The following is a 72,089-nucleotide window of genomic DNA, read 5'->3' as shown; positions in this document are numbered from 1 at the left end:
TTATTGTGTTTTAAATATAATGAGGTTTTTCATGTCCAAAGTAGAGCTAATATCAAAGTTTAGTGGTAGTTTAATCACAATTATTTGATTAACCATTAGTAACACTTTGAATGGTCTAACATTACTCACTTGTAATTTATGATTGGTTTTTAAAGGACATCGTTCAAGTCTAATCTGTAACATAAAATAATCTTTAACATTAAGTGCATCATGATACTTATATAAATTAGCTTGAAATTTGTATTGTTCGTTACTTGCTTGAATATGTCTTTATGATCTTGACATGCAAATTATAATTCTACATACAAAAGACTCGCTAAATAAAACATTTAGAGTGAGAAGATGAAAGAAGAAAATCTACTGTCATCTTAAGTTTGTGACCATAAACCTTATAGGATGGGGAGTATGGAATGGATTGCACTCTTTTTTAATCTTGAATAGATATAAATTGGACACAACCTAGTGAATTGGGGTTATCCTATCCTCTTATCAATGAGAGTAAGGATCCAAGGGCTTAGGAGACTGTTAAAGACTTATGACATGCTGGATTTCAAGCACAGGGGACAAAATGTTAGAAAGCTTAGGAGGTTGTTCACAAACTATGGCATATTAGATGTCAAGCATAGAGATTGAAGAATTAGAAAGCTCGAAATGTTTCTTGAAATCTATGACAAGTTGGGTGTTAAGCATAGAGGTTGAAGAATTAAGGAACTTAGAATGATAACTATCTTGAAACTCTTCTAATATTTCACTTACCTTCTTCAAGCAACTCTACTAGAGAGTCTTCATAAACTTCTACAACTAAAAAGAGACACCACTAACTCTTCTTGAACCCCCATTTTCAAAATCTTTTGGACATATTATGTTAGCTATATATTTACACTCTTTAGGTAGAACTACTAGAGAGTTTCTTGAAATTTCTTTTCATCTAAACCAAACATATTAGATTGTTCTTTAACCTCATTCTCAAAACTCATTTAGACTCATTGTAATAAGTCCTTGTTCGTTCATATTTTTTTTCTCTTTTTTTGTTCTTATTGTAATCCAATGAGTTTGATTTCTTAACTTTAATATTGAAAGAACATGAATTTGATGGACCATAATGGTGATGTCTAAATTATATATTCATGGTCTACCTAAAATGACAATGACCTACATTCATTGGAATCACATCACTCCAAATGTCATTATGATAGTTTAGGAATTTGATAGGGAACAAACATCTCTCATTGACTATTATGGAGTTATTATTAATCTATGACACATTATATGACTTCGGATGAAGAACATGTTTTTACGCCAGTGAGCTATAATATTTGAAGATATTGCATTGATACAACTTTTATTATCAATGATCATCTTGCAACCCTTATCCCCACACTTGATATAGGTGTGAAAAATAATAGTCCTTCTCTGATCTTTGATTCATTTAGGTTGTGTCGAGGCATATCTAACTACACCCAACCTAGTTGTCCCAATCTTTATGGTGTTTTGTTCATAATTGATTTAAAGATATCATTCAATGTCGAATCTATGGTAGCTATAAATTTAAAGTTGGATACTATTCATAAATACATGCAACATTAATTCAAAAATGAAATTGAGATCACATATTATTCCTGCAAGTGAAAATCAAAAACAAAAATAAAACTAATTTCTTTTTTTAATGTGGATATTAGTCAAGAACAAAATACACCAATAAAATCTTATGTATTGCTAGACCCTTAATTGTAAATGATTAACCAAATAAAAGTTCACAACTTTCACTAGTTTTGGCAAGGCTAGCAATTAATTAAAAAAAGACTAATGACAAAATTTAAATGACAATATATAAAGTGAGCAAAGATATAAGGGTGTAATGTAGAAAAATGTTTTTTTTTTAGGCATAGAAAGTACTATCAATGAATTAATGATAATTTGAATAACAAATGTAATACCAGAACAATAAAATTCAACATATCAAAAGGTAAAGTGATTTACTAACTAGATTGCTTAGTGGGAAGATATTGGAAGTTACTGCTGCTGACGTGGTGAGAAAGTTGACATGTCATTGATGGCTAATGCGGCGTTGACATGGTAGTTGTGATAACATGGCACTAATGTGTCATTGCTAAATGATGTGCCACTGATATGACATAATGGCTGATTTAGCAATGTGTGGTGACATGGCTGCATAAGGGTTTTTTTATTTAGATTTAGGCTGTAAAACAAAAGGAATTTTGTTGAATTTTGAGGACTTTCACAATCCCTAAGATATTGATTAATTATAAAAACAATTAAAAAACCTAGCTCTAAAATACCAAAGTTGATGTGAGAAAAAAAAGATTTGAAGATGAAGTAACAAGCTAAGAAGTAAGAAAAGAAGAAGCCAAAAAACAAGAGAAGAAAAAACCAGAAGAGAAGAATTGTCCAATATAATAAAATAAGATATAAATCTAAAACCCTAACTAGAACAAACAATAAGAATTAATGGTTAACAATTCTGGTATAGAACATTAGACCTCCAAGTAAGGCTGGTATTTGAAATATCAAGAGTTGACCAAAATTATTTTAAAGTTATTCTAAATATTCACCAATTTTCATCGGGTGTATTTTTCACCATAATACATAAATTAAAAATAACCTTTTTCCTAATAATTTATTTGGATACACGAGTCCATAATAAATTCTTAACACCAGATTTATTTATACGAGTAAATCTCAATCATAAACCTCTAAACCATACAAAATAGCTTATCCCAGATAGGGTGTGTTATGGATGTTAATACTTTTCCTAACCACAATCAGTACCTTATCATTGAGTCTCTGATAAATCCAGTACACCTGAGTTTCTTAGCGACCTTGAACTAAACAATTAGATGGTGACTCCTTTGGCCCCCACTCACCTTTCACACACGTGTGACAAACGATATTGTATTTAATACATGAGTGGATAAAATTTAGTGTAAGTGCGAGATTGTTAGTGTAATTGCCTTGTAGTTAAGTGGTTAGTTACACATGACATTAACTTTGTTTATATAATTATATTTAATTTTTAATAAAGACTTATTTATCTTTAATATTTAGAAAATATTTGATCAATTAATCAGGAGTAAAGATAAAGTCTTTAGAACAAAAATGCTTTGCAAATAAAGTTATAAAGTTTTTATAATTATAAAATTCTTATTGGATCAAAACATTGTTCATAAATGTTTCTAGTCAATACTCTATTCTAAGCAAGTTCGTTGTATAAGATAATCTTTTCAAAAAGCAGTTCTAGTCTGATTGATCTATCGAAGTTTTTCTCCCTGATGCCCTAGCACGATCCCCTTCTAGTAAAGAAGTTGTAGACTAACAGCTTTATAGATAGATATAGATAGAGATCTGGTTTCAAGATCTATGAACATAAGAGACAAGATTGGACATTAATTAAAGATATTGACACTGCTACATATTATGTTCTTTTCTTCATGAAAGAAAAGAGTTATTCTCATAAGTTAAGATATGAGAGATACATAGAAATAATATGTAAGTGCTTGTGTGATGACATGTACACTGAACTAATCCACATAAGAATTTCATATGGAGAGATCACTTGTGTCTATAGAAAAGCTTGCATTATGGTTATGTAAGTGATTCTTAGACTTCAAATCATTAAGTTATCTTGTATAAAGAGAGTGTTATGCTTTTATCATTCTATATGTTGTCCTAATCAAGGATTAAAATTGGCATATATTGGGCATAACATGAATTATATAAAAGTGTTTGAGTAATTAAAAGAGGATCCATCATCCTAGGAAAATTAGAAAAAATATTTGTCTGTTTTCAAATTGTATTATTTATTGTAAATCCCTTGTGCAAGGTGGAATGATATTTAAAATGATTTTAAAATCTTATTTAATGAATCAATTATTATGGTGTTTAGAACAAACATGATCTAACAAAGTAGATGTGGTTTATGCTTATATGTCTAAATTGAAATATTGTTGATGGTAATAATTACACTAGAAAACTCTCACTGAAAAGTTAAGTTAAACCACTTATGATTTTTCTATATTTGGAGGGTTATGACAGGTTATTAGACATTGTACTTGATCTTCAAATATAAATCAATCAATTATTAAATTAATAATAATTAATTTATTTAATCCTATTTATTTAAGATTAATAGTTTATATTTGAGTTAACTTATTAGGGAACCTAATAGATCACACATATACAACTATTAATTAGAAATTAAAATAAGATGATTAATCAAGTGTAATTTAATTGTAAATAATTTTTTAAAATTAGAGATTATAATATAATTAATATAAGGAATTGTTAGTGTATATGTCATATAGCCAATTAGTTGGTTACATGTGTCATTGACTTTGTTCATGTAAATATATTTAATTTATCAATAAATGCTTATTTATCTTAATATTATCAAATATTTAATTAATTAATCTAATATTTGCAATATAGAGTAAAGATAAAGTCTTTGAGAAAAATGGTATGGCAAAGAAAACTATAAATTTGTTATAATTATGATATTTATATTGCATCAAAGCATTATTCCTAAATATTCCTGGTCAATGTTCTATTAAGACTGGATATTGAGACTAGTACATATTATGTTATTTCCTTTATAAATGAAACAGTTGTTTTCATAAGCCTATGGAAAATACCTAGAACTAATATGTAGGTGCTTGTAAGATGACATATATACTGAACTGACCAGTATAAGAACTTCATATGGAGAGATCATACATGTCTATGAAAAGGATTACATGAGAATTATGTAAATGATCCTTAAACTTGAGATCACTAAGTTATCTTCTATAAAGAGCAAAGTGTTATGTTTTAATTTTGATATACGTTTGTCTAAATCAAAGGTAAAAAATAGGTAGAGATTTGATATAACATAAACTATATAAAAGTATTTAAATCATCAAGAGAGAATTCACCAATTTTGGCGAATTAGAAAAAATATTTCATCTATTCTTAAATAGTATTGATTGTAAGTCATTGTGCCAAGAGGAATGAGATTTGTAAAGAATTTCAAATCTTATTCAAAGAATCAATGAGTATGGTGTTAAGAACAAATATGATTGACGTAAGTAGACATAACTTCATGCTACACGCGCCTAAATTAGAATATTGTTGATGAATGGTTAATAATTACACTGAGAAACTGATAACTGAAAAAATTAAGTCAAATCAATTTATGATTTTCTTGATACTTGAGAGATCATGACCAAGTTGCTAGACATTGTACTTGATCTTCAAATATAAATCAAACAATTATTAAATTGATAATAAATTAATTTATTTAAACTATTTTATTTTGGATTATAATTTATATTGGACTAGCTTATTAGAAAACCTAATGAGTCACACATCAAAAACCATTGGTCAAAATTAAAATGAGATGATTAATAAAGTGTGACTTGATTGTAAATAGTATTTGAAATTGAGAACTAGATTGTAATTTACATACGGAGTTAAAATTCTAAACCTGAAAAAATCAAGTAGAGACTTGATTGAAATGAATTTCTAAAATAGTCCTGAATAATATATGTGATATTATTTAACGGAAAAACTTGATATTTTGTCATTTCATACGATTTTCAAGTTTCTCGTAAATAAAATTATATACCTCTTGTTTCAAAGTAGTACACGATACATATAAAATATGGGGTGATAAAAAAAATCAACAAACCAATTAAATCAAAAAAAAATAAACCATGAAAAAAACCTATTAAACCGATTAGAATATTTAAAAAAAATATTCGGTTTTGGTTCAGTTTCAGTTTCATAAGCCTGAAACCAAAAAACCTCAACTAAACCAAACCGATTTAGTTAAAAATAAACTGAATCGAACTAAAAAATTGAGCCGAACTGAAACAACCGAACCAAACCAAAATTAAAACCCATCAGAAAGTTCAAAAAAGCCCAAAAAACAATATATTTTTTTGTTTTTAATATAAATACCAAACTGAATATAACCGAAACCGTCAGGTTGAGTTTTGGTTTTTGATATAAAATAACTGAACCAAATCAAATCAAACCAAAAGTGGTTGGTTGAAATTGGTTTTGATTTTATTTTTTTTATTTGACAAAATTTTGGTTTGGTTGTTTTTATATGTAAAAACTAGACCGAACAAAAAATGATCACCCCTAATATAGAACATCTAAGAAACACAAAATAAAAAAGCTTGCACTCAAAATCATAACAATCCCTTACTCCTAAAAAGATTTGGGAGATTTCTCACTAGTGGGTCATGTGGATTATTGTTAGAAGCCAGACACTTTTATGGCTTATAGTTTAGAACAATCCAGCCTTGAAACAATTATTCAAGCCACAAAACAGCATCTGATCTTTAAGTAATCTTGTATAAACAATTCTTCAACCCTAAACAACACTAGTTATGTCTAACATGATCTTGGAAATAAAAAAAAAATTAAATGTATAGTTTCCACTAAGTATATGTGTTTTGGAAAACCTAATAGTTGTAGCGAAGCCTTCGTTAAACTGTTAGAGTTGTTGATTGCATTTTTTTAATTATTATTAGTGTTAATTTTGAATTAGTTTTTTTATGAAAAAATAGTTTTCCAAAGTTATTTGGTTATTGTTTCTTGTCAAATTTGGTTGGATTTTTTCATGTTTGTCTAAATCCACCATTGAAATTAAAAAAAAAAAAAAAACCATATGTTGGTTGGAAAAAGCACCAACGATGGCTAAGTCACCATAAGTGGGGAAAGCAACAACAAAGGCTATTACTTGTGGCAACAGACATGAGGTAATAGCCTCACATTGCAAGGGAGGCAGCGCGAGGGTTGCACCTCACTCTGGTAGGAGCAGCGATAGCCGGTACTAATACTACTACTGGTTATGGGCGATAAGGGGAAAAATTATGATTCTTTCCTTGCATATTTTATGATATTACTTTTAGGGTTTTGGGCTGGTACTAGTACCACTACTGGTTGTGGGAAATAAGGGGAAAATTATTATTCGTTCCCTGCATATTTTATGATATTACTTTTAGAGTTTTAGGGACAATTCTACCCATACACCTTATAACTTACAAATATAGTATATTGGATAGAATTATGAACTAAACCCTCTCCTTATATAAAATGCTAATTTTATATTATATAAATTCGAAACTAAATTAAATTGATTTATCCTAATAGGATTAGTATTGAATTACAATGTTTAATTAAATTTTTTTTTAGTTTTGTAATATTCTAATAGGAATAGGATTTAATTAAAATAATATTTAGGCAAATGATTTTTCTAAATGAAGAGAGTTTTTTAAACAGAAATTTTTTTTATTTAATAGATCCTAAAATAGTTTAGATGTTAATAAAAATTTTAATATGGTTAATTTTACTTATTAAGTTTTGAAAATTGTTTTTCAAAGAAAAAAAATGTATTAAAATAAAATCTGAAGAAAGTAGTTTCAAGTGGACTGATGAGGCTGAGAGAGTTTTGAGTTATGAAGCAAAAGGTGACGAATTCACCTATTCTTTTCTATTAGATTTTCAAAAGGTTTTTGAAGTTAAATGTGATGCTTTCAATGTTAGCATCGGTGTTGCTCTTAGTCAAGATAGCAAACCTATTGCTTTTTATAGTAAGAAACTAAGCGATTCAAGAAGGAAATGTTCCGTTTATTGACAAGTAGTTCTATGTTATTTGTTCATGCTTTAGACTATTTTTGTGTCAAAACCTTTGATGCTATAATTATGATCATGAGGCTTTGAAGTTTCTTAATAGTCAGGAGAAAGCTTTAATCAGTGACATGCTTAATAGGTTGAATTGCTATATAAACTTTAAGTTTATGAAACACAAAATATGGAATTTATATAATGTTATTGATAATGCTTTGAGTTGAAGAAATTTATTATTGATTGATTTTCAAGTGGAAAGTGATGGATTTTGAAAGTGTTGTTAAAGATCTCCCACAAGGCATGATTGTGAAAATGGTGTTTCCAAGCATTTTATTCATGTTGGAAGGTTATCTCTTTAAAAGGAAACCGATTATGTATTCCTCAAGATTCTTAAGGAAAAATCATTAACCTTTAATGCTAATAGCAGTGGGCTTGGTGGGCAGTTTTTGAAAGAGACAAAAAACTTGTTAATATTTAGGATCATTTTAATTTTTTTTTTGTCGAAGATTGAGACAAATGTCACAAGGTTTTATACAACGATGTAGAACATGTCATATTCGTCAAATTCACACATAGCTAATAATTTGGGTTTATACACTCCACTTCCAGTAGCAAAAGCACATTAGGAAGGAGTCAGCATGGATTTTATGCTTGGTTTATACTGAGAAGTTCAAGGAATAAGGATTTGATATGGTGGTGGGTGATCATTTTCTCTAAAGTGTTGTGTTTTTTCCTTGTAACAAGACTTTGATGTGGTATTATTGTTGATCTTTATACTTTAATGGAGATTGTTGAAACTCTATGGCATCCCAAAGACCAATCACTTATGATCAGGATCCAAGTCATGAGTCATTTTTAAGCATCACTTTGGAGAGAAGGCTTGGACCTCATCTTCAATTCAGTACAACTTTCATTCACAACTACTTGTATGGTCAAACTAAAGTTGTCAACTCACAGTTTTGGAAAGTCTTTTGAGAAGCATTCGGGAAAGAAGAATATTCGAGATTAAGGAGCTAGTGTTCCAATAAGCTGAATTTTCTTTACAACCATTTATTTGCCATCAAAGTACAGGTTGTAGTCCTTTTCAGTTGTGTATGGTCAGAATCCACTGAGTCCATATACTTAATTCCTCTTCTAACAAATGTAAATTTTCAAATAGTGATGCTGAAGAAAAGGCCAAACAACTTAAAAAGTTACATGAATAAGTTTGTACAAGATTGAAAGGTAAAAATCAAATATTATCAAATTCAAGCTAATAAGCCACCGTAAGTATGTAGAGTTCAAAGAGGGGTTGATCTGGTTTGGATACATCTTAACTAGAAACGGCTCTACACAAGGTAAATTTTTCTAAGTTTAAATAAGGATTGATAATTCTGTTTTAAGGTTCTGAAGCTAATTGTGAAAATACATACAAATTGAGTTACGCGTTCACTTAGAACATTTTAGAACACTTTTAAGTGACTAATTTATCTTTTTTTTTTTATGGTGACGACTCAACATTTGACTTGAGATCAAGTCCTCTTTTTCATCGAGGTAACATGACATAGAAGTGTCCTCTATTGTCCCTAAATTAGTAAAGTTACTTGAATTTGGGGTTAGTATTACAAATATGATAGGATGCCTTTTAATGTTTGTTTGCTAATAAACTTATGGTCAACTTTGAGCCTAAAATTTTATCTCTTTATTGTATGGGAAATGAAGCTTATTCTAACATAGTTTTCAAGTTCAAACTGTCATTTTTCTAGATTATTTAGTCTTGCATGCATTTGATTTTTCCATAAGAGTTAAGTTAGTTTAATTTTAGTTCTTTTCTAAGTGTTTTGTTGCACTTTCTAGAGTAAAAATGAGTTATTGTTGTTTCTTGTCTAGAAATCTATAAATTCAATTATAGTGTCTCATTATGTTATTAAGTGTTCTATACTTGGAAGGATATTATTCCAGTATATATTAGATTCAACCATGTACTGGATCTTTTGGAAATTTTTGAATTAAAGTCTTTTGACTTGGCTAATTGCATCTATCAAGTTTTGTATCTCATTTGCGTGGTGGACTTATTTCTTTAACTTTGTATCTCTAAAGTGTGATTTTTGTAACTGTATCTTTAAAGTGATGAGTTGTTTGCATTATATCTCTTAAAGTGGTGATATACCTTAGAAATTAGTGATTGAAAAACACCTTACTTCTTCTTTTTTAGTGACTTTTTGTTGTTGGATTTTCATACCATTCTAGTATCAATGAGGGAATATCTAGAACTAATATGTTAGTTAAATTAACTTCTATGAGAAATCCATATGGAGATGAAACCCATTTGTATCTATAGAAAGGTTTCACATAAGGTTGTGTAAGTGATCCTTAGACTTAAAATCACTAAGCTATTTTAATATAGAAGTGTTATGTTGTTAATCCTACTATATATTGTCCTAAATTAAGAGTAACAAATGGACAAATATTAGGTATAACATAATTATATGAAGGCACTTGAGTAATCAAGAAAGTATTCATCACCCTTGGTGAACTAGAAAAATATTTCACTTATTCTTAAATAATATTAATTGTAAATCCTTGCGCAATGTAAAATGAGATTTTGAAAAGTTTCAAATTTTATTCAGAAAATCAATGAATATAATATTAAAGAAAAAACAAATATGATTTGCTTGTAAGTAGGACACTTCATGTTGTAATGTCTAAATCGGAAAACATTGTTGATGAATGAATAATAATTATATCTTAGAGAGAACCAATCACTGAAAGGTTAAGTCAAGTCATTTATAACTTTTCTAATATTTAGGGGTGATGACAGGTTTGCTAGACATCAATATTTAATCTTTAAATACAAATCAATCAATTATTGAATTGATAATAAATTAATTTATATAATCATATTTATTTATGATTATGAATTTATATTGGGACAACTTATTAGGGAATCTAATGGGTTACACTCATAAAAATAATTAATCATAAATTAAAATAAGATTTATAATCAAGTGTAATTTGATTATAAATAAATTTTAAAAATTAAGGACGAGAGTGTAATTAATTCTATTTTATTTAGGATTTGATTTATATTTGATCAAATTATTAAAACCTAATGGTTACACTCATAAAAAATAATTAATCATAAATTAAAATGAGATGATTAATCAAGTGTGACTTGATTATAAATAAGTTTTAGAAATTGAGAATTAGAGTATAATTTATACAGGGAATTAACAATTCTAAATCTAGAAAAATCAAGTAGGAACTTGAACTGAATAAATTTTTAAAATTGTCTTAAATATATATATCAACGAAAAATTAAATATTTTGTTATTTTATAGAGTTTTCAAGATTTTCCTATAAAGAAAATTTATGCATTTTTAAATGTGTTTAAGGAGACAAACACTTTTTAAATTCCCAAATTTTAGCCCTCTATACTCCAAATCACCGCCCAAACAACCTGAATGTTCACCTGTAAATACTTTCCATCCCTGCCAAAGACACACAATGAGATAGACAGAGGTGAAACTGACAGCAGACCGTGAGACACAAATAGAAGCAGAGGGAGATACGAGAAGCAGGAAAGGGAACAAGAAAGAGATGAAAAGAAAAAACAGTAGGCCAAAAGTAACAGTAACGCCTTACCAGCATCAAGGCAGTTACTGAATTTTGTCCCATAAATTCTAAGTAAACTCATTTTCATATCGACAAAACAGATTTATAAGCACTGCAAAAACAGGTACATTATCTTTTCACGATAAGGTCCTTTTGTTTTTGTATCCTGTTTTGTTGTAAATATATCATGTTACAGACTTTGCTTGGATAATTGATTGTTGCGTTCAAAGGCATGCTGGATCAGAAATTCATGAATCTAATGATGATTGTCTTTCTTACTTGGGTTTTTGATAATTATAAAATGTTTAGTTTTTTCTTTCATACAAATTATGCGACTAAAGAAAACCATGAAACCTTGTGGACGTAGCTTGCATAAACAATTCTTTCTTTTTAACTTGGGGAGCAGGAGAGGTTTGAGTAAAGAATCTGTTTTGTTTTGTTAGAATCTTCGAGTTTATTAACTAGGGTTTTGCATGAATAGAAGTAAGAAAGGAAATATAGGAAACTTTGCTTTTTGGGGGGCCAATGTCCTTTCTTACTGGGATTCCCAAGGAATTAAGATGAGCAGCCACCTAGATTTTTAGTCATGAACGTTAGCAGGACCAATATACATGCATAATCATAGATAGTTGCTTTCCTTATGAAAAGAGTAGTTTTTCTAAACCCAGTTTTCGTAATCTGCAGAGAGATAGAGAATGTAATGGCAGATTCTGCACTTTCAACATTTGCAACTTTGTTATTGTGTATACTAAACTTCGCATCTAAGTGATATTACAAGTTTCTACTCTATTGAAGACTGGATATGTCAGCCATCCACTTGAGTGAATTCTTAGAGCATTTGCATCTGGATCTTTTGTAAATATAGCAGGCCTCCCAGACCGGCTAAGTGTATATGGGAATACCTGAAGAACAGAACACCATAAAGGCACTGCATCCTTCAAACCAGTTACAAAAGCCTAGTTGTCAAAATCATTCTTTATAGCCTGGGGGACTATCCTGACTCACAAGCAGGTTAGGTATATGTATGTTCAGAAATCCAACCTTCATTTGGCACGCATATGCAAAATATATACAAAAAATAATTACGAGCACATGCTTTAGGCAAAGAGTGATAATAGAAGAGTGAGGACAGAGTAGTGTACCAGCTTTATCAAGGATCACTTTTAGCTTGGACAACATCCTGAATGGCAATGCAAGTATGTCGATCCCGGCCACCATGTTCAGGTCGTCCAGTCAAGGGTCAGGATTGGGAAGCTCCATTAAATGGGATCATTTCAGAACCCACCCACAACCATGCACCCCTATATAGGGAAGTTGTACTGCTCATGTAGCCTTTCTTCATTTATTTCAAGCCCTAATTTTTTAAACAGAAAGCAAGTTCAATTAATATCTGTTTTTCCATAACTGTTTACCTGAGGATAAGAAGGGGATGAGTATAAACACCAAGCCAAGAGATAGTGGAACAAACCTAAGATTCCCTGATAAAATTCAAGAGACCTTTCAAGGTTATCACACAGCACTCCAACATGGTGAACACTAACAACTCCATAATCTGCAGAAGTTTCCAGCAAATTAAACAGATACAAATTACAACTCAAAAATAGCAGCTAGCCTTTTTCAATCGTGAACGTTGATACATAAAGCCATTGTGTAACACAAAAACACACATGTATACGCTCACACAAAGAGTACAGGGATGTGGAAATAAATTTGCACCTTCAGATGTAGTCATACCATTCAATTTAGGATGAGAAAACTATTGAAACTATGTAACTATATATATAAGAAAAAAAAAGATAAAGATTAAAAGAAATTTTGTCCTTGTACCTTCTTAAAGAAATTTAGTCCCCGTCCATACAGGAAAAACAAAAGCAAATCCCTCGATTCCCACTTTGGTTGACACTCTCATAACCAAGAGCTTATTTCAAGAGGATTCTCAAAAATTGATAAAAATGAAATGAAACTTTACAGCAGGAGCAGTTTCATTCATTGCTTTAGATAATTTTCTCTCTTAAAACCAAAACCAAAACATGGAATTGTAATCCAATGGAAGCTTGTAAAATGTAGAACATTTTAAATTGTCCCAACTTGAAGAAGCATTTCGTTTTAGTAGCTGACAAGCAAAGGATTTGGCAAAATGCATAGCTCTTTAACACTTCATTACAAATCCTCTATGAAGCCACACAAAATATACGTCAAATCATAACACGTGTTCTTTTCCCAATAAAAGCACAAAGAACAAGGGTTTAGATCATTAAGAAAACTAATTAGAGTTGAGAAAAATTAGGGCAATCCTCAAATGCATTTGAACACCATGAATAGAGAGAAAATGTTGAAACTAAATTGTGTAAACTGACTTCCCTACACTTTAAACATTCACCATCATTTTTCTTGATCGTTACTAACCCAGGCCACATAGTCTTATATGGACCTTCGTTGTACATAGTATATACAGGTCCCCTACACTATATGTCAAGAACTTTTTTTCTGAACAACTCTACCTTCTTTCTTCCCTATTAACTATCTTCCTAGCACACTGCCGTAGTTCCTAAATGATAAAACATGTTTTGGTCTATCAGTATATTGTAGAGCTTGCATTGAGTTTCTATTTCATTTCAATTTGTTGTTTTGCCAGAGTCAAAAAAAATCTTAACACTGTTAAAATGCAAGGAACATAACTGAAAGGGTAAATCAAGGAATATTGTTTCAATTTTTCCCTAATTAATTCGTGTTTAATCCAGCAATAAAGAAGAAATCATTTCCAAAGGCCACAAAAATACAAACAGAAGGTGTGTTTCAGCATGTGTGAACAAAGCTAGGGTGCAGCAGTTCTTTCTAATTCAATCAACTTAATTTGTTGTTGGCTGTTTTTGAGTGTGATCCAGTAAATGAGAGGTCAATTTTCTAGAAAGATTGAGAACATTCACAATTGCATCTCAAATTAGCCCCTCAAATCTACTTTAGCAAGAGACCAACATGGCATACTGACTTTCGATCCAAACGCAACTAAAATGGCAAGAGAGCCAAATATCTGTAACATAAAGGAGCACAAAATCAAATAGGAAGAGTTACCGAGATTCTTCATTGAGACGGGTTTGATTCTTTCTCAACTATATATGTTTCAGCAGAAAGCTTAGCATTTTGTCTTGAAACAAAACCTGGAGACCTACACACTACAACACTGGTTTGATAAAATATGGCATAGTGAGTTTACAGATATAGGTTTTAGCAAAGTCGCACAATTCACCTGCAATGCAACACAAAGAGTGAATTTACAGATAAAATAACCAATGGAACAACAATCCACAGCGTTTGATGGGCATATCCATATCAAAAGTACAAGAAACAATAGAGATGAGACATACACGCTACCAATTTATGCCATCAAAACCCTTAACTGACACTACCCTACCAAAATGCATAAACTGAACACAAACTTCTAGTTTATGAAGGTTCTTGTAGGCTAGGGGTCACTGCAACAAAGTGAAGCAGTCTTATCAATATCAAGAAGTCCTTTGAGGCCGTTTCCCATGAAGATTGTGTACTGGCCGACTCTAGTCTGGATCAATCTTGTTCTTCCATTGTTATTTCCCAGGTTGAAGTAGCTCTTAAGTGCCCTTCAGACAGATTGCGGAAAGGCCAGGTAATGGTTTTCAATAATGTCCTCTACCTTTCTTTGAAAATATTGCTTGGCGACATAGAGTCATTGTCAACTTCAATCAGTCACCCTAATGTGGTTTTTCGTCAAATATTCTCTGGTGTTAATACCTAAGGCATGTCTTATTGATTCAAAAAAGAAACAAATAAAAAATCATGGTCTTGCGTCAAAAACATTGCAGTGGATCATTGTAGGTGATGGAGCGAATTGTGCTGTGATTGGTAACTATTGATTGGTCAGTGATGGAGTGAAATGTGCTATGGTTAGAGCTAGGTGATAAAGCAGCGCAGCAGTTAATTGAAAAAACATACGTTGGTGACTGCCACTGGTAGGTCATGCTAGTGATACTTTGAGGCATTTGAGAACAATGAGATACAAAATTAAACTCGATAACTAAGACTATAAAGGGGTAATTATAAAAAACAAAAATTTCAAAAAAGATAAAAAATACAAAATTTGCCTTATATAATAATATATGAAAACAATATGACACTCACTCTCTTTCTTGTCAAAGCTTTCTCTATCCCTAAATCATATTTTCCTCTCTTCTTTTGATCCAAATTTGAAACCTAAAAAAATAATTTATCATCTCCTTGCAAATTGAATCAAATAACACAGTTTTAATTGTTAGAAGTGAAAAGTGCCAGTTCAACTGTAAATTATTGGGGCTTTTACGTTGAGTTACGAAGTTCTAATTCTAGATAGATAGGAGGAAGCCTCATAGGCACTGCTGTTTTGATGCCTCACTATAAGACTTTGTAGTAAACTTGAACTTAACAGCACCAACACACTGTCTCACCATCCTTTTCTTCATTTGTTTCTCAAAAATTTGCAGATGATATTTGATTTTACTGCAATAGTATTGTTCAGTTATGAATAAGAAAAATCAGGGGGAAAATATAGCTGAAAGCTTTTCACCAACTTTCTTGAAAGGACTCATGCCAAGCCCCTTGAATATTCCTGGTACGATTGCATTTCATAGATGTTTAAAGGTACGTATTTTAGAAAACTATTGTTCTTCTTCTAGGCTTCATTTGAATCACTTACTGTTTATGCAGAACCAGAAGAGGGCAATAAAACTAATACTATAATCCAGAAGATTCACAAAGGAGATGTCTCTGAATGGAAAAATAAATGCAACAACCAAAAACTCAATGTTGTCATTATCATCTTATAATACAACTATTCTGTAGATGCTTTACCCAATGTACACTATACAATTTGCTTCTCCTACATCCTCAAGTTAACAAAACAGCATTTTGTATGCTGTTTAATATTAACAAGTAGCATTTGGATTATGCAAATGAAATGTTTGATAAAAAACCTAAAAGGGATACAAATTACCAAGTTTTAGTAATTTTCTTAATTCTTAGTAAAGTTGTAATGTTAGCTTGATAACTAAGTTGTAATATTAGAGGAAAGCTCTTTACTTATTAAATATAAAATAATACAATCTTGTAAATAATAAGATATTTTATGATAACCTTTTTTTAAGAATGTCAAGTGTTTGTACGGGAAAACAAAACCTAGATCAAACTTTAAAAACTTTAAGAAGGTTTTTTTTTTTTTTTTTTTTTTGTTATCGCGTACAGGGTAAATTGCGGCCAGAAGTTCTCTCCTAAAGTCTGCCTAAATAATGTCAAACTCTGGAAAGCCCACGTATGGAAGCTGGTTAGAGTTTTTTTTTTTTATTATTATTGTACTATTTTAAAGAAACATCATTCTGGATTGTTTGAAGGAAAATGAAAACCCATTATTAGATTCTGCATTTTTTTTTTTTTGAGACAAAAAAAAAAAAAGAGCTCATAATCCAAGTTACAATATCTCCAATCTAATTAGCAATGTATCGAGAATATAATCCAAAAAAAAAAACAAGAAAAATCACCAAAATTTTGATAAAAAATTGTAACAAAGTATTAAGAAAGTATTAGTGTGAATAATATTACCTTGTGTTGCAGAGCAGTGGTGGCTGATGACTGGGAAGGAAGCCATGGAGGGGATGGAAGGGAAGCGGTTATGAGTGATCTGGATTTTGTTTAATCTTTGAAAGATCCAAAGCCCAGACAACATCACCCGATAACTTTAGGTGTTAACCACTTGCTGGCTAATTTTCTGCACCACAAATTTTCACGAATAAGCCACCACAACAAAAATGTCATTCACACGATATCAACTTTTATGAGTAATTACAGAAGTTATCTAGTTTCCTCCTACAAGGCATAAACATATTATCCCTTCTAGCACTTTTTATGGGTAATTACAGGGAAAAAAAAATGTCTCTCGTTTACCTTGAGAATAATCGCAGAGAGGTTTTCTATTAGTTCTGTTCTTTAAATTGTTATTCAGTTTTTTCGACCCATAACCTCTTTTACAAAATAAAATTGTATTAGTCGAGATTATTTTTAAAATTTATTTTTATTTAATTTTTTAAAATATTTTATTTGCCAGCATGTTTTTTAATAAAATTTAAAACAATGAAAATAAATATTTGTAAGGATACCACTTATTTTAATTAAAGAGAGAAGAATTGTGTGTGTGTGTGTGTGTGTGTGTGTGTGTGTGTTTGATTTGGATAGAAAACTTGTCTTCTCAATCTAAAAACTATCGTGTCATGATAATTTATATGCAGTTGTATAAAAATATAAAATTAAAAATATATATTTTATTATTATTGAATATTTATGTCCAATTTTTTAAAACGAAAAAACTTTACATATTAGATTCATATACAATAATTTATAAAATAATGACAATAAAAATCTCAAATCTAATTTTAAAATCATGTTTTGATATTTTTAAATGTTATTTTAATATTTTAAAAAAAAAATTTATTTTAAAATATAAAAAATAAAACAAATATAATATATATATATATATATGTAAAAAGCCAAAAAAATAAAGCCCGACACATCTAGGCTTGTAAGATCAAATCCGAGTGTTTATCCCATACAAAAGCCTAGGTATACTTAGGCTTTAAAAAATAAATCATGCTCTCCTTTTTAAAAACTTAAGTAAATGACATCTTATACACTTCAATAAATAATGTATTATCCACCACAATAAATTTTAGGCATTTATAATAGTTGAATAAAAGGAAATTATGAGGTATTTAGACCTCTAAAAATCAAAATTTTAAATTTATTTTTATCTAAAATACTTAAAAATTATTAAAGGAACCTCAATAACCCCAAATCTATTTTACCAAATCTTAAATTATTTTCTAATCATTCTAAAAACTCCAAATTAAACTGAAAAAAAAATCTTTGTACTCCTAAATTTTTTTTTCAGCATGATTAAAAGCCTGAATCACCTACATGGAACCATCCATTAAAGCTGAACTTATTGATAGCATGATCATTTTTTATGGTTAGAAGGTAGCTGACCAAAATCTAGCTCTTTTTCTCTCAACATCTAAAGACTAAAATGTAAAAAAAGATAAAGTTTTATGACTAAAATATAAGAATATAAAACTACAAGGATTAAATATGAAAAATTAAAAATTTAAAAGCACCCAAGTTTATTTTTCTGCATCCCTTGAACATTAAAAAAATACGTTACGGATTTACAATGCAATCACTAATACATATATATATCCATGTTAAATTAGCTAGCAAAATAAATATGCTAGCTTTTTTAGTTTTTTTTTTTCTTGTATAATATTTCAAATAATAATGTTAATGGTTTTTTTTACCAAAATAACTAGTGATTTTGATTCTCTTTCTTCTATAATCTTGAACTTGGAGAGTGTTTATTTTTGTTTTAAAAAAAATATTTTTGATTTTTTGCTTCAAATTAGTTTTTCTTAATGATTTTGGATTATTTTGATATGTTTATGTCAAAAATAAATTTTTCAAAAATTAAAAAATATATTTTGATATATTTCCAAACAAAAGGTACTTTAAAAAACAACCGCTACCACAATACTAAATGTTATCTTAATGCATCACCTGCCTTGGAGAACTCATTTGGTTAAAAATCCAATATATTTAAGGAAAGCAATTTTACTTAATATAATTAGGCATTTGACATCATTAAAACCAAGTTGGGTCTGGTTTTTATTTAATTTCGACCAAAGTCAAAACATGTTGGATATAAATTTAATTTCGTTGTCCATTAAGAGCACATATGGTTAAACCATACTTTTAAGAAAAAAATGGAATTTTGTTTAGTTTTAAATTAATAGTTTTTAGTGTTTATTGTCATTTTGATATGTTGGTGTAAAAAAAAAAAATATTTTAATATATTTTCAAGTAAAAAACATTTTAAAAGTAACATTTATTATTATTATGAGTACTAATAAAATTTAATTTATATGAGTACTAATTTAATTTTCATAAAGTAATTTTATATGAATTGGAATTTTAGTAGATAGCATTTGACTGAGATATTTCTCAGTGAGTTTATAAGAACTAATTATTATAGTCATTGTACATGCAATTCATGATAATTTTTATGAATCAACTTAATTAGAAAGTTATCCTTTCTAAAAGCTTATTCATAAATAATTCATTATAAGTATTATCTTCAAGTGTTCATAAGTCATCATACTTGTAAGAGTTGAAGACTTCATTAATTACAAAAGGAGATTATCTTTCTTTGCCAAAACAACATTGATGAAAACAAGACTATTTTAATTTTCCATACAAAGAGTTTTTTAACATCATTTTTATAAAATGTCATAGTCTTCAATAACTATATTTGTCTTCTCAATGTCCTAACACTTGGCCATTTCAAAATAGATTAAACAAGAGTGCATTGTACCTTCTTATATAAATTGTAAAACCTCGGATAATATTATTGATAATAAGAAAAGTCAGGATTATAAAAAAATGAGGAAAATGGATAAATTAAATTTATAAGAATGATGATATATTTGAGAATTTGAATTAAAATGTTTTGTTCAAGTGTTAATATATATAAATAAATAAATATACACGAAAATGTTAATGAGATTTTTTTTAGAAGTGAATTTCATGAAACTAAAAGTACCAACGAGTAACTTAGTGAAATTCAATATAACTCGGGGCAAGATTTGGTATAAAACATGTATCAAGATTCGGGAAATTTTACCCAAATCCTTAAAAGTTACTGTTGAGGGATATAGAAGGTAAAAAAAAAAAGTGAAACAAAAATTTAGGGACATGGATAGTATTTAAAAAAAAAAGAAAAGAAAAAAAAAGCTATATATATATATATAAGTGCAAGTGTGTGCGGAAGAAAAAAAGAATTAAGGACATGGATGGTATTTTTAAAAAAGGTTAATTATATATATATATATATATATATATATATATATATATGTGAGTGCAAGTGTGTGCTGGAAGGAGAAAGAAAAATAAAACTAAACTTACCTTTCAAAGAGGAAGAAGAAGCATTCGGCCAGGAGAGGAGTAAAACTAACTCAAGCAAGGAAAGTTTCAATACAAAAGTGTTAAAGTTTTGGCTATTATTTGGTAAAGTGCCCTTATACTTTTAAATAAGATTCTTGATGAATAAATACTTTAAATTGATTGAACTTTGTGAAATGAGGAATTAGGGTTCATGATAAATTTTGGGGGAAATTATAATTGATTGTGAAATTGTGTTAAGATTGTTGAAGTGAGTAGAGAAAGTAGGAAATTATGGAAATTGAAGCAAAATTTTAGGTGTTCTTGAAGAAGAGATTTTTTTGGAAAAATAATATTAAGAAGAATAAAATTTAGGAATTTGAATAAGATGATGAGATTGTGTAGGAAAGAGATGATATTAATGTTAAAGAGAGAATGGATCATGAATTTTTTTATGTTTACCTTTAATTTAAATTTTGGTAAAATAAATTTGTATATATATATATTGTTTTGAATGATGAAATGTTATGTGTTACAATGCGAAAATTGAAGAATAGGAAGGAAATTTTTATGTTTCTCTCTAAATTTTATTTTGGCAAATGAAAGGATAATTGGAAGGAATTTATTTATTGAGTGTTTCGATATGGAAAGTAGATTAATGATGTGATATACATGTCAATTCAGAAGAGGCTGCCAGGTCGACACCACAACAAGGAACTACGGCTCGAGCTCAGTCGTCAGGTAATTACACGATACCTGAATTTAACATTAGACAATATGTATTTTTTTTATCGGATTAATTGTGGTTGACATGTTAGAAATTATTATGTTGTTTACTTGAGAAAATAAGATATGCGATATGATGAATTAATTCCTGAATGAATGGGATTAGTGCCCTGGTGAATGGGATTAATACCCTGGCGAATGGGTAAGTTGTTGAACTAATTCCTGATTTAAATGGAATTAGTGCCCTGGCGAATGGGCAAGATGAATAATGAATTCCCTGGTTAATGGGATTCGTACCCTGATGAATGGGTGAAATGTTGAACTAGTTTTTGGACTGATGACAACCGTGCTTGTTGAATGGACTGGTAGATTATTCTGAAATTTAATTGATATATAATAATACTAGATGAGCAAGTTAATTTAATGATCTTTTGACAAAAAAAAAAAAAAGAGAGGAAGAAAGAAAGAAAGTAGAAATAATTTTATAAATGTCTTTTTATTTTTATTTGTCTAATTGAATTATTGTATTAAATCTAGTTTCAGGTACATCCCCCTACAGGACTGAAGAGTAGATTAGTTCCTTATATTTTGTTGAATATCATGTTGTAATGAATGAATTTATCCTTTTGTTATGTAATATAATGCGTCTACAATTTATCAAAAGCTTTTTGTGTAGCATAATCTATATTATGAATTTCTGCTTTAATTATGAACTTATTTCGATTACAATTTCGTTAATGATCCTTATTAATGTACTCCAGTTACCGTTTTTAGAATCATTCTTTAGATTGCATCCATGTAAATATGGGATATTGAATTGTTTAGACATATGTGAATTTAATTATTGAGAAGTTGTGATGTAATGAGAGGATGATGTCCTGGATGATAGGTGATTAGTACTTAAAAGTGCATGTTTATCAAGGTTTTATATCATCATTTTGCACTTGAAGTATCAATAACTCCTTAACTAAAACATGTTTTATAATAACAAGTTTGATATTATAAGATACCTTAATTTATGGTAAATGCTCATTTTAAATGCAGGACTATCACATAAATAAAAGGATTGATTGATGAGTTTAAGCATTGAAAGTTAAAGGACAAAGAGATGGCCAAACTTAGAAAAGAGATGTCGGTGCAGTCCAAACCGGAACATTGCTCGGTAATTGGATCATATCTGGAGCTCTAGATTTCGGATTTAGGTCCACTTTATATGGATGGAAAGGTAAGACAAAAGCCTACAACTTTCATGAGGAGCCCAAGATTTGAAAAGGTCGTTTTGAAGTCCAAATTGAAGGAACAACGAAGAAGTCCGAAGCTGTCCTGCAGCCCAAACACTATTTAGTGTTCAGCCCATATCTTGAGTTCTAGAAGTTCAAATGACCTCATCTTTTTTTTGTTGGAAAGCTGAGACAATTTCCTAGAACATTCTTGAGGATTCTGGGCAAATTATGATGTTAGAAATGACGTCTTGATCAGACAAGAAGATAAGGATTGTTATCTAGTCAAGATGTGGCCACCCACTCATCAATTAGTCAACAAATCAATAGTTCCAAATTTTGGCCTCTAAAAGGAGGCACTTACCATGTATTGAGGCATCTTGGTTTCCAGATCAAGATCATGCTCTTGCTTTCTCTCTTTGTATTGCTTATGTCTTGCTTTCATTAATATCAAGTTTATGCACTTCATTTCCTTTCCTTTGTCTAGTTAACTTCTTTCTCATTTATGTTCTTGTCTTGCTCATTTATGTTTCTTTCTTTTATTATGTCTAGCTAAGTTAATTATGTCAAGGTGAAAAGGGTACACTAATGGTGTAAGAACAAGTATAATATAAACTTAACATGGACCTTAACGTTGGATACTAACATGTTTTATATTTGTTATCTTGTTCACTTTAATACTTTGCTTGTTAAATGTTAATCTAGATTTATGTTGTATAACACTTGGTACAACAAATCCTTGGCACTTTCATAGCTCATACTATATATACCGACACCTGAGCTGTGAAAGGAACTTGATTTGTTGTTAACATAAGTTATAATCATGAATGCCTGCCAACATTTACAAGTATTTAGCTTTATTCGAATAAGATAACTAATGTAATCATGTTAACAATTTATAATCTGAATGGAACCTCCTTTATGTGTGGTTTCCAATTGAGTAATAAGAGTTTATATTATACTTGTTTGAAGTACCATTAGTGGATCCTCTACCTTGACATTTGTTTTATCATTGTTTAATCCTTACGTTAATCTTTCATCTCAAAGTTCTCATTAATTTCTTCATCTTCTGCTTTCATTATTATTATTATTATTATTATTATTATTATTTACATTCTGTTTATATTACATAATATATATATTTGATCTTTTCATAAACTCAGTATATAGGCTGGAAACCTGTGACCCGATCTTTAGATCATTCTCAGGTATAACAACGCCACGTACTGAGTATAAATAGTTATTTATTATTGTTATTTATTATTGTTGTTATTGTTGTTGTTGTTTGTTGTCTTGCTATTTATAATTTATACAATTAACCTCTCTGTGGTTCGACCCCGGTCTTGCCGGGTTATTTATTACTTCGACACTCCTGCACTTGGGAGAAGACATCAAGCTTTTGGTCGTGTCAAGTTTTTGGCGCCGTTGCCGGGGAGGTAAATTCTTGTATAAATTATAATATTTAATTTATTTTCTCTTTTCACTTTTCATTTTATCTATTTTTGTTTTCTTTGTTTTGTTTTGTTTCTTTTTCTTCTATTTTCTTTTCTTCCTTTTATTCTCTTCTTACACGTGCATGAGAGTTTGGTCATGTACATTAAGTGGTCGACTTTGTAGGGTATCCTCATCATTTTCAGAAAATATGGCCGAAGAAGATAATCAATCACTTCATAATGAGAATAATGAGAATAACCGTATGAGAACACTTAGAGACCACATGAATCCCACAAAGAACAAGTGCACCCTCATGCATAGTTTTCCCTCCTGATGCATCTCATTTTAATTTTAAGCCAGGCATTATTCAACTTTTACCATCTTTTCATGGCTTAGACTTAGAAAATCCATACTTGCATTTAAGGGAATTTGAGGAGGTCTGTAATACCTATAATGACTCAAATTGTAGCATGAACACCATTCGATTAAAGCTTTTTCCTTTTTCATTAAAAGATAAAGCTAAAACATGGCTACAAAATTTGAGACCGGGATCCATTCGTGCTTGGGATGAAATGCAACAACAATTTTTAAAGAAGTTTTTTCCATCTCACAGAACAAACTCTTTCAAAAGACAAATCATCACTTTCACTCAAAAACCAGGAGAAACATTTTACCAATGTTGGGATAGGTATCGAGATTTGCTTAATACTTGCCCACATCATGGTTTTGAAACATGGAGATTGGTTTCACATTTTTATGAAGGTTTAACACCTAGAGATAGACAAATGGTTGAATTGATGTGCAATGGAACTTTCGAAGATAAAGACCCTAATGAAGCAATGGAGTACCTAGACTTGCTAGCCGAAAATGCTCAAAATTGGGAGACCACAGGTACTTATGAGGCACCAAGTAAAACTCAACCTCATACATCTAGTGGAGGTATGCACAACCTTAGGGAAGATCATGACCTCCAAGCCAAGTTTGCATCTTTAGCTAGAAAAGTCGAGGCACTAGAATTGAAAAAGAGTGGTCAATTAAAATCTGTTCAAGACATTGTGTGTCAAATCTGTGAAACCAAGGAGCACTCAACAAATGATTGTCCAACTTTGCCTTCTTTCAAGGAATGCCTCCATGAACAAGCCCATGCTTTAAACAGTTTCCAAAGGCCCAACCATAACCCATACTCGCAAACATACAATCCTGGTTGGAGAAATCACCCAAATTTTAGTTGGAAGAGTGATAGCAACAATGCACAAACTTCACATCCACCGTTTCAAGCACACCATAATTTCCAAAATTCTCATGGATATGCACCTCCTTATGCTCCACCTCCTAGAAAAAATTTTGAGGAAACATTGCATGCATTCATTGAAAAGCAGGAGACAATCAACACTCAACTTGCTCAAAGCATGACCGATTTTAAAGATGCTCTTGCAAAATTAACATCTGCTCTCAGTTTCCAAGAGAAAGGTAAGTTTCCTTCTCAACCACAGCAAAATCCAAAGGGGCAATACAATGCAAATGCAAGTAGTTCTGGAAGCCAACACATGGATCAAGTCAAATCAGTCATCACTCTTCGTAGTGGTAAGGTTATTGAAAAACCCATTCTTGAACCTTGTGAGAAAGATGATGAGTCTATCTCTGAGGGTAAGGAAGGGGTTGAACCTGAACATTGCAAAGAAAAGGCTGATTCCCCGCCAGCGCTTCCATTTCCTCATGCCATGACCAAACAAAGGAAAGTCAATCACAACTCTGAAATCTTTGAAATTTTCAAACAGGTAAGGATCAATATACCTTTGTTGGATGCTATTAAACAGGTACCTTCCTATGCTAAATTTTTGAAAGATCTGTGCACTGTGAAGAGAAAACTGAATGTGAAAAAGAAAGCCTTTTTAGCCGAACAAGTAAGTGCCATTCTTCAGAACAATAATGCTTTGAAATATAAAGACCCTGGTTGTCCTACAATTTCTTGCTTTATTGGAGAACATAAAATTGAAAGAGCCTTACTTGATCTTGAAGCTAGTGTGAATTTACTTCCATATTCAGTTTTTCAAAGTCTCAATCTAGGTGAGTTAAAACCAACTTCTGTAACTCTTTTACTCGCCGATAGATTTGTAAAAGTGCCTAGAGGAATAATCGAAGATGTGTTAGTACAAGTCGATAAATTCATTTATCCTGTGGATTTTATTGTCTTGGACACGCAACCTGTTGAAGCATGTAATTCATTTCCTATTATTTTAGGACGTCCATTTCTTGCAACTTCTAATGCATTGATTAATTGTAGGAATGGACTCATGAAGTTATCTTTTGGAAACATGACATTGGAGATGAATATTTTCAACATTTGCAAGCAACCTGGAGATGATAATGATTTACAAGAAGTAGATCTTATTGAAGAATTAATTCATGATCAACTTGAATCTACTTTGAGTAAAATTGAGTTGGATGAATCTGAAGATTTGCAAATGATTTATTCTCAGGAAGAAATCACGGATGAAAAAGGCACCGAAAATATTGATGCCGATCTTTTGTCAAGAGTGACAACGGATTCGAGATCTGACATTACACCAATCGATGACTACTTTCCTGATGAATCTTTATTTTCTGTCTCTACGATGCCTTGGTTTGCTAATATTGTTAATTTTCTTGTTTCAGGACAATTGCCAGCTCATTGGAGTACCAAAGACAAAAGAAAGTTCTTGAACGAAGTAAAGAACTTTTATTGGGATGACCCTTATTTATTCAAATATTGTCCTGATCAAATATTTCGAAGATGCATTCCTGACAATGAGGTAAGTAATGTCATTAAACTTTGTCATTCTGAAGCATGTGGGAGTCAATTCTCATCAAGAGAGACGACTGCAAAAATCTTACAAAATGGATTTTATTGGCCCACCATGTTCAAGGATACACATGCATTCTGCAAAACTTGTGAAAATTGTCAAAAAGTTGATACTGGTTAAAAAGTTTTGCTTTATAATTCTCAACTCCATTTATTTCCTGAAAAACTAAGATCAAGATGGAGCGGTCCATTTATTTTGAAACACGTGTATCCTTATGGGGCCCTTGATATTGAGAATCCAAAGAATGACAATGTTTCGAAGGTAAATAGACATCGTTTGAAAGTTTACTTTGATGAGTTTCCTAGTGAAAATGAATCCATTGGTTTGAATAATCTTATTGATAAAGGTTGATTTTTTTTTCTCACATTTTTTTTTTGTTGCTTTTTAGTGTGACTTTTGTTTTGCTAGTCTCTCACCCCGGTCAAATGGCGAATAACGGTACTCCGTGACTTAAGTCGGTTCTTTCAGTTTCCCAAATAACTGATATCTGTATATATTTGTACAATTCTTAGCTCTTTCTCCCTTCTTTGAATCTCTTCTCCAATTCTCTTTTGAAAATGGACACCACTCTTGAAAAGTTGAAAAGGTATTTTCCCGCTCTGCCTCAGAATGCGATTACAAAAATTTACCGTGCTAGGTGTGCAAGATTGAGGTTGTTAATGAATCATGGAATTCCTGAAGATATTCGCTGGCTAATTAAAGCAAAGGTCCGATTATCAGGTGAGTCCTCCAATTCTTTCATTTCACACATGCCTGGAACAGGTAAAAGCACTTTTGCAAAGAAACGTCGTGCAAAACGACTGAAAGTCTGTCATCGATGTGCCAGATGGACTTGTAATGCAACATGTCGTTCTTTAGGAATGGTATCTGTAAACCGTGAAGATAAGATACAATTCATTAAGGATGGCCTGAGTAAGGGGTCTTTAGATAATCTTTTGTTGACCCTTGAGACGCATCCTAGTGGAGATGTGCATCGTGTAATTCATGATTTATGGCCACAATTCCATAAAGAACATGATCGACTTAGTCTTGGGAATCTGACTAAAAAAGACCCTGTTTGCCAGTTTTTAAGAAAACTGGATGGGAAGCCTATCCCCGACTCATAGAGGGCGTTTAAGCCGTTCTTGGACGTAAAACCAAGGGAAGATGTGAGCCACAATCACAACTACCTGTACATACATGCTTTTTCAAAATAAATAATTAATAAAGAGAGAGAGTTTGTGAGACTACAGTTGGCCTACATATAGGTGGTATGATTGCATTTTCACTTTTTCATCTATAAATTCTTCTCTTCCTTCCCTTCATTTCTACTCATCCCATATATTCATCAAATATAGAAGTGTGTAAAAATGGCAGGTTCCTCAAGTCATCATATAAGAAATATTTGTGTTTTCGGTGGATCCAGTTCTGGGAAAGAAAAAGAGTTTTTAGAATCTGCAAATCATCTTGGTCTGGTACTAGCTGAGAGAAAGATTCATTTAGTGTATGGGGGAGGTAGCCTTGGGTTAATGGGAGGTGTGTCAATGGCTGCATTTTTAGGAGGCAGTCAAGTTTTGGGGGTTGTCCCCAAAGCTTTAGCAACTAGGGACATCATTGGAAAAACAATTGGAGAGGAACTACAGGTCCCAACAATGTCTGACCGACTGAATACCATGTTTAACCATGCTGATGCCTTCATTGCCTTACCAGGTGGTCTGGGCACATTGGAAGAGATCTTTCATATTTCATCTTGGGCCCAACTGCACATTCACCATAAACCTATAGGTTTGTTAAATGTTAATGGTTTTTATGATAAGTTGCTGTCTTTCCTTGATCAAGCTGTGGAACAGGAATTTCTAACATCTTCGGCACGACGAATCATAATATCTGCTGCTACTGCTGAACAATTGATTGACCAACTACAATCTTTCATCCCTGTCATTGATCCCTGCATGAGTCGTCTAGATTGGTCAACTAAGGAAAGCCGTAAAAAGCTTAGATTAGATTTGAGCCTTCATCTGTGAAACCTTGTGTCTTTTGGTTTTATTAATAGCATTTATTTTTTTTTGTTACTTCTTATGTTTGTTTAAGTGTGTTTCAGGTTTGTCATTGTTCGTTGTTTCAGGTGATGTCTTCTATACTCTATCTTTCTACCTTCGAACATTGAGGACAATGTCTCGTTTTGGTTGGGGGGAGAGGGTAGTAGTTTAAAAAAAAAAAAAAAATACTAACTTGCTAACTGTTTTTGCTATTATTAAAACCATTTGACAAAATTGTTATTAGGATGGCAGAGTATGGAATCAATTTTATTGACTCTAGAGACGCATCTTAGTAAGTTTCATTACCAAGGTCTATCATAATACTTCTTGAAATATTCAGGTTTACAAACTCTCACATTGTTATCACTTGATTCTGCTCCTATACTCATTTAACAAGTATTATTAAACCTTCATTTTCACACAAACACTTTAACATATGATTGTGGGTTGCACATTGGATTATTACATTAATTATGTTTTTTTGTTGAAGGTAACAACTAAGGGAAAAGGATAGTATATAATTTGCAAAGAAAAAAAAAAGAAAAAAAAAAGAAGATAGTATTAATGATAATAAAACGTGGATAAGTTTGGTTTCGTAACCTCCCTAACCTAAGCAATTAAGCCCGAAGGGGTGTTTTAACACCTAATACCCTAAAGTCAACTGACTTGGGAGCTATTGGCCCAAAGCTTGTTACATGGGTTAAGGAGAAAAGCTTAAGGGAATCAAACATTGCACTATCTACGTATCAGTATCTGCAACCCGAGTTGTTAAGCTCGTAGGGGTGCCTCAACACCTAATGCCCTAAGACCAACTGGTCTGGGAGTCATTAGCCTAAAACTCGTTACATGGGTTAAAGATACATTGTGTTTTAAGTTGTATGTGTATATAAATAAAAAAAGAAAAAAAAAAAGAAAAAAAAATCCCAACCCAAGGAAGTTCACCTTAAACATTTGAACATAATATTGTTTTCTTCCAACAAAAGCCCCATCATCTATGTTTTCATTGAGCACACAAAAAGAAGGTTTATTAATATCTTGTTTACGAAGTATGAAGCAGGAATATAAATTTAATGAGAGTTTGTTTATCTGGATAGATTAATGGAAGTTGAATGATGAATGCCTTGCTTTGTGGAACTTGCAAATTGTTTCTCTATTTTAACGCTTTAGATTACTAGGGACTAGTAATAAGCTGGTTGGGGGGTGTGATTAGTACTTAAAAGTGCATGTTTATCAAGGTTTTTATATCATCATTTTGCACTTGAAGTATCAATAACTCCTTAACTAAAGCATGTTTTATAATAACAAGTTTGATATTATAAGATACCTTAATTTATGGTAAATGCTCATTTTAAATGCAGGACTATCACATAAATAAAAGGATTGATTGATGAGTTTAAGCATTGAAAGTTAAAGGACAAAGAGATGGCCAAACTTAGAAAAGAGATGTCGGTGCAGTCCAAACCGGAACATTGCTCGGTAATTGGATCATATCTGGAGCTCTAGATTTCGGATTTAGGTCCACTTTATATGGATGGAAAGGTAAGACAAAAGCCTACAACTTTCATGAGGAGCCCAAGATTTGAAAAGGTCGTTTTGAAGTCCAAATTGAAGGAACAACGAAGAAGTCCGAAGCTGTCCTGCAGCCCAAACACTATTTAGTGTTCAGCCCATATCTTGAGTTCTAGAAGTTCAAATGACCTCATCTTTTTTTTTGTTGGAAAGCTGAGACAATTTCCTAGAACATTCTTGAGGATTCTGGGCAAATTATGATGTTAGCAATGACGTCTTGATCAGACAAGAAGATAAGGATTGTTATCTAGTCAAGATGTGGCCACCCACTCATCAATTAGTCAACAAATCAATAGTTCCAAATTTTGGCCTCTAAAAGGAGGCACTTACCATGTATTGAGGCATCTTGGTTTCCAGATCAAGATCATGCTCTTGCTTTCTCTCTTTGTATTGCTTATGTCTTGCTTTCATTAATATCAAGTTTATGCACTTCATTTCCTTTCCTTTGTCTAGTTAACTTCTTTCTCATTTATGTTCTTGTCTTGCTCATTTATGTTTCTTTCTTTTATTATGTCTAGCTAAGTTAATTATGTCAAGGTGAAAAGGGTACACTAATGGTGTAAGAACAAGTATAATATAAACTTAACATGGACCTTAACGTTGGATACTAACATGTTTTATATTTGTTATCTTGTTCACTTTAATACTTTGCTTGTTAAATGGTTAATCTAGATTTATGTTGTATAACACTTGGTACAACAAATCCTTGGCACTTTCATAGCTCATACTGTATGGTATAACCGACACCTGAGCTGTGAAAGGAACTTGATTTGTTGTTAACATAAGTTATAATCATGAATGCCTGCCAACATTTACAAGTATTAGCTTTATTCGAATAAGATAACTAATGTAATCATGTTAACAATTTATAATCTGAATGGAACCTCCTTTATGTGTGGTTTCCAATTGAGTAATAAGAGTTTATATTATACTTGTTTGAAGTACCATTAGTGGATCCTCTAACCTTGACATTTGTTTTTATCATTGTTTAATCCCTTACGTTAATCTTCATCTCAAAGTTCTCATTAATTTCTTCATCTTCTGCTTTCATTATTATTATTATTATTATTATTATTATTTACATTCTGTTTATATTACATAATATATATATTTGATCTTTTCATAAACTTAGTATATAGGCTGGAAACCTGTGACCCGATCTTTAGATCATTCTCAGGTATAACAACGCCACGTACTGAGTATAATAGTTATTATTATTGTTATTATTATTGTTGTTATTGTTGTTGTTGTTGTTGTCTTGTTATTTATAATTTATACAATTAACCTCTCTGTGGTTCGACCCCGGTCTTGCCGGGTTATTTATTACTTCGACACTCCTGCACTTGGGAGAAGACATCAAGCTTTTGGTCGTGTCAATAGGACAAGTAAGAAATTTGTTAATTGAGGATTGTGGAAGAAAAGTCGATAACTTGGTACCTAATAATATAGAGGAAACTCTGCCGAAATTTTTATTGATTACAGGAAAAAACAAATCCCTTATTTTAATTGAATTATCATGTCTTTACTATCTGTTTTGAATATATAAATATTGGGGCTGTTACATTTGGTATCAGAGCCCTAGTTTGGGTTCAGGAATTGAATTGGAATCTGATGAGTATCAAATTTGTTCAGGGTAGTACACATAAGACAAGGTGAATGGCAGATCGCTCTCCAGCACGGGAACTGGGTCAAGATCCCGGGTTCGAGCATAGCGAGAGAGAGGATTCTTTGGAGGATTCAGCCTCTCACATACCTGCAGCGCCTCATCTAAGAGAGGTACCTCCTCCAACAAAAGCAGTGCCAGCGACAACCCCTGCACCATATTCTGATCCGGTGTTTATAGCCCAGATTGTGAGAGCGGTAATAGAGACGATGCCTCAATTACAATACCGACACCTCTAGTGGCACAAGCAACACAGATACCGCAAGTTGCCCCTACATCAGTGGATAATGTGGTTACACTAGTTCGGGTAGTGAAGAGTATGCGGGAGTTGGGATGTGACTCATTTTCAGGAGAGCCTGATGCTGAGATAGCAGGTAGATGGTTACGTATAGTGGAGGACATTATGGAATAGATTTGGGTGACAGAGGATTTACGAGTAAATTGTGCCACCTACTTACTATCAGACAAAGCACAATCATGGTGGGATACAGTGCGATCTAGGAGGCCTGCGGGTTCTTGGACATGGACTGAATTTAGAGTTCAGTTTGAGAACCAATTTTACTCATCATATCATCGAAAGATGAAGGAGTAGGAGTTTCTAGCTTTGAGGCAGGAGGGTATGACGGTACTTAAGTATGAAAGAAGATTTCATGATCTTTCCATGTTTGCTCCACAGTTTGTTCCCACCGAACAATACATGATTGATAGACTACGGGATGGATTACGCCAGGATTTAAGACAAGGCCTAATAGCACTTAGATTTGGGACAACCAGAGAACTTATAGAGGCAGCACAAACTCTTGAGGCATGTATAGTTGAAGGACAACAAAGTCAGACAGAGGTGGGTAAAAGGAAAGGATATCGATTTTTTTCCTCAAGTAGACCTCCTTTTTCTAAAAAGGGTAAAGGGACAGTTCAACCAGTTTAAGAGGAAGGGAGGAGCAGTATCTAGGCCTATTCAGAGTACTGGTGCTGGGACTACTAGTAGACAACCATCTTTTCAGGGAGGTTCTACTGGAGGGACATCAGGATTAAATGCTTTATCTTATCCCCAATGTGTTCGGTGTGAGCAGAGACATCCAGGAGATTGTTCAGTGACACCAGGACGATGCTATATTTACAGGTCTGAGGGGCATAGATGGCGTGATTGCTCTTATTTAGGCAGAGGATGTTACTATTGTGGAGGACAGGGACACATCCGTAGAGATTGTCCACGGAGAGTTGAGTTCATACAAGGACAGAGACAACAGACCCAAAGCCAGCAACAGTCTGTCACTATAGATAGACCAGGTAGACCAGCACAGTCGGGGGTTAGTGGAAATAGAGGTCGGCCTAGGATCAGGGGTGACAGGACCAGGGCAGAATATTTCATATGACGCAGGAAGAGGTCAGAGTCGCCCCAAATGTAGTAGCAGGTACTTTACAGTTAAATTCATTACTTGTACATGCATTGATTGATCCTGGGGCTACACATTCATTTGTGGCTAATAAAATTGTGGGGAAAATAGGAAAAAGACCTAGCAGGGTAGATAGAGGATTTATGATAAGTACTCCTTTAGGTGAAGTTGTAGTCATTGATGTAGTCTACAAGGGAATTGGGTTTAGTATAGATGGGCTCGAGTTGGGAGTAGATTTAATTCCCTTGGAGTTACAGGATTTTGAAGTAATACTAGGTATGGATTGGTTAAGTGTATATAAGGCTCAAATGGACTGCTTTGCAAAAACGGTGACTCTCCAGGGACCGAATGGAATGAGAGTGATTTTTAGAGGGGAAAAGAACATTATACCGAATTGCATCATCTCGGTTATGACTGCAAGGAAGATGGTTAAAAAGGGATGTGAAGCTTACCTTGCTTACGTGTTAGATTCGAAAGAAAAAACTGGAGAATTGACAAACATCCCTATAGTGAGAGAATTTACAGATGTGTTCCCAGATGAATTACCGGGGTTACACCAGATAGGGAAGTGGAAAGTTTCCATTGATGTACTACCCGGGACCACACCTGTTGCTCAACCACCATATAGAATGGCGCCTGCGGAATTTAGCCGAATTGAAAAAATTCAGCTACAAGAATTACTGGATAAAGGATTTATCCGTCCAAGTAATTCCCCCTGGGGAGCTTCAGTATTATTTGTAAAGAAGAAAGATGGGGACCCTTAGACTCTGTATTGATTACAGACAATTAAATAGAGTAACAGTAAAAAATAAATATCCACTCCGCGCGAATAGATGATTTGTTTGATCAACTTAAGGGAGCGAAAGGTGTTTTCGAAGATAGATCTCAGATCCGGGTATTATCAATTAAGAATAAAAGAACAAGATGTGGTAAAGACTGCATTTAGGACTCGGTATGGACATTATGAGTTTTCTAGTAATGCCATTTGGGTTAACAAATGCACCGGCAGTGTGTTTATGGACTTAATGAATCGGGTTTTTCGACCTTATCTGGATAAGTTTGTGGTAGTATTTCATAGATGACATTTTGGTCTATTCCAATTCATATTTGGAACATGAACACCATTTGAGACAAGTGTTATCAACCTTAAGGGAGCATCAATTGTATGCCAAAGTAAGTAAGTGTGAGTTTTGGTTGAAAGAAGTAGTTTTTCTAGGACATGTTATATCAGCTCAAGGAATACTAGTAGATCCTAGAAAGGTTGAAGCAGTGTTGAAATGGGAGAGGCCTACGAATGTGACTGAGATTCGTAGTTTTCTTGGATTGGCAGGATATTACAGGAGATTTATTGAAGGGTTCTCCACTATAGCTATTCCGATGACTCGACTGACACGGAAGGAGACAAAATGGGAATGGACCGATGAGTGTGAACAAAGTTTCCAGGAGCTGAAAAAGAGGCTAACAACCGCACCCGTGTTAACACTTCCATCTGGGTCTGAAGGATTTGTAGTTTACAGTGATGCTTCAGGGAAAGGATTGGGTTGTGTTTTGATGCAGCATGGTAAAGTGATTGCCTATGCCTCAAGACAATTAAAAACTCATAAGATTAATTATCCGGTGCATGATTTAGAATTGGCAGCTGTTGTATTTGCTCTCAGAGTATGGAGGCATTTTTTGTATGGATCCGAGTTCAAATATTCACCGATCATAAGATTTTGAGGTATCTAATGACGCAAAAGGAGTTTGAATATGCGGCAAAGACGTTGGGTTGGATTAATTAAAGGATTATGATTGTGTAATAGAGTATCATCCGGGGAAAGCAAATGTGGTTGGCAGATGCCCCTTAGCCGAAAAAATAAGATGATAGATGTTGTTTTAGATGACAATGATGAAAGAGAATTGCTTGAGTTGAGGAAGTTAAATGCTAAGGTAGCAGTTGGACCTAGAGGTTCTTTAATTGCCCAATTTGCGAGTAAGGTCGATACTCCGGGATAAGGTATTAGAAGCACAACAAAATGATGACAAAGTCGACAAAATAAGGGACAATGTGAAGTCAGGAGTTGGGACTTCCTTCCAAATCCTAAAGGATGGAATGATAGCATTTGGAAAACGAATGTATTTACCTGATGATGAAGCACTAAAAAGAGAAGTGTTGCAAGGAAGCACATGAGTCTAGATTTGCAACTCATCCTGGGAGTACTAAAATGTATCAAGATTTAAAAGAATGTTACTGGTGGCCGAATATGAAGAAAGATGTAGCTGAATATGTGGCTAAATGTGGTATATGTCAGCAAGTAAAGGTGGAGCCACCAGAAACCTGCAGGGCCTTTACAACCATTATTGATACCTCAATGGAAGTGGGAAGACATTTCTATGGACTTTGTATCAGGTCTGCCTAAAGGGAAAAGAGGCAATAATGCTATTTGGGTCATAGTGGATAGATTGACCAAGTCTGCTCTCTTCTTGGCTATGAGAAAGACAGATTCGATTGATAAACTGGCACAATTATATGTAAATGAGGTAATAAGATTGCATGGAGTGCCAGTGTCTATAGTATCAGATCGGGATCCTAGATTCACATCTCGATTATGGCCAAGCATACAACGGGCTTTGGGGACAAGATTGAATTTAAGTACAGCATTTCACCCTCAAACTGATGGGCAGACAAAAAGAACAATTCAAACCCTGGAAGATTTGCTGAGGGCTTGCATATTAGAATTTGGGGGCAATTGGGAGGATCATCTACCATTGGTAGAGTTTACTTATAATAACAGCTACCAGGCAACTGTAGGGATGGCACCGTATGAAGCCTTGTATGGAAGAAAATGTCGAACGCCATTATGTTGGGAAGAGGTAGGGGATAGAAAGTTAAATGGACCTGAGATGGTTCAAATCACCACAGAAAAAGTGAAAATCATAAAAGACCGAATGAAAGCGGCTCAAGATAGACAAAAGAGCTATGCAGATGTTCGAAGAAGACCTCTGGAGTTTAATGTGGGTGATCGAGTATACTTGAAGGTCGCTCCCTGGAAATACATGTTAAGATTTGGAATGAAAGGGAAATTGGCCCCGAGGTATATTGGTCCCTATGAAGTCCTTGAAAGGATTGGATCGGTGGCTTACAAATTGGCCTTGCCCTCACATCTAAATAAGATCCATGATGTATTCCATGTTTCGATGTTAAGAAAGGCTGAAGTAGATCCATCTCGAGTCCTACCACAAGTTCCTTTAGAGATTGCAGAAGACCTGACTCTGGAAGTGAAACCAATGAAGGTGCTCGATTATAGTGAAAAAGAACTGAGGAATAAAAAAATTCCTATGATTAAGGTGTTATGGAGAAGTTCACAAATCGAAGAAGTAACGTGGGAAAGAGAGTCCGAAATGAGAAGGAAGTATCCTGAGTTATTCATAAATACTGGTAAGAATCTAATTTCGAGGACGAAATTTATATAAGGAGGGGAGGATGTAAAACCTCGGATAATATTATTGATAGTAAGAAAAGTCAGGATTATAAAAAAATGAGGAAAATGGATCAATTAAATTATAAGAATGATGATATATTTGAGAATTTGAATTAAAATGTTTTGTTCAAGTGTTAATATATATAAATAAATAAAATATACACGAAAATGTTAATGAGATTTTTTTTAGAAGTGAATTTCATGAAACTAAAAGTACCAACGAGTAACTTAGTGAAATTCAATATAACCCGGGGCAAGATTTGGTATAACATGTATCAAGATTCGGGAAATTTTACCCAAAATCTTAAAAGTTACTGTTGAGGGGATATAGAAGGCAAAAAAAAAAAAAAAGTGAAACAAAAATTTAGGGACATTGATAGTATTTAAAAAAAAAAAAAAGAAAAAAAAAGCTATATATATATATAAGTGCAAGTGTGTGCGGAAGAAAAAGAATTAAGGACATGGATGGTATTTTTAAAAAAGTTAATTATATATATACATGTATAAGTGCAAGTGTGTGCGCGGAAGAAAAAAATTAAGGACACGGATGGTATTTTTAAAAAAGGTTAATTATATATGTGTGTGTGTGTGTGTGTGCTGGAAGGAGAAAGAAAAATAAAACTAAACTTACCTTTCAAAGAGGAAGAAGAAGCATTCGGCCAGGAGAGGAGTAAAAATAACTCAAGCAAGGAAAGTTTCAATACAAAAGTGTTAAAGTTTTGACTATTATTTGGTAAAGTGCCCTTACACTTTTAAATAAGATTCTTGATGAATAAATACTTTAAATTGATTGAACTTTGTGAAATGAGGAATTAGGGTTCATGATAAATTTTGGGGGAAATTATAATTGATTGTGAAATTGGTGTTAAGATTGTTGAAGTGAGTAGAGAAAGTAGGAAATTATGGAAATTGAAGCAAAATTTTAGGTGTTCTTGAAGAAGAGATTTTTTGGAAAAATAATATTAAGAAGAATAAAATTTAGGAATTTGAATAAGATGATGAGATTGTGTAGGAAAGAGATGATATTAATGTTAAAGAGAGAATGGATCATGAATTTTTTTATGTTTACCTTTAATTTAAATTTTGGTAAAATAAAATATATATAATATATATATATATATATATATATATATTGTTTTGAATGATGAAATGTTATGTGTTACAATGCGGAAATTGAAGAATAGGAAGGAAATTTTTATGTTTCTCTCTAAATTTTATTTTGGCAAATGAAAGGATAATTGGAAGGAATTTATTTAATTGAGTGTTTCGATATGGAAAGTAGATTAATGATGTAATATACATGTCAATTCAGGAGAGGCTGCCAGGCCGACACCACAGCAGGGAACTACGGCTCGAGCTCAGTCGTCAGGTAATTACACGATACCTGAATTTAAGATTAGACAATATGTATTTTTTTTATCGGATTAATTGTGGTTGACATGTTAGAAATTATTATGTTGTTTACTTGAGAAAATAAGATATGCGATATGATGAATTAATTCCTGAATGAATGGGATTAGTGCCCTGGTGAATGGGCGTTGTAAGAAATTGAGTTCCTGGTTAATGGGATTAATACCCTGGTGAATGGGTAAGTTGTTGAATTAATTCCTGATTTAAATGGAATTAGTGCCCTGGCAAATGGGCGAGATGAATAATGAATTCCCTGGTTAATGGGATTCGTACCCTGATGAATGGGTGAAATGTTGAACTAGTTTTTGGACTGATGACAACTGTGCTTGTTGAATAGACTGGTAGATTATTCTGAAATTTAATTGATATATAATAATACTAGATGAGCAAGTTAATTTAATGATCTTTTGACAAAAAAAAAAGAGGGGAAGAAAGAAAGAAAGTAGAAATAATTTTATAAATGTCTTTTTATTTTTATTTGTCTAATTGAATTATTGTATTAAATCTATTTTCAGGTACATCCCCCTACAGGACTGAACAGTAGTTTAGTTCCTTATATTTTGTTGAATATCATGTTGTAATGAATGAATTTATCCTTTTGTTATGTAATATAATGCGTCTACAATTTATCAAAAGCTTTTTGTGTAGCATAATCTATATTATGAATTTCTGCTTTAATTATGAACTTATTTCGATTACAATTTCGTTAACGATCCTTATTAATGTACTCTAGTTACCGTTTTTAGAATCATTCTTTAGATTGCATCCATGTAAATATGGGATATTGAATTGTTTAGACATATGTGAATTTAATTATTGAGAAGTTGTGATGTAATGAGAGGATGATGTCCTGGATGATAGGACAAGTAAGAAATTTGTTAATTGAGGATTGTGGAAGAAAAGTCGATAACTTGGTACCTAATAATATAGAGGAAACTCTGCCGAAATTTTTATTGATTACAGGAAAAAAAAAAATCCCTTATTTTAATTGAATTATCATGTCTTTACTATCTGTTTTGAATATATAAATATTGGGGCTGTTACATAAATGGTCATGGCTAGTTCTCCCTATATAGGTTCTCCATTGCTGATATGTCTGCTAATGTCTTTTAGTGTTAGGCCTCTTGCCTCACTGCATCAATTTGATTTTGTAACTTATTGAGCCTCTGCAACTGATGTCTATCAATATTCTTCATGTGGTTATTTATGTTATCCCAATGTATAGACTCATGCAGGTGATTTTGAGTCACCTCTTATACTTCTAGTTCTAGCTATTGAACCATGTTCAGTGTTGCTTACATCAATTTAGTCATTTTGTTATTGGCTTCCTCTAGATTATTCTTTTTAGCTTGGAGAACTTCTTCGAGCCTTCACTTTATCTAGATCTTTTTTTGACACTATCAATATCATGTCTTAACTCTTGGTTATGTTTAGTCTTTGTTCACTTTACCTCATTAGGTTGCCTTTTAGGGTGTCAACCTTAATGAACTTCAATTCCACAAAGGCTTAGGTAAGCTGACATGATTACTTCTAAATTCCTTGTTTTTGAACCTTGAGCTCCAAGTCCTTTTTTAGTTTCTACCAATTTTTTTCCATGTCCTACTCAGCAAACTTAATTTGTTTTTTTTTTTTTTGCAAGGTTCCTATAATTTTCTCATTCCTTTTCCTCTTACATCTTTAGAAATGTCTTGTACAGTGTTAGAGGAGTTGGTTATACTTTATTACTTTGGTATATCACACTCCCAAACATACTAGAGGACCCAGCTTTTTCTTACAATTTCTTATGTTTGCAATTCCATAACTTGATAGCTTGTCATCAGTCATACCATAATGGTTTCATTATTTTATGGTTTGGACTATTGCTCACCATATTTTAGATTATTTTATCTTTCTTGATCCTTGGTGGGACCCCATATGCAAACCTACCTATAAACTCAACCAAACTGTATGTCTATTTTTATTTGGCTTGTCTTGGGGATACCTTGCCGGTTTCCAACCTGTCTGGCTATCATGGATGGTACATGACCAGTAATGCCATTTCATGGGATCCAAGGATGACTACCACAAGATAACATCCAAAAGCTTAATCTTATCCATTCTACTTTCTAGACAATAACATCATCTTGCATAGATAAGAATTAAGAGATCCATTGTTGATCACCTTTTCCATTTGATAACCACTATTTACGCTAGATTTTTGTGATCATTCCACCATACTAACCTAAACATCGATTTATAAGCATGGTTGTTGTTGAAAATCCAAGAAAAAAATATTGCACTCAACATCTTAATCTTTTTTTGTCGGTGTTATGATAATAATGTAAGAACAAGAATATCTTAACAGGTACTATGATAATGGAGTTTATCCTATAACCATTCATCTCAATGAATGTATCAGTGACATCCACACTCATTACAACTATATTAGAGGGGAATAGTACTAGCTTGAAGATTTTCAACTATGAGATTCTTACTAGACCATAAAAAATTTATTTTCTTGACTTTAAAATACTTTAGCTGTAAAATGATAAATTTGACCATGGTAAATCCTTTTTTACTAGTTTTGAAGTGGCAAAACTGTTTTTGATTGAAAAAAGATGGTTTTGGTCAATTTTAAGGAGGAACTTAATTTTTGATATGGTAGCTTAGTTTTTCCTCCAAAAAAGTTTTTTTTTTGCCTTAAAAAATCAATTTTTTGTTTGGAAATATCATTTTTATATTTATTTATTTTTATCATAGAGCAAAAAATGAGATGCAACAAAACATAATAAGTATTTTCTCTAGAGACATATAATCTCTATACCTCATATTTTAAAAGCACAAAAAATCATTTTAAGGTTGGAAGCACAAAAATTTGTTTTAAGTATATCCTAGTGATAGTGTTATTTTTATTTTTATATTTTTATTTATATGTCCTCAATTAAACATGTTTTTATTTGTGCTATCTTTATTTTTTCAATCACAATATAAATACTAAAATATTACATTCTTTATTTATTAAGGTAAACTCTCTCATTCTTATTTTCAAGAAAAACTTGGGAATTTTCAAGATTTTGTAATTTAAAGATCTCTAAGTTTAATATCAAGTATCGAGGCTGTCCAAATGACCATTTGTTAATATGTAAATAATTTACAAACAGCACTAAAAGAACGAAACTTTAGAAGCCTCGACAAAAAATTGAGGAAGAAAACTACAAAACAAGAGTGAAGTAAGTTTGAACGACAAAACAAAAGCGAGTTTGGAATCACACGTGGGCCAACAAAATCATTCATCCAGCCGATAAAACGGTGCACTTCTGCAAGACCCACCGCGAATCTTGTTCTCAGGCTTCAAGATTTGCAATTGCAAGAGGAAATGGCTTGTTTACACGATCATAGCTGTGAAGATCACGATTGCTCCTCTAACTGGTCTCTCTACAAACACATAGACCTCCCTAAGGTGTCAAATTTCTTCTACTTCACACTGCATCAAATTCTTCTGCGTAGAAATCAACAAAATAATTTGTTGTATTTTCTTTTTGTTTTGTTGTCCTTCAAAGGTATCAGCTTTAAACGAGGCAGTTCCAGGAAGTGCTAAATCAGTTTTTAAAGCTTGGGAGCACCGTCTCGATTCTTCTGCGGTATTTTTCTAGGTTTTTTTTTTTCCTGTTTATTAATTTAATTTAACACATATGCAATGATAGGGGCATTTGGAAAGCAACGAGGGTGATCCGGAGTTACTTGTTTACATTCCGTAAGTTGCGAATTCTTTTTTCATGTAGTGTGGCCTCTTATTAAGTGATGCTACTAATCATTATCTGGATAATAATGAAATGGGTGTTTACCAAATAATTTGTACCTGCTGGAATCTTGAAGCTCACATTAACATTGCTTGTATGTTATTCTCGCTTGTCAAAGAATTTTCTTTGATCAGTTCTCATACCTTTATTTGCCAATCCAGTTATTATAACAAAATAGCACTTTATTCATATAAAAAATTGCTTGACCTCTTTCAATACGGGTAAAATCGATCCACTTTGGTGACCTATGTTTTTAACGAATAAAAATGTTTGGGACTTGGAGGCTTCAATTTTTAAAATGTTGTTGATGATTGTTTTTAATTGCGTCACTTTGATTTGGGGTTTGGATATTTTTATCCTTCTATCTACCTGAGATAACTTTCTGGATTTCTTATGTTTCTGCTGGATTAATTGTGGTAGATTCACATCGGATGTTAAGATCAAGAGCATTTCAATTGTTGGAGGTGCTGATGGAACAAGTCCTTCTAGGATGAGAGCGTAAGTTCAACTTCCATGTTGTGTTGTTACTTCTTCATTGCAGTTCTTGAAATTTTGCAAGCGGGAGTAATTCTGAAGCTTCTACAGATGGTAGATGCTGCTGATTTGATGTAGTTTACGCAACTCCATAGAACTTACTCAAAGCTGTTTTAATTAAATTATTGAATGGCCTCACTCTACCTTGTGTGTGTGTGTGTGTGTGTGTGTTTCAGACCCCAATGTTCTTACCATTATGGTAATATTTAGGCAACTTTGAACTTCATATTTTGTCTTATATTTAGATTTTTTTTGTTGCATTCTCCATGTTTGGTGTGATAATGTTTGAGTGTTAATGCATCTCTACAAAGACAGGTTCAAGCCAGCCTTATTGTGCAGCATCAATGAGGCGTTACCATTCCAACCTAGCTAGCATACTTGCCTTTTTTCATTCACTCAATGTATGTTTTTCTTGTTGAGTCATTGGATGTACAATGATTGTTAAGCTATGGAACTTTCCCATCCAGACCAGTTAGGCTAGCTTTTTTAGTAAATATATAAGGAACTGATGTTAAAGCAGCGTTTTGAACAATACAAATTCTTTTTCAATATTCTCTTCTGTGACCACTTTTTGTAACAAAAAAAACTTAGATTTGCTCTTTAAAATTATTTAGGTTTATCAATCGAGATGGCATTGACTTCTCAGATGCTCAAAGTATGCAAGCTGTTCAGGTATCGTTTCATCTTGTTTGTTGCTCAGCTATCACTAAACTCAATAATATTCCTTACTGGCAATAGTGGTTTTTATTGTTTAAGGAGTGGGATTTGGTTGAAAATTTGAATGGAGTACTTGAGTTTCAGACAAGGTAATCATTCCCTACCGCACTGTTACTTAGCTTATTGAACTCAAATACTTTGTTCCATTTTGTAACTGCCTACCATCTCAATTCTGGAAATCCTTAATTTAATGTCATCTGAACGAGAATGAATACAACAAAGAAGAGTCAAAAGGAATTATATTTCATTGTTTCAATTAAGTTTGGTTCACCAGCAGTTATCTTGTATTTGCTGATTTTATATTTGCTCACATTAATAGATACGCCAAATTTCAAAGTGTGGCAAGCATCACATTGCATTTCCCTGATAATTTTGGTGGCGATACAAGTCAGATACACTATATTGGCTTCAAAGGTGAAGCCACCCAGGTAAATACACCACAAAAGATCAAGTTTTACGGCTTTGTGCGTCTGTTTGGACTAAGGATTGGTATCTAAATGACACTTTCTTTTCTACAATGAACAGTTGAAGAGGGATGTTGTTGCCACCATTGTTTATGAACTTATGCCCAACCCTTCTGACCACAAGTAAGTGCTTATACCTCTGTGGAATATTCCAAGCATATAGGGGTGCTTTTCAGATAATTATGTACTTGAGTATTGATGAGGATTTGATTGAAGATTTGATGTTGGCATGTCCATTTGAGACACCCTGCATTTCATATTATGCATTCTATGCAAAATCATTAGTTCTTATGACAAGTTAGGATGCTGCCTAATGTTTTCCTGCATTGACCATACCATTCATATATGGACTCACATTATGCTTGTGCTATTCAGTTTTTTTTTTTGGAAATTCTTGTTAGTAAGTGATTAGCAGTGGACATAGGGAGTTTGATCTAAGGTGATGAGTATTGGTGGTCTTACTCGCTAGAAGTTTAATATTCCTCTTGCTTCCATAGAAACCATGATTATAGTAGTAACTTACAAGTCCAAAATATACTTCCTTATATGCTGCTTGATTCTGTTACTCATAGTGACACCTCACTGGTCTAGGTCGTGTTCTCCCAACATGATAGCTAATAGAATTAGATCATAATTCTATTTTCATATTCGTCTTGCTTCCATAGACATCTTGATTATTGTAGCAACTTGTAAGTTTAAATGTACTTCCTAATATGCTGCTTGATTCTGTTACTCATAGTGACAACTCACCGGTCAAGGTTATGTTCTCCCAACTTGAAAGCAAATAGGAATTAAATCATTAATGCCCTTCAAACGATGTTTTATTCTTCATCACATGTGTAATCATTTGTTGATGGAAATGATGGGTTTGTTCAGGACAAAGGCTGAAAGTGGTGGAGGTTATTCACAGGTGGAATGAAGAAAGGTGCTCTGTTTTGCTTTTAAGGCACGGGTCAAACCTAACCTTATGTTCAATATTCCTTTTGTGTATTTTCCTTCCCTTTTCCTTGTAATGGAACCTGCTCTGAAACTCAAACTGTACCTGGCATCTGCTAGTGCGGTGCTTGGTCCTCTGGCGTTTACCATGCAGGCTTCCCATAATGAGAAAGTACAGTTGTTTGAATTGCCTGTTTGCTGTGGTATGTTTATTTTAGGAACTCCAGTGTCTCATGGTTTAATAGAATCATGTGAGAACATAGAATAAGAACATAGAACATAGAATCAATTTATTGAGGTCCTATGATATTTCTTAAGTGTTTCTCGAAGAAAAAAACACTTAAAATAGGTTTTTGAGCCCTTGATATTAGCTGCCTATAATTCAGCCATTTGTGGTGTCTGAATTCTGGAAAAACAGGCAACATTATTTTTTTAAATCTAATTAAAAAGAAAAAGAATTATGGGCAAGTGTGTGGGTTTACTTTAGCCTGTTTGCCTAACCCTTTTTTTTTTTATTCTCCTTTGATTTTTTGAAAATTTATTAGACCCAGCTAGTGGGTCCAACTAGTGTAATACAAGGTTCATGTCAGGAGCGTCAACAAATTATTTATAAAAAAACATTGAAACTAAGTCATTTTGATAATTTTTTTCAAAAACAAATTTTAACAGGTTATTGAGCAGTTTCTCATGGTTGATCGAATCAATTCAAGTTAATCCCTTCCTCCATTTATTTTTCAACTCGGATTAGTTTATATCCCGGGTGGCCTGGGTTGTAGGTTGACCTGTTGAGTCGGTCTAATTTTTCTAACAATGGTTTTTTTTTGTTCTCTTTTCACTTTCATCCTTCAAAATTGAATCTTTATTAATTTATGTTCAACTTGGTTGGTACTTAATTTTGTGAACAAGTATTTTTTTTTTTCTATTGAGTTGAACAAAAAATTATTTTAGAAACAGCACGATTGTTAAACTTAGTTGATTCATTACGGTTGCCTTTAAATCAAGTATATGTTAGTGGTTGTCTTTAAACCTGCTAGATCGATTGTTGGTTCTAGGCACCCTTTAAATGGTTTTATTTGAAACTTGGGTTAGGTGAGTGACGGGTCACGAGATTTTAAAATTAACTTGACTGCTAGAAAATTTCATGCAACCTGGATATTTTTTTCTATAGCTAAAAAATGGTGTTATCATAGGCCACTTGTCTAGTTACAACTATATGTCAAGTTAATCTTGAAAGTATAGGTGTTTAAAAAACAATTGCTCACTTATAATATTTGCATTATTTGACTAGATCTAACCCGTTAGAGCAAAAAACAATATGAATATTATAGATGATAATGGATTAAGCAAACCTAATAAATGAATATCACGAGTCAGGTGATGGATTAGTATTTTTGAAACCCGATCATCTCATCAATCTAATTTTTGAAACCCATTGTTTGTGATGCAAACCTAAAGGGTAAGAACCCTAAATCCCGCAAATAAGATAGAAACAACCTAAAAAAGCTAAAATTAGATTAATAAAAAAACCCAACCCAATGATTATTTAAGTTAAGGAACCAAAATTATTGGATGAAAGATCCTAACTCATTGATTATAATGAATCAAGAATTGAAAGTATAAGGAAAAACACCACACATATAATTAATTTTTGATAAGTCTTGAAGAGTTCGATGAAAAACAAATAGTATAAGCAACCTCGCCACACAAAATATTATTTCTGAATAACCAAGTATGAACAAAAAACCTAAATACAAGATAAATAATCCTATTTATACTAGATGAAACATCCTAAACAAGGCTTAAAAAAATAACAAAAGAGTTCTAAATAGAATAGAAAAAATAATCTTAGATCAAATAGGAAAATAATGCAATTCTCGCACAATAACTTATGTATTTTATCATAAAGCCTTTATGATGTCTTATTACTAGTAAATTTTTACTTTATAGGAAATAATGTTTTTAGAATATTATAAAAAAAATTACAAACTTGATTAAGGGTTGGATCAAAAGTTATGCTTATTAGCATAATAGTTTACATTAGAAAAAATAAGTCCAAAATCATCTCTAATATGCTTGAATAATAAGAAAACCTTTTCAAATAGAAAATCCACAAAATAAAAGGAAACACAACTTCTTATCATCTCTTCCTACGCTACTAAGGCTATCAAATGCTAAAGCATAATAAGGATCTCATTCCTTTACATAGATCACATTAATTAAAGCTTGTTCATCCCTTGTTGAAGTTTTGAAGCTTGACTTGGCCTAAATATTCTCCATAAACAAATTGAATGTGTCTTTAAACTTCTTTTCCTTTAACCTCATAATTGGTTCAATCAACACCTCAAATGGATTTTTTAGTGATGCTTATTGATTCTCATCATTTCTCCTCTTCTAAAAAGGATTCGATCTCTAAACATCACTTATATTAAATAGAGAAAGATCATAAACATTAAAAGAAGCACTAACACCATACTCATCTGAAAGATCCATTTTAAATGTATTGTTGTTGATTTGTTCAAGAATTCCGAATAAATCATTTCTTCTAAGCTGCAACTAAGATTTTCTATAGGATATAAATATTTTCTTCCTTATATGCAACAAAAAGGTTTAGATGCATATTGTTCATTTCTTTTTTAGTATATGTTGTAAGCACTCTCATTGAGTGTATTCACCTTATCTTGAGTAATGCTTTCTAAAAGATTCAAACTCCAAGAAGATGATAAATGATAGTACTGTTTGATGTTACTTTCCTAATGGTGGTGGACTAAAATTCTCATGCCTAGACTATGATATGTTTTTTTTTTTTGTATAGAAAAATATTGACGGGCCATTGAAAATTACTTATTAATGTTATGAAAAAAATGTTACAATCTTATTTGAAAAGTAAAGTAAAAACTGAATGATAATTAATAAAATAATATCTAAAATATATTCTTAATTAATTTAAGAATTTAATAAATTTATAATATTTAACATTAATTAATTTTAAAAAATAAAAATATATATATTTTTCAAATTTTGAGACTATGATATCTTCAATTGATCTAGATTAACTTGAGCCAACCCACTAAAATTATGACTTTAGATCATGAACCCGATTGACTTAATAGCATCTTTTTTCTAATTTTTTTTTTAAGTATATAATAACAAACATAAATGTTATTAGAAGAACAACATGTTATTAAAAGAGCAACCTGATAATTTTTTTAAATAATAATGGGCTTTAAATAAATAAAAAACCAATAAAAAACAGGATAAGCGTGCGACCCTGGACAAACTAGTCATGCCTAGTTTTCTAAGAAGGGTCCATGTCTTTATGTCTATCAAGCAAAGACTATACATCTTTTCTTATTTAAAAAGCCTACAAGACACACTTCTCTTTATTTATATATATAAGTGATAAGTTGACTCTACTAATAGGTGAAGTATTGTTTGTTGTTATGTTTCTAGAAGATTAGAGTTCAAGTTTTGAACCCTAAAATCTCAAGTTTTTAGTAGCTTATATTTGAAAACACCTCAAAAACACTATAAAATCTTCACAAATCACTTGCCAGCCCTAAAATATCCTAAATTACTTGAAAAAAAAAATGAATAAAAAAATAAATCTTAATGAATCTCATTCTAATTTTTCAAATATATTTATGGGTAAAAACTACTACAATCAAATTTTTCTTGTTAACATGTAACCAAATGTTTTCTTACTCAATCACTGTTTTTTGATGATTTTATTTCTCATTTTTTAAATTTATGGATTAATATGTAAAGAAAAGAAAGTTTATATGAAAATGAATTATTCTCAAACTAAAGAGACCAAAAAATAAATTTGATAAAATGTAAAGGTAAAATAAAAAAAGACTTGTTTTGAATAGTTAAAAAACACTTTGTTTAATTTATAATGTCAATTTGAATCTCTGTATTTTTAATATTTTTTAATTAATGAAATTAAATTTATTTTTGTAAAATTAAACATCAATAAACCAAGTATGATAATTTGTTTTTGACACCCTAAGGTAATCAAAACAAATTCAACAAAATATATGATGATAGAAAAGAAAAGAAAAGTTTCGTGACTAATTAAAAAGGATTAAAAATAATAATATTATTTTAATGAACAATGTTCTGTGAAAGTATTTGCAGTGAAATCAATAAATTTTTTAAGTTCCTTTTAATATTATTTTACCATGTGTGTAACAGTGTTGAGAGGGAATTTTAGGCTGCATTTTTTAAATTTTAATTGGAAACTGGGATTGGAGTGACTAAGATCCTTGGTAGAAAATCTATTCGTAGATTTGAATTACTCTTATATTTCTTCCGTATTGGAGTGCCGAAGATAAAATAAAAATTAAAGTAGAAGAAGAATATTTTAAAATTAATTTATTATCACTTAAAAAAACTTGAAGAAAAGAAAAAATTGAAGCTTTACAAATCACACACCTGAATAAAACAGGTATTGATGATGAGATCAGAAGCGAACCTTCCACGTTAAACACCCTAAAGACCGCACGGTAATATCCTGGGGATCCGACTTCAGTAGCTTTACCTACAAAACCACCGAATCCTCCGCAGTCGCGTCGTCCATCACGTTAAGGGTTTTAGAGTTCTTCTTTCCCTGCTTCGTCTCCAATCTCAACAGGTAGCAAGCAAGCTAAGGTTAGTTCTCTCTCTCTCTCCGGTTTTTTTTTTTTTTTTTTTTCTCACTGCTATAGTTATGCTCTCTTATCTGTTTCATAATTCCTACCTTCTATTTGATTTTGATTTTCATACTAAAAATATTTTTTTCTTAAAAAAAAAACCCAGCTTGCTTGTGTTTGCCTGGAAAAACGTAGCAACGGATTCAGCCTAAGAACAATTAATTTGGCGACTTTTTTAGATGTATACACTCTCTTTGGTTACTAAACAATGCATATCAATTTAGAATTTTCATCTTTTTTCTCTGCCCATGACAATAATGAAGAAAATGACATTCCGGGATATTCTCAAGTTTGAACCATTTGCTGCATCTTATGTGGGAATTCAGGTTGCTGGCCGTGGCCTTTTTGTTTTGCTGATTTTGAGCTAGATGTTCTGTTGTATGTCGATGTTATTTGTTTGTTACTCTTCTATTCTCCGGTCAGTTGACTTACATCAGTTGGTCTTCAAAACCATTAGTGAATTCGAGAATTGTTAGTTTACATTTAGTTGGCATTTGAATTGGGTGATTGATACTTGGCATTCTTGTTTTTTTATCAAACTTTTAGCTTGATTCAGTATGCCCAAAAAGAGTTCTTCCAAGAAACCTACACAAGAACAAGAAAATGCAGATGTACAGCAGGCAAAACCCTCATCAACACCAGAGAAATCAGGTAATGAGATTGATGATATCTTCTCTGGAAAGAAGAGGAAGAAACCTGAACAAATAAAGGCTGATAAGGCAAATGTAAATGGAGAAGAGAAACCGAAATCGATGAAGAAAAAGAAGAAGAAGAGTAAAGAAGATGAAGAGAGAAGATTTACTGACCCGCCTTCTAAGTCTCGAAAGAAAACAGAAGATGGATTCAGCATATATACAGAAGAGGAATTGGGTTTTAACAATAGCAGTGGTGGAGGTACCCCTCTTTGCCCATTCGATTGTGATTGTTGCTTTTGATGATTCTTACTGATGGGCGTAGCCGCTTTCAAGATAGAATGGAGTTATTGAGATATCAACGTAGTTTTGTAATTCTTTATTGTGGTTTGGACGCTTTAGTTTGCAGAAAATTTACGTGCAAAATTTTCCTGTACACTAGAATTTTGGTTGCATGAAACTTGATATTATTGAATCGATTTTGCCAGTTTATTTTTAGAACTCCTTTACCAGGGTGGATTTGTTATATCTTCGATATGCCTCTGATGTGATCCATTAGCAATTCCTGTACTTGTTCTTTTGTGATGAATTGGCTATCGAAAATTCACCAGGCACCATGTGTGTTATCTGATATGAATGAATGCTTGCAGCTGTGACTGAGTGGTGGTTCTGTTTATTATCTTCGAGGATTGTTTTGACTTTTGAGTATAATTCCCGCTCCTGTGAATCAGCTTAAAGGAATTGTGAGGTTATTAAATGTCCTCGGTTGAATCAGATTCACTAGATGAGAAAAATACTTGTGCATGCTTTCATATCAAATGCAATAATTTTTTTTGAATTTCCATTTTCCGATTGACTCAGCTTGCCTTTTTGTCCATTTGGTAGTGAATCGAAATTGATTAAGTTGAATTTCCAAGAGTCATATAACTGGCAGTTGGATTCTAAACTTCTCACCTGCAGTAGCAGATTGAAACTGGAAGAAAATGTAAAACCAGCTACAAATCTCGATAACTGTTGGAACTCCAAAAATGTAAAACCAGCTACAAATCTCAATAACTCTGTTGGAACTCCAAAAATGTCCACATGTTGTGCCTATAACTCTTAAATTTTGTTTTCTCACTTGTTGACCCTTCCAGCTTATATTCTCTTGCCTGTTTTGTGTCCTTTGCTTCTGTTTATCCATTCCTTCACATCCTCCTTCCTAGAATCGGATTGTGTTGGTTTGTCGCAGCAAGCTGGCATACTTTACTCCCACGAACAACATTTGGTTTCTCAGCTGGAAACTCATCTCATGTTCAACAATTTGAGCAACACTTCAATTGGTGATAGTGAAAATTAATGACGAAGTAGAGATCTTAGTAATTATTTTGGAACTCCAAAAACGCTCAGCGTTGCTCCTTGTTTCTCCTCATCATCTCTTGACAGTTCAGGCTTCCATTTATCTTTTCCTTCATCCCATCCTTCCCAGAATCGGATTGGATAGCAAGTCTTTGCATGTTTGCATACTCCACTCCCATTCTCATGAATATCGTTTATGGTATTTCAACTGAAAAACAGTCCCTGGTTCCACAGTAAGAGCAAGCCTCAATTGGTGCGCTCTGATCAACTCCCGGAGTCAGGCTTCCTACTTGTTTGGTTTTTTTAGAGACGGTGGTTAACTCCTGTATTTGTGATTGCATGTTCAAATTTCCGGCTGGTTTTCTTTCCTTCGAATCCGGCACTTCATGCTACTTTATAGCCTGAAGCAAAATGCACCATTAATCTCAGGGCCAAGGAAAAGCCTGTAGAATCAAGGATTTCAAGTCATACGAACCCAACAACCACATCAATGCGCACTCTGGTCCCACAAATGCAGGGTAGAAGTTCACAGCACATTACAAATTCTCTGGCTTGGTCCAAATGAAAGTCAAAATATAGTTAAGCGTTTAGCTAAAGTGTATGATTTGCTCAATGGAAGTCCAAAAACAGTTCTGCCCAGATCAGCAATGGCATCAAATCAAAAGCTCATCCTCGATCTCACCGTTGATGAATAGCCGGAATCACGAACTTGACATTTGGGTGCGGTGCTGTCTGAAAACGACAAAAAAGAGAGAGAAACAAGGAGGAAATGTTTATTTGAAACGACTGAAAAAAGACCTATTTCAAACATTGTCAGAAAGACCATTAGGGGATTTAGCTGCTTAAAACTCGAAGGAAGCCATGATCAAGCAATGACCCCCCCCAATCGTGAAAGCAGCTCAATTTAGGCACCATGCAAAAGGTGATTTGGCATCAAATAAACCAATAATCACCCGTGTCTGACTGGGTGCCTCCAATTTTTGTTCTTTCAAGAAGAAAATCCTTTCAAGTAAAAAAGAAGAAGAGATGTAACCCGATTATTGTGTCAAGAAACAACAATGAGTTCCAAGGTATCTTCATCCGGGCAAAACTGAATTTTGGCTCCAAGCGGCAGTCAGATCGCCATGGATCGGCGTCTGCTGTTGACTCTGTTATAGAGCCCATCCATACACATTAGAGAAATTAGATTTATGCTTGCATATATTGAAAATACAAAAGTAGAAGAAACAGAGACGTGTCGTGACGTGGTACAGGAAGTAGAGCACGCGGGATGTAGTTTAGGCGATTAGCACAAGCTTATATAATGGTTCGCTAAAACCCTAAAACAAAGCCGGACTTGCATTTACCAGTTTAGACAAAGGGTTTGCACATGGAGTATCTCTTAGACAAGGGTAATTTAAGGAGCAAAAAATCGGATTCCTCCAAAACGACGCGCTTTGAGAACCTTCTTTCTTGCAGCAGCTAACGGACAATTCTTTGTTTTAGACAGCTTTCTTCCTTCAGTTTTGGAGATGAACTGACAATTATAAGGTTACAATGCAGGATATTATAGACTTCCTTGGCTGTTTCGGTTTCTTCAGAGACCTTTGGCAAAATTAATCTCTGTGCTCTGTGCTCCGTGCTCCTAAAAGGAAAGAAGGGTATGCTTCTATTGGAGGTGGCTCCCCTTTGCGTAAAATTACAGACGAGCTGGTAGAATGCATGTCCTCTTTAAGAATTAGAATTCGAGTTTTCTTTCAGAAAACCATGTTTTGGTCATTCTGCTGCTTTCTTTCCTCCACCAGTTTTATGTGTGCCACTGCTTCTTCCTGTAGACAAATGCATTTACACTTTGAGAAAATTGTTGCAGGCTGATGCAGGGGCGGAGCAGGAAAGAAAAATTGAGGGGGCCAAATTAAAAGAAATTATTTAAAAATGTTAAAATTTCTATTATTTTATATAAGGGAGGGGCTGGGAAATTTTTCCTTGCAGGGGCTGGGTCCCTGCCAGCCCCCCTACCTCCGCCACTGGGCTGATGGGATTGAAATGGCTTTGCAAGCCAACAAGGGTTTGACCGCCAATGTTTATGTCGGGATGTGTTATTGATACAATGAATTTATGGAAGAAGAATAACAGAGGAGAAATCAGGGATTGGAGTAAAATTCACCCTTGTATTAAAAATAACTTTGGCATTTATAGCCATACATTTCATAACAGAATTGCTAACATAATTAACAAAACAAAAACAATAAGAAAGAATTACAGCACTATCCACTACTAAGTTAACTAATGATCCATGCTCCTGCAGCATGATTCCTTAACTAACTGCCCACGTTCCTGCAGCATGATCTTTCTATCGTACTGATCCACATTCTAATTCATGTTCATGCAACATGATCTTCACGTTCATACAACATGATGTTTTGGCCACTATGTGTAGTGGATGTATCATTCCCGCCCACTTAAGAATCCTTGTCCATAAGGATGGAAGAAAGATAAGTCTTAGTGAAACGCCATTCATTCTCCCAAGTTGCATCTTTGACAGGAGCTCCTTTCCACTTAACTAGAACTTCATATTTAGACCGGAACTTTCCCTTGCAAATTACACGGCGATCTAAGATAGCCTCAGGTTCTGGAAGAATGGTAGAGGTATCTGACACCAGGGGAAGTTGGGTGAGGCCTGTGTAACTTGCCCATGATGCTTCCTTAATAGACTAACATGAAACATATCATGAATTTGTGAGCCTAGTGGCAACAACAATAAGCAACCTGACCGACTTTCCCAACAATTTGATAGGGACCAAAGAAACGGGAGGAAAGTTTCATAGAAGCTCGAAAGGCCACCGAAGATTGCCTATAAGGTTGCAGTTTCAAATACACATGATCCCCCACATCAAAGGAGATGTCACGCCGGTGTTGATCCGCTTGACACTTCATACGATTTTGGGCCAGTAAGAGATTATATTGTAATTCCTTTAAAATTGCATCGCGATCACGCAAACATTCATCTACAGTTTGGATGCGGGAAGTTCCTGGAACATATGTCAGCAAAGTCGAGGGTGGAGTTGCATAAACAACTTCAAAGGGGGTTGTTTTGGTGGAGGAGTGAGTAGAGGTATTGTAATTGAATTCTACCCATGGAAGCCATTCAACCCACATTCTGGGTTGGTCACTAGTAAAACAACATAGATACTGCTCCAAGGTTCGATTCATGACTTTAGTTTGGCTATCAAATTGGGGATCATAACTAGAACTCATGCATAATTGTGCACCCTGTAATTGGAATAGTGCTTGTAAAAAAGAGCTAAGAAATACTCTGTCTTAATCAGTAACGATAAATGTTGTAATTCCATGCAGACGAACCACATTGGTAATAAAAACCTTAGCCATAGTTGCAGCAGTAAAATGGTGTTTTAATGCAGCAAAATGAGCATATTTTGTCAAACGATCTACAATAACCATAATGACAGTATACCTATTAGAAGGTGGCAGGCCTTCGATAAAATTCGTTGAGATATCAGTCCATATTTTTATAGGAATTGGTAGAGGTTGAAGTAAGCCTACCGGTTTCATGCAGTCACTTTTGAATCTTTAGTAGACATCACATTCCTTCAAGAACTCCTTAAACATCCCATGCATTCCAGACTAGAAGAAGTTCTACTTGATGCGGGCGAAAGTCTTGTGATATCCAAAGTGACCACCTACTGGTGAAGAGTGACCATAGTCTAAAATCTTTGGGATGAACTGTGAAGTGGGGTTTAAGAAAACCTTGTCATTCTTAAACCATACCCCATCTCGCTGAAGCAGTGGAGATGTAAACGAAGAAGACCCCTTCTTTACCAGATCGCCATAAAAAGAATCCTGGTGTATTTCTTTTAGAAGCAAGGACCACTAATCTGCTGATGGTAATGAAAGAGACAAGAACTGAAATTCAACTACCTGGGATAAAGAGTCTGCACCTTGGTTTTCTGGTCCTTGTTTACATTCAATCTAGTAGTCATAACCAAGCAACTTGGGTAACCATCGTGTCTGTGCAGGAGTATAATGCATTGCTCTAACAAATACTTATGGCTCTTTTGGTCAGTGCGAACAATAAATGATCTTCCCAGCAAGTAAGGGCGCCATTTCTGAACAGCTTTGACAATAGCTAACAACTATTTCTTATAGGTGGACAATGCCAAGGCTAACCCCTTCAATGCTTCACTGAAATATGCCACTAGATGATTATTCTGAGAAAGAATTGCTCCAAGACCGATGCCACTTGCATCACATTCCACCATAAATTGTTGGGAGAAGTCTGGAAGACATAGAACTGGAGATGTAGTCAATGCTTCTTTAAGTTGTTTGAAGGCTTGCTCTTCTGCTTTTGTCCAATGAAAATTGTCTTTGGCCAAAAGTTGTGTCAGAGGTGTTTATATACTGCCAAAATGACGGATAAACTTCCGATAATATCCAGCTAAACCGAGGAAGCCACGTATTCCTTTTAATGTTGTGGGTTTTGGCCAATCTAGCACAATTTGTATTTTCATTAGATCCATCGATACACCTTGTTTAGAGATTTGATGCCCCAAGTAATCCACCTGTAAAACGCTAAAGACATTTCTCTGCTTTTACAAATAAAGAGTTAATGGACAAGATGTGTATTACAATTTGCAAATGTACAAGGTGATCTGCCCACGATTTTGAATACACAAGGATATCATAAAAAAACACCAAGATAAACTTTCGAAGATGAGGACGGAAGAGTTCATTCATGAGACTTTGAAATGTTGATGATGCATAGGGTGAGGCGAAATGGCATCAAACTCGTAATGGCCTTCATGAGTACGAAAGGCTATTTTAGAAACGTCTTCTTCTCGTACTCTGATTTGATGGTAACCTAATCGTAAATCCAATTTGGAGTAAATTTTTGATCCGTAGAGCTCATCTAATAATTCATCAATCACAGGAATAGGATACTTATCTTTGATTATGATATCATTCAGAGCACGATAATCTACACAGAACCTCCAAGCTTCATCTGGCCTTTTCACTAACAATACAGGGGAAGAGAACGGGCTGCGGCTTGGCCTTATCAGTCCCTATTGTAATAGCTTTTGCACCATTCTTTCAATCTCATTTTTCTAATAATATGGATATCAGTAGGGTCTCACACTTATTGGCCCGGTCTGTGGTTGCAAGGGAATTTGGTGGTCATGTTCCCGTTGAGGCGGTGAACCAGTAGGAGCTACAAAAGCTGAAGAATATTTCGCCAAGAGTGAGCTCACTTTAGATAGGTAAGAAGGAAACTGGGCTTTGCTTTTAACTTATAAGATATGGAAGAACAACCTCATGCCATGCAATCCATACAACTCCTTATTGGACAATGTTGTAAGGCTTGTTGGCCTAATTCCATAAAAAATATGAGAGTCGTTCCTTTCTTTGAAGGACATAATCAGTTGTTTATAATCCATCTCCATAGGACCAAGAGTTTGCAGCCATTGCACCTCCAACACTAATTGGCATGCTGCAATAAGCAGAATGTAGAAATCGGCGATGACTAGATATCCTTCTATGTTGATGGTGAGTGCCCATCATTGTCCAACAAAGTCAATCTTCTCTTTATTAGCCACCATAACTTAAAACTTCTATTCTCGGTTAATTGGTAATGACAACTTAGAACTTCTTTTCTCGCTTCATCAATAAAATTATGGGTGCTGCCATCATCTATGATCAATATTACCTTATTGTTCTTCAGTTGGCCTATGACACGTATAGTTTGTGGATGGTCGGTTCCTGTCACGGTGTGGAAAGAAATATCAGGGATTACTTCATTCTCTACTATTTCGAGTAAGTCATTCACAGTGCTAACACTAAAGCTGGTACTGGATGTGGTAAAGATCGTATAGGAAGAGGGGCTCTCTTTTGCAGTTGATTCCTTTCCTCAATTAATCTGGCCACCCCTATGATATCTGCCAAGGTATAGGGCTACTTGATTTTAACATCCAGACGAATCTCATTGTGAAGTCCTGCAATAAAACAACCGATCAAAAAATTTTCCGGTAGACCATCCACTTGATGGGAGAGTCTCTCAAAAGCCTTTTGGTTAACTGCTACTGTCGTGTTTTGTTTAAGGTGAGTCAAGGCTTCTGACGAATCCTTATAGTCGGTTGAACCGAATCTTTGTTATATAGCCTTGGTAAACTCATCCCATGTTAGTGGTCCACCAAACTTGGTTAACCACCTATGCCATTGTAACCCAATACCCTCTAAATGGAAAGAGGCCAGCCGAACTTGCTGGTTTGACATAATATTTTGAAATTCAAAGTATTGATCTGCCTTGTAAATCCATCTAGTTGAATCATCTCCATTAAATTTTAGAAATGATAACTTGAGATTGTGGTGTTGATGGTTATTTATAGGGTGATAATGAGTGGTCTTTTGGCGTGAAGACTCTTCATTAGAAAAGGGGTTGATTTAAGGAGAATTGATGTTTTGGTTACAGGTAGTATGAAGAGCTTGAAGTTTTGTCAAAACTACTTGTAAGGTAGCATTAACCTGATGAAAGCTCGATTCGTGTCTAACTAAGATTTCATTGCGAAATTCTGCATTTGATTTGCCACGAGTATCCATGGTCGTAACCAAGAATAACCAGGCTTTGATACCACTGATACAATGAATTTATGGAAGAAGAATAACAAAAGAGAAATAAGGGATTGGAGTAAAATTCACCCTTGTATTAAAAATAACTTTGGCATTTATAGCCATACATTTCATAACAGAATTAATAACAAAATTAACAAAACAATAAGAAAGAATTACAACACCATCCACTACTAACAATTAACTAATGATCCACGCTCTTGCAACATGACTCCTAAACTAACTACCTGCAATGATCAGCATGATCTTCACGTTCATGCAGCATGATCTTCTGGCCACGATGTGTAGTGGATGCATTAGTTACCGGCAGGTACCTTTTCATTGAAGAAGCGATTCATCATATGAGACTTTAACCTTTCTACAAATTATCAATCCTTTCAAACTAATTGTGAATCTCCTATTTACATAAGCTTTTGATTGCAGACCTTTCTAACTTGTATTTTTAATTTTATCTGACACATTAAGAGGGATAGGATAGCAAAGCTTGTTGTGTTGCAACTCTGAAGATAACTTTGCTTTGTTTTTATATAAAAAGAATCATATTTGACCAATCCATTAGTGTTTTGGGGTTCAAGTAAGCAAGTATGAGTTCCCATCAATGCGCTACAGATGCTACTTCGAAGAATGTCTCGTACCAAAATACTTTAAGGTATTATAGGGCTTTCAACATGTGGGGTGCTGATCTTTTGAATGTTTCATGCATCTATGAACCTGAACTGTTCCTGTATATCATGAAATTCTATTAAATATGGACTCCTGGTCCTACTGTATTGAAGGTATTTTGGATTTGACAGCACAAGCTAATTTTCCTCACTGGATTGGTACACATTGTGTCCAGACCGAAGGCCCTTGGTGTGAGTTTCAAGTACTCTTTTTCGAGTTTTATAAGATTGGTAGTTGTTCTCAATAAAGTCTCATGCACGATGTATTCCTTTTACGTTTTAGTGTGACAAGTTGAAATCTGTTTAGTTGGATAGAACAGCACACTCTTGCTCTAATTTAATTCAAATGAGAACTTTAAGATTGACCTGTTGTTGTATCGATTGAAATCGCAGTTTTGTCAGTGAACACATAGAGACACTCGAAGACATTGATAGGGAATACAAGGAGTTGGCTCGTGAATCTGGAATTGTGAATTGGGGCCCGTGTACCTGCTCTGGGTTGCACCTCATCCTTCATCACAGATCTGGCAGATGCAGTGGTAGAAACTCTACCTTCAGCTAAAGCCATTTCAACCACAAGGAGCACCTCTGAAGAAGCTGACCGTGACTTTGTGAGCTATGCTATTAAAACGATCTTTGGTCCATTCTTACCATTTGTCCTGCTTTTGTCCCCAAAAGTGCTTCTGGCATTCAGGAACCATCTCTTCTAAATTAAAAGAATTAAAAGAAGTCTGATACAGGCTGCTGAATAGCAAATTATAACTGCTGTAGAGATTTTTGCAGAATCCCCTTTCTTAACCCCGTCCATATTTGATTCTATACAAGGCAGACATGGGATTTTGAGTTGTAATTTTGCAATTAGGGTATATGATCTGTAATCAGTAGAATAACTGCGGGGTACATTCGAGTTGCATGCTTCCTTGAGATACATTACAGATCATCTTCTTTCTTTTTATTTATGATTCACTCTTGTTGAACTGCTTGCTTGAGGTATTTTGCTCTGTTGTTGCTCCAGTGACTGCACAGTAAGTTTCCTCCAAGAGGAACAGGACATTTAGAAGTGCCCAAAACGCTGACACTGGCCAACAGCACAAAATACTATCATTTTCACATTCAATCTCATATTGGAAGAACAATTCAATTGCTACAGCAACCATTTTTGCCGCAAACAAATGCTGCTTAACTAGTTTTCCAAGCTCTTTTGGCCACGGATTGTTTAACAGATATGAGCATCAGTAATCCATAAAAGCAGCAAACATATATATCAATTCCAGGGTGCTATAGTTTCCACGCAAGTGAATCAACAACCTTCTCCAGTAAACCATATCAGTTTCCTGAAAATGCCATGGTTCTGAAATTTTTAAATCTTGGGCTGGAAGTCAAGCGCAGGCCTCGGTCAGTATTAATCCCCACCCACTACTCAAACAAACACTGCTCATAAGGCATGGTATCACAAACAAGAAACAGTACATGATAATTTTCATCATTGCATTTAAAAGCTAGAAAGTAAGTAACTCAACTCTAGAAAAAAAGTTTTCCCTGTAAGAATTTCCAGAGACGTTATTCTGAGCAAAAGAAATCGGGCCTAAGGGACAGCTGCCTGGCACATGGGCAAATGGAAAGAGAAATTTAAAATACAGAAGATCACAGAAATGAGTTTTCCTGGCCAGTTTTTCTATTTTTATGCAGGATAGTAAATTTAGTATATATGCAATAGTCAATTGCCGACAAGATGAAGGGGAAAAACAGAAATCTCAAGCTTTATCAGTTCAACTCCAAAGCATTATCTTCTTGTTTCACGACTTAGACATAGTAGCCAGTGAATGTAAACCCTCGACCAACTATCTCACCAGCACAGAACCAAGCAAAACACTCCAGCCCAAACAGAGCAGCAATGCCAGCATCCTCAACCTTCAACTCCTGCCTGTGCTTCCAAAGGTGTTTGACATAATCAAGCTCCTTCCAAAATGCTTCAGAACGCACAGGAATACTGTTTCAAATACCCAAATAAATGGATTAATATGAGAAATACATGTCTAAGCACAAAGTGCATGAACTGTTTAGGTAATATTGCCTCTCTCACTTCTGCATGCAAGAAATGTTCTATAGATTCGCTAAAAAGATGCTACTTCAAACTATGCATGCAAACAATTTTAAAGAAGGGAATGTGTTTTTAACCCTTGGTTCACAACATATTACTGATTTGAATACTCATGGAATATGTACAGTCAACACAGGTTCGGTGTTTTTAAATATTTTGTCTGGTTTCACATATACATCTTGCAGGCACCTCTATGGAATCTATCCTTAGCATCTCTACTATTTCCTGTTCCTAAAACAAAATTATATGTCTAAATTTCCATGAGATTCAACCAGTTAGGAATCCAAAACATTAATGATGTCATCTAAGTCTTCCAGACAAGGAAGAATTGAATGATATAGAAAGCTATCAATGCGATTGCCATACTCCTTTTTTGAAAACACATCAGTTCATGACCTTCAGAAAACATGAATATGACAGGAGAAAGAAAACAACATATACGCATTGCTTTATGAATATCCTGCTCTGATACCTGGAACAAATTCACATATCAACTAGATCTAATAATAAGAAACATGCATCAAGAAAAATAATGCATGATCCAGTTCAAAAATATGCTAGCTGACAATATATACAGCACAATATTACATAACCTTCCTAGAAGAAAACAAAGGATATATATACGAGCTGGAAACAGTAAGTTATGGAAAGTGTGTTCTCCATTTTATAGTATTGGAAATAGTCTAAGCTGTATCTACAGAAGGTCTGACCTTCCATCAGCTCATGAAAGATTCATTTCCAATGCATCAATGTTTACCAGTTCAACAACAGTTCTTGATTATTGCACATAGATTTTCGTATTTCTAGCATCAGTGGGAATAAAATTATCAACAATGCCTTCTTACCTTAAATGAGTTGATTTTTATTATTTAGGTTCAATTAAGTAAGTTGTGAAAGCCATTCTTCTCAGAACTAATGTACAAAGTTCTTAGGCAGTTCATTGATGCATTCTCATAGCAGGATGAAAGACATTCCCTAAAAATGAGAAATGAGGCTTAAGCTCGATCAAATCCTTTCTGCGTGCCTAAAACCACTACTTGGCTTACTGATGTAATCCAACCAATTCACATGGACACCCACACAAGCAAATGACATGACATGATCTATGGAATATGTTTACAGATTGAGCTAGTCAAATACTGTTTCGTAGGCTAAAACAATCTGTGCCACATTGTCATATTTGCCGATTCCATACATCAGCTTAATTTAGGATTCACATGCAATGCAAACAACCCAAAACAGATCCAACTTGATGGTTAAGATCAGACAGATCATCCAATCCCAAATTTCACAATTAAGCATAAACAGCCACCTAGTACGAGGTTGCACACAATTCAGAATTTTGCAGGCATCTGCAACAGTTTGATAACCTAACAATTGATGACATTCACAAGGTCTTCAATACGAGAAATCCCAACTAGAGAAACAAGTAAATGATGCAAATACCATATCACAGAAATCCAAGATAAAAGTGGCAAACTTAAAAATCTATGAAGCATGCAATAAATTGATATCATGTACATGTCCAATTTTTTTGTAGTGGGAAACAAAGTCATGGAATTGGAGTAAGAGAGACTGACCTGGCAAGGCGAGTGTAAAACAATTGCTTGGACAAAAGATTGCATTTCTCAACAGAAGGTGGGTCCTGGATATATTGCTTGTTCTGTTCTAACAACTGCTTGTAATAAGCACTACCGTGTTTAGACACGAACTTTGAGGCTTGACAAGCCTTGGATTGCAATTGAGTTAGCTTTGATGCCATTCCTGCTTACCAAACCTAATCCCAAGAACAAAAAAATCACGAAAGTAAAATGTGGGTCGCAATTAAATTCAGATCTTACCTCGATAAAATCAAAAGAATACCCAATTTCCAGGAATTAGTGAGCTAAAACAAGATTTAAGGCAAGGCGCTTGTGTAATGTATTATTATTTTAAGTAAAATCAAATGTTGGATTTGATAAATGAAGTTAGAGAATGATTAAAAATAAATGAATAAAGAAAAGCATTGCCAGATTATAGAAAGCTAACCTTTGTCACTTGTGTTCGTGATGGGAGATAGAGTGAGGAAGCGTATGCCGCTAGGGTTTTAAGCTCGGGTTTGACGTCACTACTGTAAGTTTCTTGAATCGGGTGGTAATACCCTGTAGTGAGGATACGGTCGCCACTAAACTCTTGCCATATGTCATTTTTTTTAGGTGCCTTTTCTTTCTCTCTTTCCTTTTCTTTTCTTTGCAAACCTTGAAAATTCCCAACATTTTTTGTTAATTTGTTTTTGTCCCTCTTAATCAAATACTCTCATTAGCTTCCATTAATACAATTATTACATAATATTTGAAACTTGTAATATTTTTTTTTAAATCATCATTTACTAAAATTATATATATATATATTATTTTTCAATTAAATTTTGTAAGTATTCTTAGATTCACTTAAAATTAATTCATAGTGATTGTGAAAAAAGAGTTAAAGAGAGAAATCAAAGGATTTTGAAGAGGAAAAATGAGTGAAAAAAATTCACTTGGAAGGCATGTATTAAGCATTAGATAGATGAGTAAAGTGTCATCTATCAAGTATTTCATTTTTTAATGAGGTTTAGTCAAATTTTAAGTAAAATCCCTAAACTTTCAATTTAGGATTCTTTATCAAAATTGTAGGAAATACAAAATTCATCTTGAATGGTTTTATTAGTGTGGAATAAAAGGTAATTAATGTAATTTTTTGATGAAAAAAAAAGAAGGAAACTAGGTGTTTTGAGGGCCTAAAAACAGGCTAAATTAGGAGGAAAAAAAAAGATTGATTTATTTGGTTTAAATGCTAGATATAAGGATGATAATTGATGATGAATTTAGTTATTCTCTTTAGTTATATTTGAATTGTTAGTGTACATTGATTTAGGGTTTTTAAGAATTAATTAGGGAAATGCTTAATCATGGTGTATTTTTTTAGTGTAATGGATATATAATGATTGTTGTTAGTGTAAATTATAGTGAGATTTGAGATAAATTAGGGGCCGGGGAGGGGGGGACTTTAGAGCCCAGACTATGAATAGGTTCTAGAATGTTTTTAGTGTAATGGATATATAATGATTGTTGTTAGTGTAAATTATGGTGAGATTTGAGATAAATTAGGGGGGACCTTTAGAGCCCAGACTATGAAGAAGTTCTAGAAAATCAAATTAATTAATTAATTCTTATGCATTGTGATATGATTATATAATATAAATTGACAAGTTCAAAGAGAGTTAACATTACATCATGCTTTTATTGACTTGCTCATAAATTATTAGTCTTCTCTTGCCAATAGCAATTTCCTGCTCATATATCATCTTAAAAGGCATTTATCAAATCACAAATGACACAACAAGATACCGCAACCACAGGTGAGCACCAACCTTTTCACTAATGGCATAATAGCCAAAAACTTATTTTTCTCCACTCACTATGAAGTGCTTGTAAGTATTCTTCATTATCACATTACTCTTCACTTGACGTAACCAAGATCTATAAAAAATAATTGCTCTGTTCAACTCTCCCTAGATTTTTTTTCTTATTACACTAACTATTTTATTGCTCAAAATGATTCTCTTCAATTACATTTTCTAACTTAAGCATTAGAGGTCTTCTATTTTGATAAGAGACTTATTTTGCAAGGAAGCATGGAAGTCACCCCTGTCAATCCATTAAACTAGTGGTCAAGCCTAATTACTTCACCAACCTAATATTGTAATACTGGAAACGTTAATCCAATCCTGAAGTCTTCATAAATTCATCGTATAGAGATTAATATATTTTATTTAAGACAATTTAGATATTTATTTTTAAAAATGTTATGTGTATGCACTTATATATGTTCACTCAACTTTTTATTTTTTTTAATAAAAAAAACACAAATTTTTGTTTGGTTTATACCACTATTTAGCTCATGTATTTTAAACAAATAACTAATTATGGATTGAATCCTTATGAAGACTTAGTATCTCTAGTTGTTATGGATGGTTGTGGATGATTTCTCCATGAACAAGGAAGAAAATCTAAAGGAGCAAAGGAGGGATGAGGATGTAATCGTTGAGGTAAATCTCCTAAGTGAGCCCTTCAATATTGATGTTGCAAAAAACAATAATATCACCAAATCATTTGTGTATAGAGGTATACTAGCTATCAATGAATAAGAATATACTATTTTGTAATCTTTTTATTGAAAAATGTTCGATCAACGACATTTATAATTTGTATGTTATTCTTTGTTTGTAACCTATATGTTTTCATGAAATATTTATAGTTGTTTACATTATCTTTATTTGACTATAAATTATTTTTAAAGGATTAAAATCAATAAGGATTTTTTTAAAAAGAAAACTTTTTTTATCTCACTGTAAATAAAACTTGGCGAGGATTAAAGTAATTTTGTTTGATGAGAATTGACTTATGTTTGTAACTATATTTAGTGAGGATCATATCATGTTAATGTGACACAATTGAACCTAAATAGAGTATGAATAAAAGATTAAGAAATATATATTTTTGAAAAGAGTCTGGATAAGATCTATAATTATGATTTTTATTACTGAATAATTTATCTCCAATAATTTGTCTTTTAATAAAGGATTACAACTTTTTTAAATAGTTTTGAGATCAAACCTTTTTAAAAAAAAAAAAGAATCCCTAAAGATTTAGGGTAAATAAAAACAAAATTGGAAATTAAGATTAAAAATATAAATTAAATAGGAAAGTAATAAATTAACAAAAACAATATCTTTTGAGTTTAATATGAAGGTCTTTCTGATCTTGGGTATTTACAACTAGTTGACCCATGATTGAACTAGATTTGTATAATCTCTTAAATAATCTAAGCCTCATCTAATGGTCAGATCAATAGTTATATTTTTTATATTAGAGATGTTGTTTGGCACAACCAAGCCTTATTTTAGGTTGAGGTTTGTTCATCTAGTCCAAAAATATATATGATGAGCTTTCCATGTTATCTAAACATAATATATTCATATTTGATTGGTCATAATATCTTATATTATGAAGGGTTTTGATTTGGTGGGAACCAGATCATCTAGAATACTTAGAAAGAATTAAAACATTTTAAGTAATAACATTCAATAGGAATTAAGTTTATTGTGAAATTATAATACTTGGTGTGAAATGGATTGTATTTATATTTATGTTTGATGAGGTTTAAAGAGAGTAAAGGGATATTGGACATGTGAGAATTAAGTATTTTCTTTAATGGTTTGGTAAGGAGTAAACCACACAATAAAATCTTTATTATCGATGAAAATCATTTCTTTTTGTATAAAAAGTATATTTTGAATAACTTCTTTATTATTTTTCATTAAATATCAAACTTGTATGTTTTTCATTAAATGTCCAATTATGTTTTCCACCTTAATAATAAGGTCTTATTTATCTCTCCTACTTGGTCATTTTGTTAAGGGTATGAGGATGATATCATTCTAAGATACATATAACTCTTTCATTGACATTTGTATATTTAAAATGAGAGGTCATTCCAAATACTACTTAAGTTCTTTGAAAGCTTTTTGAAACTCTTCATTTCATCTAAAGTTTGCTTTTCCTAATAGCTTAAGAGGGATATGTAATGATTAATAGATTTAGCTATAAATCTATTAATCATTGATAGATAATTTATTCAGTTTCTCCACCAATAATGCATTTATCCCAATCCTCTTATTGAATGTTAAGGATGTTTACTAACGATGCTTATCTAATACAAACTCGGAAAGTAAGAACACTAGAACTCATAAAGTTGATAAAAACAACATAAGAAAACTAAAATTAGATTGATAAAAACTCAACCCAATGATTACTTGAATAAAAAAAACCAAAGCTCTTATATGAAAACCCTAACCCATTGATTATAAAGAATAAATAACTACAAGTATAAAGAAGAATGTTATAAAAACAATTAATCCTTGATAAGTTCTGAAGATTTTGATGAAGAACCAAGAATACGAGTAACCTCGTCACACATAAAATATTATTCTGAAAATAATCCAAGTCTTAAAAAAAAAAACTAAATACAAGTTAAATAACTTTATGTATACTGGGTAACATATCCTAAATAAGGTTGAAAAAATAACAAAATATTTCTAAAGAAAATAAGAAATACAATCCTAAACCAACAAGAAAAATAATGCAATTCTCATATAATAACTTTTGGTCTTTATCGTAAAGCCTTCTTAAACTTTGATTACTATGAAATTTTAACCCTATAGAAACCAAGGTCTTTATAATCTTTTTGAAAAAAATTTAAGTGTGATCTAATAGTCGAATCGAAAATATGCTTATTAGCATACAATTATGTATTACAAAAAATTAAGTCCAAAACTACATATAATATTCTTGAATAATAAGGAATCCTTACCAAAAAGGAAATCCATAAAAAAGGAAACCCAAGTTGTTGTTGCCTCTTCCTATATTACCAAGGTTGTCGAATGCTTAAAGTCCAATAAGGATCTCATTTCTTTGCCTAGATCATATTAATTAAAGCTTGATCATCCATTGTTGAATTCTAAAGTATTGACTTAGCCTAAATATCTTGAATAAGGATCTCATTTCTTTGCATATAGCATATTAATTAAAACTTGATCATCCATTGTTGAATTTTAAAGTATTGACCTAGCATAAGTATCTTGAATAAACTCATTGAGTGCCTTTTAATGTTTTTGACCCTTGACCTTGTAATTGGCCTAATTGGCACTACGATGGAACTTATGGTGCTGCTTGTTGATTTTCATCATACTCCTTTTTTAGCTTAGCCAAATAACATTATCTAGCTATATTCTAACCATTCTTGGTCTCCCCTATATCTCATCTCTTACAAAACCCCACCATCTGATAATTATAAGCCAAAGCAATAGCTTCTAGAGCATTTAGTATAAGACTCTCCACCATGACATTATAAGCCAATGGCTTTTTTATGACTAAAAATCCATAAGTATTGTGCTCGTCTTTGGATATGCTTTGATCATCACTAAATCTCTAACAAATCCATGAAACAAAAAAAACAAGCTAGTTTTATCTCCCTTTTTTTTTCCATCTAATTCCATTTGCTCAAAATAATAATAAAATTATATATCAACTTACCTCCTATTATTAATAAATATCCTCTTAAAAGTAAAGTTAGCCATGACTATAGAAATTATAATTGCAACTTTTGTAAATCCATTTTTTTAAATGATATTTGTACCTCTACTGTTACATTATTTGAATTAAAAACCACCATCATCATTAACTTTGCATGTTTTTTCCTATCCTTCACACTACTCTTACCAACTCTTAGTCCATCAATAATTATATTTATGACACCTCAAACCTTATTTTTTAGATTTTGCCCTTTCTTACCCGTTTTTGACAGACTCTTATCTCTTTTATTAAACCTTCGTCCACCTTGTAAACCTTTTATGAACAACCTTCTATATCTCTCAACCTTTTATCAGTCTTTCTATCATTCAAAAAAACTCTTAAAAATACCCTATTAATTAGAATTTTAATTTCTTCTTTTAGGTTTTGACAATGTTCAATATCATGACCATATCCATGATATAAAATACAATACCTATCATTCTTTTTAACTTTTATCACAATTTTAAATGGTTATCGAACATCTTTTGTTCCTTTATAACAATAAAAATTTATGTCTAGTTAACATTTAGTAGAGTACAATCCTAAAAGTGTCCTATAGGCCTCATTATATATGAGCATTCCACTAGATCCCTTTTATAAGCGATCTCTATTCTTATTCAATGACCTTCATCGTCATTCAATTGACCTCTTTTTACTTTGTACTTTTCTTCAAATTGTTGCTTGGTGGTCCTTATAACCACCTCTAAAATGTATATATAATTTGATTTTTCTCTTTAATTTTTGCATTGTTTCTTACTTCTCTAAATATGAAGCCTTTTTTAATTAATCATTGACACTATGATTGACATAATTATATTAGTTATTTTTAGGGTTTTTATATAAAACCTCTTCATAAATTCTCTTAATGTCTTTTTTATATATATACTCATTAAAGTTATTGATGTCTTTCTTGGTATTTGTTTTTTATAGAAAAATTTCCTAAGAATAGATATGAAAAATCTTGAAAATTAGCTGTGTATCATAGAGGTAAGTTGGAAAACCAAGTCAACAATTTACCCTCAATATTGATAGGAATGCCTGAAATAAGACTATATTTGACATTTAGTATAATAACTATATCAACCAATATCAATTATATGGTCACTCAAATATGTTAGACCATTATATATGGTTATAGGGTTAGAATCCTCATATGTGGTGCAGAAACATTTAATGTATGATTTATGAACATGGATTCCTTTTATGTTGATCCTTCATTTCATTGAAATCTTAACATATTTTTTTATCCTTTTATCTGCAATCTTCACTACTACATTATTTTTATCAAAGCTTTCATTATCATCCTTCACTCACTCAACTTGTCTTTTCATCTATCTTTTACCCTTTATTTTCTCTTTTTTTTTTTTTATTGTCTTTGCTCATGTCTCCATCACAATCATCACCTCTTTATTGTGATGTAGATTGCGTATTAATATTTGTAAGTGCATTTTGTATTTCTTATGTAATCATTCATTATATATATACGGCCGTGTAAAGTGGTACTTCTTATGTATTTGTTGGTTGGTTCTTAGGTTATACCAATTCTATGTTTAATAATGGTCATTTACATCATACTTATTTAGTACTTTTAAACATTCACTTTCTACATCTTTTGTTCTTTCAACATTTTAATCATGATCCTTCTGCTTGACTTGTTCTAGTATGCCAAGCCATAGCTTTTCATCTTAGATTTTTATTAAGAAAAAATGTTCATTCAATATTTATGAGCGTTTACTTTCTAGATCTTTTGTTCTTTCAGTATTTTGATCACAATCCGTTATTATTGCTTGGCTTGTTGTAGTATGTCAACCATAGCTTTTCATCTAAGATTTTTCCATAAACGACACCAAATGTTAACACTTTGTCTCTTGATCGATTAACTTAAACCTTTTTAAAAAACATATAATCATAAGGCCAAAATCAAATGAGAGACACGATAAACCCATCAATGGCAAAGTCAAATCCTCCTTTTCTTTTAAGAAAAACTATTTATTTTTATATTTTTTTTTCCTTAAAAAGCATGCACATACAAGTGAAATGTTTACTTGTATACTAACTTCTTTTTAATAAACTTTATTTGCTTATCCTTCAAGCTATATTTACTAGGGACATTTATGTCCTTTTGCCTATATATAAAGGCATGACATTATACCACTAAAGATTTTCACATGGATTGAATTTTAAAATTGATGATGTTTTAGAATTCAATATGCTCAAGAATGAGGTTTTTTGGTGTTTAGATAGGGGTAATGATACTATCTTTTTAATATTTCATTCTCCAAAGCTTAGGAAGTTGTTGATTGGTGGTAAAAGACCTAACATTTGTAAAACAACCCCTTTTGATGAGTTTTTGGGGCCCTTAAATGATAAAGTCAATAACTTTTAAGTAAGGAATTACCATAGATAAGAGAATGAACTTTAAATTCTAAGAACAAGAGTGTTTGTTCTTGTTTTGGTATGACAAATACTTTGAGATTTAAATGTATTAATGTCTAAAGAATAAGAATTATGCACCATTTACCTTGGTAGTTTATAGAGTATTTATAGCCCCTGAATCTTATCATTTTTGTTAGAGATGAGAGACTGAAGAGTCATTTCCTCCTAATAGCATTAATGAATGATAAATATATCTTACACGATATTAATGAGATGAAAATATGGTAGGTCCTTAATAGATTTTTATACACCTATGGGTGTAGAGAGAAAAATATCCTTGATAATAACATTTTATGTTAAAAGTCATAAGAATAAGCATACGAAGCTTTATGGCCCAATATATGGCCTATAATGATCTCTAGACTCTTAGCCCTTCATGTTTGGCACACTATTAAGTCCATAATCAATGAATATGACAACAAAACAAACCCATACTTAATTAGGCTTGGCAAGCATCCAAGTCCAAGGTCGATAGGTCGAGAGGGTTATCTAACCTATACCTAAATGGCCTTAAACGTTTAGGTTCAGCAAGTAGTTGAACCCAAGGACTTTAGGCCTAACAGCTCACTTGATCCATGTTCGTTTAGTCTCAGAACGTACCTGGCCCAAAGATATTGGGTTTGACAACTCGTAATATCTATGTCTGCTTGAGCTCGGAAAATAAATGAACCTAATCATATTGGATCCGGTCGCTCACCAAACCTATGCCTTCTTGGACTTGGTTCATAGCCAATTAAAGGTCGTTGGGCTTGTAAATGACCTAGATCCATGTCATCTAGGCCTAACGTTCTTCTAAGTCTAAGGATGTTAAGCATGGATGCAAGCCTCGCCCATTTATCATTGGGTTATTACCTTGCCTTTTGACCTTATATACAAGAACTTAGGCTCAAAATTAATTTTTCAAAACATATTGATCCATTAAAAATTCAGTGCAAATAAAATTGCAAACCTCATATCTTTTATTATATGTTATTTTTCCCAATATCTCTAAAAATTTAAATAGCAAAAATGTTGTTCGTGAAAATTATTTAGGCCATGTTTTTTAGTTTTGGTGGTATGCTAGATCATTGATTCGTGCTATGTTGTGGCTTAGATCAATTATTTTTAACATTAAAAACACATTCAATCATTACTAGTGTTTTTTTAGTAGAAAAAAAGAATTTAAATCATGAGGAGGTTAACTTAATGTGACTTGGTTGACTTAGTAGTTCAAAGACGTTTCCGAAATAGTAGTAAAAACATAATTTGACTAATAAAAACTCAAGATGGTATCTTTTTTATTTTAATATTAAGACAATAACACATTAGATCGACTATGTCAACCCAGGTTAATCTATCAAATCTGTGTGACACGAGTCAAGAGACCATGATAATCTCATATAAATCAAATCAAAATAGATTATAAGGTTCAATTCTCAATCAACTAAATGTTGAAAGATGAAATTAAAAAAAAATAAAAAAAAATGATATGAGTCCACTTGCAAAACCAACGATTTGAGTTATAAGACCAGGATACCCCCTCTAAAGTAAATAATGAAACCTAATTCCTAATCAACCCAATGTTAAAAGATAAAATTGAAAAGAAATCAATTAAAAAAAAAGGATAAAATAAACCCAAATAAACCCAGATTAACTCATCATACTTATAACTCAAGTCATAAAATTGAGATTACCTCATAGAAAATGAAACAAAAAAATGACCTGAGCCAATCTAAGTTGACTTGACAAACCTGTGACTCGGGTCATAAGACTAGATAACCCTTTAAAAAAAATTGAAACAAATTATGAATCTTAATTCTCAATCAACCCATTGTTTGTGAGTAGAATTGGAAAAACTCCATTCTAAAAAAAGGACATGATAAAACGACCCAAGTCTACTTAGGTTAACCCACAAAACTTGTGACCTAGGTCATGAGATTGAAATAGCATTTATAGAAAGCAAACCAAAACAAGTTATGAAACCTAATTCATAATAAATTCAATGTTAAAGGATGAAGTTGGAAAAAATGCTAATTAAAAAAAATCGAGTTAACTAGGTTAACTTGTCAAACTCGCAACACGAGTCAGCA

At 32.7% G+C, this 72,089-nt stretch overlaps 2 protein-coding genes and 2 long non-coding RNA genes across 4 annotated transcripts; 3 read left to right on the top strand and 1 right to left on the bottom strand.

The window, feature by feature from the left end:
* Positions 1–37,155: 37,155 nt before the first annotated feature.
* LOC140954940 (uncharacterized) lies at positions 37,156–38,773 on the top strand. The gene is made up of 3 exons (XR_012168622.1): positions 37,156–37,278; positions 37,858–37,914; positions 38,471–38,773. It is a non-coding gene; the product is annotated as an uncharacterized lncRNA (long non-coding RNA).
* A 2,339-nt stretch (positions 38,774–41,112) lies between these two features.
* Positions 41,113–44,572, top strand: LOC118046021 (uncharacterized). Its single transcript, XM_035054782.2, has 9 exons — positions 41,113–41,394; positions 41,495–41,575; positions 41,639–41,688; positions 42,155–42,232; positions 42,883–42,940; positions 43,025–43,074; positions 43,305–43,413; positions 43,511–43,572; positions 44,326–44,572. The coding sequence occupies exons 1-9, from the start codon at positions 41,311–41,313 to the stop codon at positions 44,366–44,368; spliced, it is 615 nt and encodes a 204-aa protein (XP_034910673.1). The 5' UTR covers positions 41,113–41,310; the 3' UTR covers positions 44,369–44,572.
* Positions 44,573–48,690: 4,118 nt separating this feature from the next.
* LOC140954942 (uncharacterized) lies at positions 48,691–50,209 on the top strand. Its single transcript, XR_012168624.1, has 2 exons — positions 48,691–49,035; positions 49,623–50,209. It is a non-coding gene; the product is annotated as an uncharacterized lncRNA (long non-coding RNA).
* Positions 50,210–59,851: 9,642 nt separating this feature from the next.
* On the bottom strand, positions 59,852–62,615 carry LOC118046020 (uncharacterized). Its single transcript, XM_035054780.2, has 3 exons — positions 62,459–62,615; positions 62,011–62,207; positions 59,852–60,319 (listed from the first exon to the last, which is right to left on the bottom strand). Exons 2-3 carry the CDS (start codon positions 62,190–62,192, stop codon positions 60,133–60,135), a joined length of 369 nt encoding a protein of 122 aa, XP_034910671.1. The 5' UTR covers positions 62,193–62,207; positions 62,459–62,615; the 3' UTR covers positions 59,852–60,132.
* Positions 62,616–72,089: the final 9,474 nt, after the last annotated feature.

Source organism: Populus alba, chromosome 18, assembly GCF_005239225.2.
Source record: "Populus alba chromosome 18, ASM523922v2, whole genome shotgun sequence".
NCBI lineage: Eukaryota > Viridiplantae > Streptophyta > Magnoliopsida > Malpighiales > Salicaceae > Populus > Populus alba.
This window is presented reverse-complemented; position numbering and strand designations above follow the sequence as displayed.

What these genes read in the sequence shown, in the direction of transcription:
- LOC118046021 (XM_035054782.2), top strand. Translation starts at nt 41,311, where the DNA reads ATGGCTTGTTTACACGATCATAGCTGTGAAGATCACGATTGCTCCTCT. An exon ending in AACACATAGACCTCCCTAAG is followed by an intron (nt 41,395 to 41,494) that starts GTGTCAAATTTC and finishes TGTCCTTCAAAG; the next exon opens with GTATCAGCTTTAAACGAGGC. An exon ending in GAGTTACTTGTTTACATTCC is followed by an intron (nt 41,689 to 42,154) that starts GTAAGTTGCGAA and finishes TAATTGTGGTAG; the next exon opens with ATTCACATCGGATGTTAAGA.
- LOC118046020 (XM_035054780.2), bottom strand. Translation starts at nt 62,192, where the DNA reads ATGGCATCAAAGCTAACTCAATTGCAATCCAAGGCTTGTCAAGCCTCA. An exon ending in TTTTACACTCGCCTTGCCAG is followed by an intron (nt 60,320 to 62,010) that starts GTCAGTCTCTCT and finishes TATTTGAAACAG; the next exon opens with TATTCCTGTGCGTTCTGAAG.